Genomic DNA, 62589 nt, shown 5'->3' with positions numbered 1-62589 from the left:
TTTAAAATGCCACAGTTATGGAATTTGAAATAACCAAAATAGCTAGGAGCATTGTAGATCGATAATGAAACTTGTGTAATGCACGTGAAAAAATAAACTGATGAATTGTTTAAGAATGACAATGAAGATTTATGTTCAAATAAGAAATAACATTACTTTCATGTTTGAGCTCAACTTGTCATCAAATATGCTTTGCTCGAGCTCGAACTTACCAAACTCTTGGGAGAAAAAGGCTCAAAAACTTGAGTGCAAGATTGATCAAAGCTTGTTTTCAGATAACGCTCAATGAAAATGACTCTAAGATAAGCAATAACCGAATTCCAAATTTTAAATGCTTCTACCGTTAAAAAACTCTATGCACTAAAAAAATAAGTGAATAAGCCTACAACCAAATTCTTGCGTCGTACAGAGAAACAACCCAATACGTCCCATGTTGGGCCAATATGAACAACAAAGTTCAATCCCTAGATGATGCACAATTGATGCCTAATAATAAATTCATCGAAATTATGGCCTCTTTGTTAATTTTATCTCTTTCCAAAAATTTTCCCTGCATTGTTTTGCGATACTTGTGAATTATGAATTATGAATTAGGATTATCAACAAATCAAATCAGTTAAAGATTCATCTTGATCAAACATGAGTCTAGCTCAAGGGGTTTCTGAAATTCAAACCCCATGCTATTTCCTTTGAAAGGTAGTTCAGAATTTCGAATTTTGTTTATAATTTTACATTTTGAATACATATATATGTGTGTGTGTGTGTGTGATTTCATATATTTAATATTATTCATGAATTGTCTCATAAGTTGCTCAATAATCAATTAAAACTTACCATGACTAAGGCAAAATAATATTAAATCAGAGTTTCACTTATAGTAACCTACTTTTGTCTCCCTTATTTCTCTTTCACTTCTCTCCTTATCCAACCACCAACCCTCAGTCACTCACCCATGGCTACTCTATAACTTCGTTTCTGCCCCAGCCACCCATCTTCCTCCATCCCTCCCCATCTGCTCCTTCGAACCGAAAAAAGCTTTAAGCCAAAAAATAGATTTGCAAGCAACCGAAGCATAAAAAGCACAGCAATGGAAAACACAAAATGTTCTGAAATAAACATGTGCAATCATGTTTCTCGATAGTTCTTTATCAAATCTGTCATAAAATAGAGAATGACAGAATCAGGAGAGTAGCAGAACTATCATCATAAAATGCAGACACAACCTGAGCAAGTATATTGAATTGAACTGCCACTTCTATTTCCATTAACCTTATTTTGTTCACGCATTGCCAAGGTATGTTCATTCAATAGGAAGGCAAATTAGTTGCTTTTTTTTTCGCCGAAAGCAGGCTTAAAACCAAGAGAAAATCGTTGATGAACCATTATTGCCTTTGGGACTTATTGCAGCGCACAGATATCTTGAATTCTGCAGTCTATGGGAAAAAAGGGAATGCTTTAAAGAGACGCAAACTTCAACAATTTTGATCTTACATATTTTCCCGCAGTGATAAAAAAAAAAATTACAAATAACGAGTTGGCATGTGCTATTATAAACGAACCCATGAATCATCTAGTTGGTAAATTATCACCAAGTGTTCTATGATTTTTTTTTTTTTTAATGTAAGCAGGAGAACTCGAACCCGAGACCTCTTGCCTACACTCTCTCCCCCCACCATCCAACCCAACCCTCCCCCTAAGTGTCCTATGATTAAGTTGCTCAATGATCATAGTAAAATTTGTCGAGAAAATGAGATGTAATGCCCTCTTTGATAAATCAATTCATTACTTAAAGTTAATGGATTCAAAGTTTAATATGTTCAAACATGTTTAATAAACATAAAAAAAATGAACATCTTAATTAATTAAGTAGCTCTAAATTGTTTAAGTAAAACTTACTCAAAACTTTAAGTGAAAAATTGTTCACTTATCATTTAATATAAAATATATTCAAATGTTAAGATTTCAGTACTTAATAATTCACTAAAGTAATAGATTAAGATTTCATACTTCATATTTCATACTTCAATGTTATAAAATGCATGTATAATTTTGCAGCTTCACCTCAATGCTGTTGTCATGTAAGGCGTACTTCGGCAGACTCAGCACTTATAACTTACCCCAAAACCTAACTCCCAAGTAAAAAAAAAAAAAAAAAAAAAAAAAAAGGGGGTGCCCAAGTCATAGGTTATTATGTGAGCGAGATCTAGGACATAGTTTGAAACAGTTACTACAAAATCAAAGGTTAATCATGGTAAATTTTTCTTGTGGTTCTTTTTTGAATCTTGGCCTTTTTGTTATTCTTCCTACATTTTACTCCAAATTTTTCCTCAAGTAAACTAATTACATTCACTAGTACCCAATATATTAATATTTCCTCAACTATTAGTATATACACGTATGGGTCTAAATGCATGCCACGTCATTTCACTTTGAATTTTAAACATCAAAATTTGTAAATGTGTCATGCATCTAGACCTGCTACTATCAATACATAAAAGATTTACCCTTATATATATACCTATCTTAGCAGAGCAATAACAAAAGGGTAGTGCATTATTAAAATTTTGTGTTATTCCTTTTTTGGATTTGGAAAAACTTCAATAGGAAGATTCAAAATTAATGAGAAGGTGTAACACCAATACTTATTCTAATATATTCCATATATTATTAATATATGAAATTCGAAATTGCGCCAATAATAGTTTAATAATAGAATTTGAGAATCCAATTTCAATTATCATTCCAAAACTGTTCTACCAACCCCTAAAAATTGGATATCGTTGTACCATATTAGATGTCAGGTCTATACTGGTTTTGGCCCTTTTTTTTTTTTGTCCTAAGTTCCATTTCTCCCAATTTTTTTGCCCTTTGGTGTAATCAGGTTACAAAATAGTGTAATACAAGTTTAAATATGGTGTAATTGAGATGAAAAATAACATAATAAAATATGAAATTACTAATTCATCCCAAATATAGCAAAATAGAATTTGGGAGGCCCCGGATCCCAACCATGCCCTAGTCCTTAGGCATCCCTTAACCCTCAACTCCTCTATGAAATAACATACCTTATTTTACAAAAAAGCTCCTCTATGAAATACCTTATTTTCCAGCAACAAAGCTTGTTCATTTTCTGCAGAAAGAAAAGTTTAAAACTTGCAATGGATGTCCGCCGAAGGCTTCTTGGACGAAAACTGATCTCATCTTCCCACTGCCTCCTCCTTCCGGAACGCTTTCATCACCGTATCAGTACTGTTCCATGTTGCAAAACAATTCCATGAAGGTTTAGATTGTCCTCTTCTTATAATATGTACTCATCATCTTCTTCAAGCCGTGATTCTTATCCATCGAGTCCATATTTCCTGAAACCAACTGTGTTATGGTACAGAAACCAGAGGAACCAGAATTGGCATGAAGCAGAATAAATCAAGCTTAATGAGATGGAATCAGTCAACAATGAATCAATGAAATAGTGAGCGAATGAACTTCAGCTTTCATTAATTGAATTCTGGTAACGTATTACAAGAACAGAGATAATGGATTTAGCTAAGAAGGTGGAAGAATTTGAAGGAAGATTTGGGAGGGAAAATTGAGGATTGCTCCTCAAGCCAATTCTGATGAATCTGGACAAAATGAATTCAAATGCCGATTACAACGAAGCAGAGATGCCTGCTTATAAAGGTATCAATTTCTAACAAACTCCTAACTACACCAATAAGAATCAAACACGTGGCCTTCTTTTATTTAGCTCGCTCCATGACAAAGCCTCCCCCTTAAACAATCCTTGTCCTCAAGGATGTCAAACAAAGTTCCAGGCTTCCAAACAAAGTCTTCAGATTGATATTTGGCAGTTCGCAGCAAGCAAGTAGTATAAGAAAATGGCAAAGCTTGCTGATTCTTCTGAGATTGATCTTCCATAAGCACGCGCAAAAGCAGTTCAGCCGCCAATTTTTTGCATAGCAGGGCTTTGAGCATTTCGAACTTCTCCAGGTAGTCAGCTACTGAACCTGTCTGCATCAGTTTGTTGAATTCCTCTATAGCTTCTTCAGGGAAGCCATCTCCAAATCTCTCACAAAGTGCATTGCAGAGTTCTTCCCAATGAATAACCTTCCTGCCAGAAAACGTGCCGTGGAACCATATATCTGCTTTGTCTCTGAGATAAAGTTCTGCAACTTCAGCTCTCGTTTCTTCCTCTATTCCATTGATTTTGAAATACTTGTTGGCTTTGCTGATCCACTCCTTTGGGTTCTCTCCAGTGAAGGTTGGTAGATCCACCTTAGGAAGTCTGGTGAATATTTTGCTCTCCTTAGCCTCAGACTTATCCATAACTCCCTTCTGCGCCTCCCTTCTTCTGCCATCTTCCTTATATCCTGAATCAGACTCTGAGCTGCTGCTCTCTACCTCCCTTCCTTTGTCATTCAGCTTTGCTAACATTTGTGCCATCATGTTCATCATACCTTCGTATTTCTGATCCAGGTTTTTGAGAGCCTTTTCAGTGTTCTCCTGCCTGTGTTCCATGATCCTCACAGCTTGTTCCAGTCCATCACTTCTGTTAGCAAAAGTTCTAACTACACTTCCTAGTTCAGTTATCTCTTTCCTCATCTCATCTTGATTTTTAGTCATTTCTCCCAATGGCTCGTAGCTAGCTCTGATACCACTGTTATGGTACAGAAACCAGAGGAACCAGAATTGGCATGAAGCAGAATAAATCAAGCTTAATGAGATGGAATCAGTCAACAATGAATCAATGAAATAGTGAGCGAATGAACTTCAGCTTTCATTAATTGAATTCTGGTAACGTATTACAAGAACAGAGATAATGGATTTAGCTAAGAAGGTGGAAGAATTTGAAGGAAGATTTGGGAGGGAAAATTGAGGATTGCTCCTCAAGCCAATTCTGATGAATCTGGACAAAATGAATTCAAATGCCGATTACAACGAAGCAGAGATGCCTGCTTATAAAGGTATCAATTTCTAACAAACTCCTAACTACACCAATAAGAATCAAACACGTGGCCTTCTTTTATTTAGCTCGCTCCATGACACTGTAATGGTTTCTACGGTGTTGAATTCGTAGAATCCAGTTTTTTCTTTTCAACCCATATTCTCCGCAAGACATACTCCTTCCAACCGCGGGTGGTTTGGCCTTAGAAGCCCTCGTGATTGCTCCTTGTATCTTTACAGGCATGGAAGTCGAAGGACATTGAACTACCTTCGATAGAATCACCTCCTTGGCTTAGCCGCATGAACGAATGGACCCGTTTTCGGAATAATTAGACAGAAAGAGTGATAGCAACTGTTGTTCTGAATGGCCCCAATGATTCTTGGGAATACTGAAACTCCTGATGTTTTGAGTCAATAAATTGTCAAAAATTTGGTGTTGTCATCAGACCCTATGGAGGATATTGAAAACTGCATAGTAATGGCAGTTCAGGGTCCTCCTGAAGCCACCAAACTTGCCTTCTGAGACCTGCTCAAGACCACAAGTGGACAGTCTAGGAGGATTCCAACCCCTGTTTCTGATCCGCTGGTGTATTCTGATAAGCACAAGACATTTTATACATTTGGTCTTGAAGAGGGCATTATTGAAGCTTGGGACTTCCCTCATAATCACTCCAATCAACTCAAGAAACGGACTTTGGCATATAACTGGATTTGTCCCACATTCAGGCCACGAGAAAAGTACTCGAGGGATCAATGCAAGAATAGAAGAGACTTGGTAGTGGATGAGCCATCGGGGATCTTCTATTGGTTATCAAGCATTATGCTGAACATATCTGTCAGGATGGCACCATCATCGATGAAGATCCTGACGATATCTTCCCCTAAAAGACCCTAAGATTTGATGTTTGTTAGTTTGATTTTGCTAGTAAAAGTTTGAAATTCTTGGATCGGATGCTTTTTATCTACAGTTTAGAATGAAAGTTTTGTAATGCACTCTTTCATCTTCCCTTTTTATCTACAGTTTGGCATGAAAGTTTTGGTTTCCCCAAAAATTTAGAAAGTGATACTCAGAAAAGATGATTAATTGTTAAAGAACGAAAAATCCCTGCAAGCTTGTTGGCTTAGAGGTACAGTTCAAACTCGCCTGTTGACTGGATTAAATTGACTCCATTGCAGAAGACATGAAGTAACTTCCTTGTTTTATAAAGAAGGGTAGAATTACAAGTTACCTCTTGATTGGATGTGGCCACACTTGTAATTTGCGTTTGATAAAGTTATTACACTTTTGAATGATAGTCCTCTTGATTAATTAATGCAAAGATGCATTTAGGTTCGTTTACATAATCCTACATAAAATACCCCCATGCTTTAAACTGCCATTCAATCTACCAATCCTTCTCATCACATAATTTGCTCAGCATCTTTTATTGTATTCAACACCCCTTCATAGCAGCCCAACCGCAACAATACTCCAAACATGTGTCTGGCTATCCTCACAGCTAGCGCCGAGGCATAAATCCAATACCCATTATGTAATGCACCTCAAACTCACCAGCAACCAAGCAGGCAAGCACATTATGAGCCGCCAAAACTTTGTAGTCCATTCACCCAAAAACAAGGGAATAATTCCCAAACTATTAACAAGGATGTTCATTTCTTCTTGAATGGCTGATTTAGCTTTGACAATGTTATAAAGTACAAGAATCTTATCAAATGCCTTTCACCAACAGATGGGTCACTAATTAAGCCTCAGTAAAGGACTAACTCACACGTTCAACTGATTTGCTAGCTGTACACTGGAGGCAGAGTGAGGGAATATCCCTGAATCACTGGAAGCAATTCTCTTTCAGCTTGCTGAGTTTGAACTCCAAACCGGCTTGCTTGTTTTATAATGCTTGAGCTACCATTCTGTCCACGTTAAATCCCAAGCTCAACAGTCTGTTCCCCTGCCACTGGCCTAACAATTGTTAACACAAATTGCAGAGAATGTTAGACCAGTATGTATTCTTAATTGCAAAAGGATCACAATAATAAACCACCTTAGAAATTCAACGTGTTCTAGCATTTCTGGCCAGATACACTAGTATTACACATCTTGAAAATATCATTCACCAAAGTTATCTACCTTTTCAACAGAAAAAAAGCACTACAACTACAATCTACAAGTACCTCGCTGAAGCAAATTCAAGCATATAACCACTCAAAACAAAATGACACGAGTCAAAAGGAGAAAAAACTTTTTAGCATGCCAAAACTAACCATAAATGAATTTAGGACCCATAAGAGAAGTGGATAACCCTACTCATAAAAGGAGGTCTGAACTTCAAGTGCAATTTCACCTTCCCTAGCGCTCTTATACATCTTAAAGTCCTACTGAACTTAAATCATTTTTAACAGCAGAAGAAACAAAAACATGCATCAGATTTCCTGCTCCAATCCAACAGTCCGCTGCTAGTGGCTCGGAAGGAATTACTGTTGATTGACTTGTGCACCTTAACCATTCATGGGTAGAAAACCTTTAATATTAATTCAAGGTTCTGAAATACTTTAAAGATACTTCAAAAATCCAAACAAAAGACATCTGCAGAGTATGTAAAACAGAATACTAGAACAACCTCCTCCTGCCCTGACTCACTCATTCTATAATGATTAGGCATGATAATTAGAATGTACAAGTTAAAAAAGTTACTGATCTGAAACTCCTCAAGTCCATCAACTTGGATCAAAAATAAATCTGGATTTGTTTAAAAGGTGAAGGATGTTACCATGTAATACATAATTTAAAGAGGTCCAATGATGACAACCATTTGTAGCATCAGCAGTATGCTGAAGTTCTTCTTTCTCAAAGAAGAGAGAAGCTAAAATACAGAAAGAACTAAGATCTCAGAAGGATAATGGGCTACCAAGAAAAAGGCAGTAAAGTTCAGTTTATTGCTAACTGCTGGAAATAACACTAAAATCAAATGCTATTGGTTTCTCATGATACCCTTAACATAGCCCAAAGCAGTAAGCAAAAGGTAGCTGTAGACCTGGCAGACATGACACCGACCAAATTATCAAAACTCAAAAAGGCAACTCTGTTTTGGCTGGTCAATATTCAGTCAAAAGAAATAAATCTCAACCTTCTAATATGCCAAGCTAATTTTAGGAGGTATGCAACAACTGATCGTTGAGTCATTTTAAACAAAAAGTTTTGTCAGTCCAGTTTAAGGTCGCACACATTTCAGGAGTAGGAATGCAAGAGAAATTTGAATCAAATGATAAACAATTTAGATGAATCAATAAACCCGACTAAAGGCCCAGAGATAATCAAATAGCACAAATAATCAATTATTCCCCAAGTGCTATCATCAACTCTTATGCTCAGACTTTACCTTTCTATTTCAGGACCAAAAACTGTAGCATGTTCAGTTAAAAGGGACCATTTGAACAAAAGTGTTGAACAACAGAATGACAACAGGGACAACTAGCGATAAGGTAAAATCTACACAATTCCTACACACTCTAAAATGACTAGTCCAACAACAGCATTTCTTTCAAGTAGAACAGGTTAATTAGGGAAAGCAGCTTTTAAACACCAAACTGACGCATAATTTCAGAAAAATAACAGATTTTCAAGTTCTCTAGCTGCTTTCAATGATGTATTTCAATTTAGATGTGAAGTTTGATGTATAAGTCGAAGTAGGTTACATTCCAATTTTCATGAGTTTTTATACTTCAGCTCATGCTGAAATAAGCCATAGGGTGCATAGCAGAAGTCTTTTTCTTTTTTTTTTTTTTGACAAATATTCGAAATTCAGAAATTTGGTCTTTTTGCTAGAAGCTGTCCAAGTCCTTAGAAATGGAGGCCACCAGCAGTAGTAGTCAAGCCCAAATTGCCTTCCTTCAGTTTTGAGGGTGGTAGTCAAGTCCAAAATTGCTTCCTTTAGTTTTTAAGATTTTAGCTTTCTTAGTTGTTGAGTTCTGGTCCTTTCTAAGAACTCTTCCACCCATTTTGAGCTTTTAGCTTTCTTAGTTGTTGAGTTCTGGCCCTTTCTATGAACTCTTCCCCCTAAGTCAAGTTCTGTCCATGAACATAGGTTGTAATAGCTTTAGTAAAAGATCCAGTGTGCTAGCATATCGTCCACACCTAATTTCATTGCTGAAACCTAAAGATCCAGTGTCACGAATTCTGTTAATCCTCCCCTGACCCTAGCATTATAGTAAGGACTAACATAATGAACATTAAAAACTTGAAGCAGCTCATTAAGGATACTTTTGAGCCGTGCTGCTTTAGTTGCCGCACTGTATCTTTAAAACATTTGAAAGCTAAGATTACTATCTCCACTTGAATATTTTTGTCTCTTCGTCCAATACATATTTGTCACTAATCTCCATGCCCACACCCAAGTACCCGCCAACCACCCCCCTCTCATTTTGGGTTCAAATCAAAATTCCAGAAGCAATGAAAATTTGGAGTGCTAAAAAGCAACAAGAATTAGCACCAAGAAACTAGAATACTTACAAATCTCTATAAATTTTTCAGTCACATCGAACGACATGTCTGTTATACAATCAGTAAAAGGCAATAGTTATTAGAAAACTGCTATGCTAGCTTCAACTAGAAGAAGACAGCTGATTCATTATCATATCTTCCTAAATTTTAAGTTATTACCCAGCATATAAAGCACACTCAAGGATTACAAGCAAAAATTCAGATACAAACAGGGCAAGGATCTTGCTCTTCACAGACAAATTGATGGAAACATTTCCACATTACATAAGGTGGAAGAAACAATTTGCCTATGCTATAGATAACCATCATAATCTAGTTCACAAAAGTCAAACCAAATATGACAAGAATTACTGTCCTTTTCCCTTTAGCAAATCAATTGGCTTCAGATGTAGTATCACAACCAAAAAAAAAAAACATTACTAGCCTTACATAAAAATTCCTCCTTTGGCATCTTAACTTGTAATTACATTCACAACGAGCCTCATAAGAAAGTCTTGATCCCAAGAAATTTAGTAACCACCTTTTTGATGATTGTATAGAACCCCAACATTACCTAAATATGAACCGACAAGCAAGCATTTATTTCTTTAAAATGAAGTCACAAAGCATTATATCCATAGTACCATGCAGGTTACAGATCAGCGTAACTATTATTCCAAACTAAATTCATGGCCAAAGAAAAAGTCAAAAGCAAAAATGCAAAGTTCAAACAAAAATAAAAAAGGTAAACAACAGAATTTATACAGCAACAACTAAAAATCTTGCTTGTTGTTCTCATATGAATTCCACTAGCGAAAAAGCAGCCGTCCACAAAACATTAACTCAAAATTTAAGCTCAATAAGTAAATGGAAAGAACTCTCCCAACAATACCCTGCACCTTGCTGTTACCATCATTCAAATGCAAATTGATAAACCCCAACTGAGATCTAAAGCAGCACCAAAGAAGATTACTAGTTACGAATCGTAAATGATGAAATTAGCTAAGTAGAACTCCACATGGTGAAGCAAACAACTATATAGAACTGCTACACCTATCTAGAACTGCTACGACTGAGACACAGATTTCAGTTTCCAGACAAAAAAAACTGAGTCCCAAACCTTACTCAAAACATTTTTATGCAAATACAATTCTTAATCTTCACTTGGAATAAATATTTGAAGCTTGCAATCCTAAAAGAACACACTCTCTCTTAACCTGAATTAGTTTAAAATAATAAAGATCAGATTCGCATTAAAAATTACTCTAGTTGAAATTACATACAAATTCTCACTCACACTTAAAAACAAAGGAAACAGCAAAAGAATATTGGCAAAAAGTACCTTGAACTTTGAAACACAGTATCAATCGAGAAATGCTGCATCTCATTACTAGGAATCAACTAATAACCTATGTAGCTTGGATCCCCAATATACTCTGCAATTTGCTCAAGGCGAACATTATGCAATTCATGTGAATCAGCATCCCTAACCACACCTGTTTCCTTCTCTGTATCCCTTTCCACTAGACTTCCATAGACACCCTTATGTTTACCATACAAAACTAAAACCGGTCCTCCACGCCTTGGAAGTGCTGTCTCCAGTAGCTCCTGATCCACCTCTTGTATCAACTCCCTGTTCTCATCCATAGATATGTCACAAGTTGTTGGCCCAACCACATCCACAACCTCCCCTTTTTTCAGGTACAATCGTCCACCTTTTAAATTCTTGCTTACAATCCTCACTCTGATATGGTTAGTCAACCAGGATAACTTATCGCTACCCTTAATCTCCTCCCTTCCCCTTTTACTATCCTTCTTCCTATCTTTCATTTCTCTATCTCTACTATCCGTCCAACTGCTTACCAAATCTTTATCCCTACCTTTACCAATTTTCTTATCACTAACATCGCTTTTCTCTCTAATCCTCAACTCCTTCAGCTTCCTCAAACACCTCTCCTCCTCAACTGATCCCAAATCAGCTAAATCACTAACATAAACACTTACATCCTCCTCACTCTTTAAAAGCCTCAAAATTGCAACTTCCCCACTGTGTTTCATCTCAAGTATCCTACCTTTCATCCCAACTTCCCTTCCACCCACAATCCTCACTTCTTTCCCCACATAAAAGTCCTTTTTGTCCCTTCCCTTCTCCTTACCATCTCTGTCACTTCCTTTCCTCATACTATTATTAGTCCCACCACCATTTTCACGATTGGCTTCAGCTGGTAATTCCGGTAATCCACCAGTAAACCCTAACCCTTCCTTACCAGTTCGTTTCTTTAACACCACTATATCCACATCCTTTTTCGCATTCTTTCCGATACCCTTGCCTTCAACCCAACCATACCCACCTAACAACGCCCGACCAAATCCCTCAACGGGCATATCCTCAAACTCCTCAAACCCAGCATCCTCCGGTAACCTCTTCAAATCCTCCCTCAATTTATGCAACACAGGATCCTCCTTAGATGCCGAACCAGGAAATTCCTGTGGGTTCGCTCCGGCCCCATTACCCGAATTACGCAGATTAAGGCCATAGGACATACTCTCAGATGTAGGGTCAGACGGGCCAGATTCAACAACTTCAAATTGGAGCATCGGTTGCTCTTGAGCATCAGATTGGAGTGGGAGCTCGAGGTTCTTCATCTTCTTAGTCGGCCTCCATTCGTTGGGCTTAGGAGGAATTACCCGATTATCCCGGTTTTTGGCGGTTGGGGCCTTGGAGGAGTCGAATTCGGTAACGAATTCTTTTGACTCTTCGGCGTCGGTGGCGGCGGCAGAGAGCTTCTTGAGGGTTGAATTTTGGGGCTTTGAGGAGAGGGAGAAAGAGAGCTTCATCTTAGCAAAGAATGAAAGAAGATTCTAAATTAAAATCTCCGATCCCGCAAAAACCCCCAGGTCGAGGCTGCCAGAAAACCTGCAAATAAAGGCGAGGACTACCCACCGATGACTCTCCAATGCAATTGGAGCAGTAATTTTGCCTGCAATTATATAGGGTTTAAACAATTTCGGTATTTTCTTGGCTAATCAAGAGTGAGAGGAGGGAATAAAAGAGAGAATTGGAGCAGCAGCAGCAGCCGCTTGGCGGATGTGCTTTCTTCTTGGTATGCCCAATTACACCGACTATGATTGTATTATTTTCTAAAAAGAAAAATATATTACTATTATTAAGAGGCATGTGGAATTAGGGGTGAGCATTCGGTGCAAATGCGGTAAATCGGTGCGCTGAATTCGGTTTTTTCGGTTATTGCACCTATAGAAATCTAAACCGTTTTCATTTTTGAATTGGGCATTACCGAATTCATGCGGTACCCGATTTCAAATTCGAAAACGGTAATGAATTCGGTCTAACCGAATTCATCTGTTATGTAAAAAAAACCCTGAAGCAAATTAAGAGAATATATAAAACCAATCTTTATAGTTCAGCAACTACCAACCCCCGCAAGCCATGAGAAAGCTACAAATATTAGACTGAAAATATGTAAAGAAGCTAGACACATGTAGGCCTTCTACTGGTTTGTAGTTATAAAAGCTAAATTGCTCTCTTCGATATGTTCTAGACTTGCTCCAATGCTTTCCATTACTTATTCAGGAGCTGATTACTTTTATTGAGCTTATTAAGGTGACCTTTCTGCTTATTTATACATAGAAAGTTTCTTCTTTTACACATTGCAGAAAATTCATATCCAGAATCCTAGGTACAACTTCTGGAGCCGTATTTTCACTAGATGTGCACCAGAGATTGAGAATCTCCACGGACAAGGAGGTAAAATTTTCAGTTTAGCAAGTTTTTTCCTTTTTAATTTTTCTAACGGGTAAAAGGTGGAATTTTTCCCCAAGGCCGTGACTTTTAAACGCTGCACAACTGGAGAGAGCTTTCTTGTGTATAAAATACAAAGCTTATGTTATATCACACCTAATCTAAACTACAACAGTTAGAGTTTGCAAGTGGAAGCTCAGATTTCGTCCCCTTATCAATTCAGGATAACAAATTTCCTAGTCGATCTTGGCCCATTTTAATGCCAGAGACACAGAGCCAAAAACAGAGGAGCACTTACCTAAGCGAGCCAGAGATGAGCAGTGATGAACCAGCGATGAACCAGTGAGATCTTGGTGCTTCGTCTTCGACACTCGGCAGCGATGAACCAGCACGGCAGGACACAGCCGACAGGAGACGTAGAGTGCGGCGGACTGGCGGATGCCGGAGAGGTGGAGAGCAGCTTCGATTTGGGAATTGGGACTTGGGACTTGGGAGTGTTAGTGAGAGCCCTAGGCGACGGCAGTCACGGCACTATGCAATATTGCAAATTTGCAATGGTTGTTTTCTCACTTTTCATCAGCTGAAGATGAAATCCGAATTTTCCCAAATGAAGTGATTTTGTAATTTTTAATTTATAAATTGGGGCTCCTAAATTATAATACATTCATTATGCTCCTCAATGATTTAAACATTTATTACTGATTTGATCCCCAAATTTATTCATAATTAAACACATTACTTATGTTCAAATCATTTTGTGGTTTAATTCGCATTTATTTGATCACTTATACCTAAAATCCTTAGTCTATGATTTAAGAAACACATAAAAAGTGATTAATTTAAACTAATTTAGTTAGAAGTTATAATGAATTTATAATTTACACTGATTAATAATAAGTAATATTAGTTACAAACTTACAAATTACAATGAATCAATGATTAGTGATAAGTTACATTAGTTATAAACTTATAATTTATTTCAAATCAAAATAAAACTTATTTACTTGATTTGCAACTCACATGCATTCACTTACACTGTTTAGTTATTTTGTCTATACTTAAAACCTTAAGATTAGTAAATAGATAATATAAATTTTAACTTATTTGATCACTTATACCTACAATCATTAATCTATGATTTAAGGAACACATAAAAAGTGATTAATTTAAACTAGAATAAACCTTAGACTATACAATGATTAGTAATAATTTATGAATTTATAATTTACAATGATTAATACTAAGTAATATTAGTTACAAACTTACAAATTACAATTATTAGTGATAAGTTATGTTAGTTACAAATTTATAATTTATTTCAAATCAAAATTAAACTTATTTACTTACATATGTTATTGTGAAAGTCAATATACTAATACATTGATGTGCAATTCATATACATTCACTTACACTGCTTAGTTGTCTTATCTATACTTAAAGCCTTAAGATTAGTAATTATGTAATGTAAATTTAGAGTACAATAATACTTGCAAGTTATAGATTATGCATTCAAATATTCAATAATTCAAATATGAATGATGTATCAAATTACCAATATCTAAATTCTAATTACTAATTATGTTTATTGTTTAATATTTAGTATTATACATATATGTATTAATTATTATCTAATTCTAGTCATGTTAGTATGTTACTCATGTATAAAATAATTAGTTATCTTATATTGTAATGTATTACTATGCATTATTGTAGTCATATAACAATTAATAAATACTAAAATAATATAAATATATTGTACATTATTATATATTATAAGTATTATAAGTACATGATATGATGATAATATCATTTACTAATTATTATTAATCATTTACCTATATAATACAATAAAGTATTAGTAGTATATACTAATACTAAATAGCATTTATCTATATATTATATAATTTTATATATCAATTTGGTATTCGAATGCGCGGTAATGCGGTACCCGATTTCAATTACCGAATTTTGAATTCGAAATCGGTTATTACCAAATTCATAATCTCGTTACCTATTTTATATCATATTAGAATTCGGTGAATTCGGTATGTACCGAATTGATATCGAATTATCAAATACCCGATTTTAAATTACCGAATTAAATTTGAAATCAATTATGAATTCGGTACAAACTGAATCTGCTCACCCCTATGTGGAATAGAGGGCATTAACATATAAATACAATTCCGAGCAATAATATTGAATTAAAAATTAGTTTCTCGGGGCACTAATTGTTTAGTTTGCTATTAATTGTGTAGTTTGCTATTTTGAACACTGCAACTTCTCCTTTGTGCATGGAGCAGGTAATTTGTGTAGCTATACGCTAAGCTCAAAATGCACTCAAGTTAGTACATAAAATAGAATGGGACAATGAGTTTCTTGTATGGCCGATGGATATTACTAGAAAAGATATGAGAGCAGTTGGTCCTTTTTGTAACTAATTCTTATACTATCAAGTATTAATATATAAAAGTACTAATTTCGTTTATTGGAAAAAAATATATGACTTCTAATTGTATGATAGTGATTAGATTTAACGCGTGAGAGAACTGTATTTATTTTATGTATCATTGTCCATTATAATGAAAATTCATTATCTTGAGTTTATAACCTTATTTATACAGCAAGTTTTGATAAAGTATAGCAAATAATTATACAATGACAAAGGGCTCCGTTTGGATTAGCTGTTTTGAGGGATGTTTTTGAAAAATTTTACTGTAACGGAGTTTTTAAGAGTATATTTTGGGATATTTTTAGAAAATATTTTGGAATATTTAAGAATAGTAGAGTTTTTAAAATATATTTTGAAATATTTTTTAAATATTAAAAAAATTTAGACTACTTTTTAGAGCACCTTTTAGAGTTGCAAAAGAAGTAGATGGGTAATTTAAAGTCAAAAAGCAAAGAAAAGTAATTAACACCATTTCGAATGGCATTTCAAGACAAGCGCTCGTCACCAACCCAACAAATCTTGTCTAATTTCCTTTTCCAATCTATCTCCCTACAAATAACGAAATATCCAAATTAGTTAAAACTTATTCAAAATTGTTTTTTGGAAATTCACACGAAACAAATTGAATTTCTTTTGAATCCAAAACAACAAAAGAATATAGGTACTTTCATAATAAAAGGCATGCTATATTGGCTTTGTTTGGATAGAGTATTATTTCAAATAATTATTTGGAATAATTATTGTAACACTTTTTATGATATAATGCATGTGAGATAAAAAAGTGGTTGAAAATATAAGGCCCTGTTTGGATTGCCATTTTTGCCAGAAAATTACGTCGTTTTTCGTGATCACATTTCCCTATTAGCTTTTTTCCTCACATACATCAAATCGCTACAGTAATTTTTCCATGAAAAATGACAGAAAATGCAATCCAAACAGGGCCTAAATATGTGAATTGAAAAATATGTTTATGATACAAGTGAATAAGCAAGTATAAATACGCAACCTAAAGCAAAGATTAAAAAAAAAAAAATCTTCTTCTCCTTCCTTCATTTGTTATTAAAAAACATACTCCCCACTTATTTCCTTCACTAACTTGACTGTCGGTGGATATATATGAGAGAAAGGTCTCATACTTTTATGGGTTATTCAAGCAAATAAGGAGCAAGATTATCAAGTTAATCACAAGTAAGTGTAAGATTTTGCTTTTATACCTTGGCAACCAAAACTTTTGTTGAGTATTTAATACTGCAGCCGGTGACCGAGACCTTCTCCTCCTTACTTCGTGCAGAGATCGGTCCAATTCCCGAAATGGTGACTGTCACCACAAGACCCTCAACTTTTTACAAAGCATTTACGTGGGCCAAATACAAGAAAGCTACGTATCCTCGACGGCTAGGAAGTGGCCGTCTCAATCTGTCCAGGTTCCGACCACCTATCTGGAGCAATGTTTTGAAAATCGGACCGGACCGGCCGGTTCGACCGGTTGAAACGCGAACCAGCCATGGCACCGGTCCGATTCAATGACATTGTTGACTTTGCTAGAAACCTGGTCAAAGATCGGTTGAACCGTGAAAACTGCCGAACCGGTTTGAACCGGCGATTTTTCGGTTTTCAGCTTTCCCTTTTTTTTTTTTTTTTTTTTAGTTTTGCAAAATGCAACAATCAAGATTCGAACCCAAGACCTTTATAATAAAAGACCAATGTATTAACCGTTACACCATCACATCTTATTAGTTTTTTTTGATAACTTATTTATATAAAGTAAATACTCAGATTTCTTTTTTTCATTTTTCTTACAAAATCTCATCCCTTCATGGCTCTTTCTTTTTAATTTTCAACTCTCTCTCTCTCTCTCTCTCTCTCTCTTTCTATCATCTTTTCTTTTGTCACTCCCTTTTTAATCAAACCTCTTTATTTTTAATTTATTAATGTTTTCTTCCATCTTTTAATTTTGTTTTTGTCCATTAAATTGAAAAAAGTTAAAAAAGAATTTTTTTTAATCCAAATTATTTAATGCCACAACCACCCACTTTTATCTTATTTTTTGTTTCTTATCAAGTTTACATTTCTATTTTCGATTTTCTTGATTTCCTTCGAACTCCAAATTTTCTTTTTTAAATTGCAATATCTAAATCTCAAAACGTAAATTAAAATTTAAATTCATAATATCTAAATTCTCAGATACATGAATTTTGTATAATTTCAAAATATTGTGATATTTTGGGGTTGGATTTAGATATAATTGAAATTGAGATGAAATTTATTTGTTTTAACTTATAATTTAAAAAATTTATTTTTAAAAATCCAAGTTATTAAAAAATAGTAAACTTTTCATCATATAAAATATTAAATTAGTCCATTACATGTCTTATTTTGTACATATATATATTTATATAAATTATTTTTTAAAAAATTCATTGAACCGAGATTGAACCGGTCCGACCGATTGAACCTTGACCCTTTCACTTCACCGGTTCAATTAACGGTCCGATTTTTAAAACATTGATCTGGACCCTCATAAATTTGTATTTCGTGTAATTTCACATAAGTTGATTTTTTTTGTATAAATCAATAGAAATTCTGTACGAATTAGATTTGATTTGATGTAAATCAGGTACACCTTAGTGTATGCTGATTTATTATTATTTGAAATAAATTAGGTACATTTTGGTATAAGCTAATTATTATCATTTAGTATAAAGTCAAAGCAATTTGGTGTAGATTGAGAGTAAATTGTTAATTCACACCAGCTTTTAGGTGAAATAGAACTTGTGTGCAGGGATAGCAATGGGGCGGGGGTGGGACGGGGGATCCTTCCCCTGTTTTCCGCTCTGTTGTCAAATAACTCCCCTCGTCCTCCGTCCCTTGCCCCCCCACCCCAGTCCCGTTTCTCCTGCGGCCTCCACGGGAAAAAAATCGACTTACCAAAAGAAGAAGAAGAAGTGATTTACTTGAAAAGAAAAAAAAAGAAAAAAGGGAAAAAAAAACATAGTCCAAGGAGAAGAATATGCAGCCGCTAGTACAAGGAAATAGCCTGCTAGTGAATCCTAGAGAATATCATCGAACCACTGAAATGTGGTCTCAAATAGGTGCTACACAAGAGATGTCAAAATCCAGCCAGAAACAAAAGCTTGAGATGGTTTCAGAAAAATAGCACTAAAAACATAAGCACAACCATCCTACTGAAAACTAGTGAACAGAATCAGAAGTAGCACACTTTGATTGTCGTAGCTTAAAGATGCTCTATCGTTTGCAGTTGGCCATTCTTGAAAGGATGCTGATGCAAATGGATATGCTCGACAAAGTCAAACAATGGGTTCTCGGTTTTGCTTGTCAAACAGAACTCGGAAGATATGGAACGAGCTGCCTAATCTGTTCACTAATTGAAAGCATTATTATACTATTGGCATAAAATCAATGGCCACCGGCCTACTGCAATTTTCAGTTCCAATTCTTTCAGGGAACTGATTCAATTCTTTTAGTTGTCGGCTTGTTGCTTGCGGCGGTGCGGCTTAAAGACCAGCTTTGACCTTTGTAATTGAGGAGGTAAGACTGGAAATTTAGAATTGTGGATGTTGCTGCGGTATGTTTAGGAATTAGAGAAGAGGTGTAGAAAGTTGCTGCGGTATGATTGTGGCCACAAATGGTAGGGAAAGTGTATTGGATAGACAAGTGTAAAGGTCTTTTGTGACCTAGAACCTGAAGACTTGTTAGGCATTGAAGTTAAGTGGAAAAGGGATAGGAAAAGTTGAGGGGATTCCAAAGTGTAAAGGTGAAATGTGAAGTGCCTAAAATAATTTATGTTTTTTTTTTTAGGTGTGTCCCGCAGGGAGTGGACCCCGCAGACTATTCACCACCCTCAGCAACTTGCTGGCAGCAAGGTTCGAACCAGGGACCTGAGGCTCCATCTTCAGCAATCTCAACCACCAGACCAAGCCCCTGAGGGCTTTTATGTTAAATACAAAACATACTAGTTTTTCTTTGGGCGCTATTTAACCAATTTATTTTGAATTTTTTGCTCGTTAAACTTGGGGAAAAATGGGGAAGTCTTTTTCTTCTCTCTTTTTGTACAGATAAAGGTAGGCAAGTCAAACGTGATTGGGATGTGAATGATAAGAATTATAATCCCAATATTATACATATATTTTTAATGAAAAGGGTATTTTCGAAACTATATAATTAATCTTGATGACAGTTGGATACAATAAAAGCAATTTCATCATTCCAAGTTTTCTTTTTCCTGATGTCAAGTGGAATCACTAAATAGCACATGTTTTGTATTTAACATAAATTAAATATGTGAAAGTTTAAAAAAAAAATTGTTCATAACATACCAGCTCTTTATGGGAAACTGGCAGTTTTGTATTTAATGCACTATTTAACCAAATTTTATATTTAAACAAATTAACGAAAATTAAAATAACGTATTTGAAAGTTGCGCTTTTTAAAATAACATATTTGAAATTTACGAAAATTAAAATAACGTAGTTGAAATTTTGAGTCTTAAATATGAAAAATTGGTTAAATAGCGCATAACATACCAACTCTTTATGGAAAATTGGCAGGTTTTATAGTATATTTTGTACTAGTTCTTTATAGGAAAAATTGGTTAAATGGCGTCGAAAAAAAACTAGTATGTTTTGTATTTAACATAAATTAAATATGTGAAAGTTAAAAAAAAAAAAAAAGAAATTGCCCATAACATACCAGCTCTTTATGGAAACTGGCAGGTTTTGTATTTAATGCGCTATTTAACCAATTTTTCATATTTAAACAAATTTATGAAAATTAAAATAACGTATTTGTCCAAATCTCAGGGATCAATTCGTTATTTGGTCAAGTCTCAAGGGAGGTAAATGTAATTAACCCTTTTATTTTTCTTGATGTCAAGTAGAATCACTAACGTCTCTTAACAGCAGAGGGATAATTGTTAAATGTCTGGTTATTCAAAAGGGTGGACTGTTATTTGTCCAAATCTCATGGATCGATTCGTTATTTGGTCAAATTTCAAGGGAGGTAAATGTAATTAACCCATAAATTATGGATTCCAATCTCAGGTGTTAAATTTATAATGAATAAAATATTACCTTATTTTAAATAAGACTCGTAAATCTGGTTTGTTAAATTATACCCATAGTTATTTATTATACAGGTATATTATGAATACTTACTAACTAAGGTACTAAGTTTTAATCATTAATAAAACATCTTATCATTATTTCAAATAAACTTTCTAATACTACTTTGAGATAAGGTTTTAATGTAAAAATTGTACATGTATTCCAAAAAATGGTAAATTTTGATCCTTAATCATTTTTATTACCATGTTATTAGTAAGAATTACTATTTATGTATAAAAACTTACTATTATTTGAACTAAACTTACTCATTTAAAAGTAAGTTTGGGATATAAAATAGTAATCTATTTATTTAAAAATTAAGTTTAATATTTATTCCAATTTACCTTTTGAGGTATAAAAGTTACTAATTTATTAGGCTTAACTTACTATTTTAGATAGGAAACTTACTTCCATAATTTTAGGTGTTATTCAATTTAGGTGAATAGGTCCAACAATAAATCAAATGATCGCTAAAAGTGCAACAACATGTTATATTAGGTAAAAACTATTTCGCTACCATAACTATCGTTTAGTATATCTATATGTATTGCTGCGGGGATTTTGGATAAGGAGCTTCCAAAATTGTCAAAAGTTTGAATGCTATTTTAATAGAATTTTACATTTTTATAATTAAAAAATGTTTATCTCTTAACTAATCATGTAACCGCTCCTACAAATCCTATAATCATGCTCATATTTTTCCCACATTTCCCTCACATTTTTTCCACTACTCCATAAAATTCAAACTCCTAAAATTAACTAACAGATAATAACCACTCCTGAAAAATGATAGCTGCAAATTTCAATTCACATCTCACATTTATTACTGACACTTATTATATCACTGATAGTAATAACTAATCTTTAATTTAAGAAATTCGCAACTACAAAAGTCAAATATCCAAAATTTAGTAACCTGTTTAAATTACAATTTTCACAATTCAACGTATCTTATTGTCATAATATAATTTACTCTCACAATCATTCACAAATTATAAAGGGATTAAAAAATAAATAATTTTTAATAAAAAATTAATTCAAAGGTAGCTAATTCACACACACACGCATACATATATACATATATATATTCTCATAATATAAACTAAAATTATAAAAATATTATGAGGGCTAACTTTTTTTTACACAAATATTTACACAATATGAATTTAAATTTTTAAAACTTTGGGAAGAAGGGACCTATGGCCCCGATTAGCCCCTATTAGTTTGGGAGTGTTTGGATAGCAGATTTTTCCAAATAATATTTTACTTACATCATAAACACATTGTTCAACCCACCTAATCTCACATACATCATATCACAAAAAGTACTATTGTAATTATTTCAAATAATATTTTAAATAACACTCTATCCAAACAAATTTCAATAGCGTCTTAGTTCCAAACCTGCAAGATTACAAAAGAGAAAATAACTGATCACAAAATGAATTTTACACTATGGTGATCCCACCCAAATGTAATTATTTCACACACACGCGCACACATATATACTTATATATATTCTGATAATATAAACTAAAATTATAATAAATTTGGAGGACCTGTTTTATTTTACACAAATATTTATATAATATGAATTAAAATTTTTAAAACTTGGGGAGGAGGGCTATGACCTCCATTAGCCCCCATTGGTTCCATTATTGATTTCAATGGCATCTTAATTTCAAACCTACAAAATTACAAAGGAAAAAAAAAACTAATCACAAAGCGAATCTCACACCATAGTGATCCCAATGAAATATTTTAAAAAGATTCAGCAAGTTCACTTCAAAAAAAATACAAGTCTTGTTGAACTTTTTTTGTAGTACGAATTCTTCAAAATTCAATAGAATTGATTAAACCACCAATATTATTTTTCATACTAAAAGTTGATTGGTGTAAAAAATGTTCGCACCTTTGTACAAGATTATCAAATTGAATGCATAATGTTGGTAAGTATTCCATTTTAAAATCAAATAAAACATGCAATTACATTTATTTCTATCCATATATTATTCATTTTCTAATATAAATTATTATTATTATTTTAAGATCCATCTTCCGCAAAAACACAATTCTTGAATGATTTATAGTTTTTGTCATACTTTGAACTATTGTTAGACAAATCTTAAATTTTCATTATGTTGGTATAATTTTTTTAACTTTTTTCAAATTAAAATGGTATAATTTTTTAATTTATTTTAATAATGTAAGCACCGTGCGTAGTACGAATATTCACACTAGTTGTCCTTGTATGACCGAGCCTGAGAGTTTGAGCATGTTTTGGTTGAATGTTATAATTCAAAATTTGGGGTTTGGAGGGAATAGGTTATATCCATTATAATCAAAACTCAAACAAAAGTAGGGATAAGCCTGATTGTCACAATGAACTATATAAAGTGGATTTTTTTATTTATTTGCACAATGCTACCTTATTTTTACATGCATCAGAATGGATTGATTACAAGTTGCATTTGCTTGTCTTTTGCTAGAATTTTGGCTAATTAACAAATTATACTAATTGTAGAAAAGTAAGTTTGTAATCATTTTCAATTTTTGAAAAGTTTGAAAGTTTAGATAATAATAACAACAAATCTTCCTAGTTACATGTAGAATATCACTTGTTTCTATATCATAATTTTTATAACTTAACACCTATGAATATAATAAGATAAAATTATTATTTTATAATACGATAAAATTTTATTATTTTCTAAGGTTATGTGAAAGGTCAAAATATTTTTCACAAAATATTTTAAAATATATAAGTACAAAAGAATATTAAATTATACATATAATCATTCATTATACAAGTATGTTACGAGTACTTACTAACTAATGTACTAAATTTTAATCATTTATAAAATATTTTATTGTTATTTCAAATAAGCTTCCTAGTATTCATTTGGTATAAGCCATAAAGGATTGAGTGATTTGAGTTAGCTGCTTCTGTGTTAATTTTGATTGTGGTTAACAAACTCAATGATTTAGCCTGTTTAACTTAGGCTAGTGGGAAAATGGGTCACAGTTGGCTGGAATAAAATTGTAATAAACCTGTTTTTCAATAAAAAAAAAATGAACTCTTTATGACTTTTCTCCATTATAAGAACAGAGTACCCATTTTCCAAAAAAAAAAAAAATTTATTTATCAGATAAAATAAAAATAAACCCATTTTTCAATAAAATCCTAACTGTTTATGCCTTTCCTCTATTATAAGAACCGTGTACCCATTTTGCCATAAATAAATTTATTTATCGGATAAAAAAAATTTATTTATCGAAAAAATAAAAATGAACCCGTTTCTCAATAAAACATCAGCTCTTTATGGTTTTCCTCCCTTATAAGAAAAAAGTATCCATTTTGCCATAAATAAATTTGTTTTAAATAAAATAAAAATAAACTCTTTTTTCAATAAAAAACCAGTTCTTTATGACTTTCCTCCATTATAAGAATATAGTACCCATTTTTCTAAAAAAAATATTATTTATCGAATAAAATAAAAATGAACCTGTTTTTCAATAAAACACAAGCTCTTTATAGTTTTCCTCTATTATAAGAACAGAGTATCCATTTTTTCATAAATAAATTTATTTATCGAATGAAAAAATAAATATATTTTTCAATAAAATACCAGTTCTTTATGATTTTTCCTCCGTTCACAACAAAAAAAAGGGTATTAGCGGCAAGGACTTTTTCGCTTAAAATTCTCGCCAAAAGGAGCGCGGGAAAGCTTCCCTCCAAATACTGATTCTAGTGGGCCAAAGTTTCTATGTTATTGGTGAGAAATCATGGGTGTTTTTTTGTGAAAATTTCAAAATTTTGCTCCCTTCCAATTTTTAGCAGAGCCGCACAGTGAAAATTTTTTAACCATTCCCAACACAGCACTTGTCAAGCCTAGCACCACATGAATTCCAAGCCTTCCATACTTGCAAGGCTACTTTCCCAAATATTGTTCTCAGATCAGAGCACTTGAAAGTTCAATCGCAACCTTCCCTGCACCTTTCTCCTTCTATCCCTCTTTCCCTCTCTATCAATTTTCAGTTTCCCGTAGACATATGGTTCCTCTCTTCCTCTCTAGCATCTAGATCTGAATTTATACAATCATGGACACACTTTAAAGACCCTTCCGATGCAATGGCAGACTTCAAGGAAAAGCGATGGTGTAGGTTTTTTAATATGTTATTTTCATCTCTGTTTTGTCAATTGCCTTTTTCTTGCATTTTTGGTCAATTTAACAATCGCAAGATAAACTTTTTGAAATTGTAGACTTCTACTTCAGTGGATTAGAGTGAAATGCTTATCTCAGTTAGAGTAGAGAAATGGGTCTTACTGGAAGGCAAAATGAAAACGGCCCGTCAAAATTGGATCTTGAACATCTATCAGTTTTTAAGAGTTTGTGTGAATTTTGGATTTTTTTTTCCTGGTTTTATTCTATGTGGTCTTGTCTGTATGATTGGAAAGTTCAATTTCTGATGTACTTTCAGGGGGGTTTGGCTGTAGCAGCAGGGAAGTAGGGAAGTGGGTGGCTTTCCGGTGGCACCGCTGGCTCAGTATAACCCATTAGATGAGCCGAGTCCATTGGGATTGAGGCTGAGGAAAAGTCCTTCCCTTTTGGAATTGATCCAAATGAGGCTTTCTCAAGCTATCTCACCTAAGGGTGAAAGTTCCAGTAAAAAAGAGCTTAAAGGGGCCGCTGCTTCTGGTTCCTCTGAGAAGCTCAAGGCTTCAAATTTTCCAGCAACTATTCTGCGAATTGGGACCCGGGTGGTATATTTATACATTTGCATTGGATCATGGATTTTAGAAACTTGTTTTATTGGATTGCTTGTGATTTCGTTAATTTTGATTGCATGTCTTTGTTCTAATTTCTAGTATAAGTCAAGATATGGAGGGGATTTGGTAGCAAAGTGTTATTTTGCAAAGCATAAGCTTGTACGGGAGGTTCTTGATGGCGGGCTCAAGAATAAGATTGAAATTCAATGGTCTGATATAATGGCTTTGAAGGCGAATTATCCTGATGACGGACCGGGGACTTTGGATGTAGTGGTATTAGCAACACTTACTGTGTCTTTGTTAATTACTTTGTATGTTGTTATTATGAACTTTTTATAGTGAAAACATGTTTTTTCTTTTTAATGGTGTAGCTTGCAGGACAACCTCTTTTCTTTAGGCAGACAAATCCACAGCCCAGGAAGCATACCCTGTGGTAGGCAACATCTGATTTTACTGGGGGTCAAGCCAGCATACAAAGGTATGGTAATCTCTCATTCATTCACGAGTTTATTGTGTTGCCATTTTTAAATGGCACTTTTTAGGCAACAAGCTACTTGTTCCGTACTGTATGTGTCCTATTTGTTTATTTATGTAGCAAGGAGTTTTTGTTCTCCACCCCCACATTTTGATTTGTACCATTTGAGTTACTTCATTAATTTGTTATTTCTTAGGTGGTTCTTTGACTTTCTCAGTAACATCTCAGCATTATATAGATAGCGATTTGTTATCACCACATCTATACTGCCTTGACCGCAGATGTATCTGAACAATAGTCTGCATACACCTCTCTTCTCTGATGTTGACTTCCAAGTTCCTATCTTACGAGCTTTTAGAGAGAAATGCTGACTTTTATGAGTATCAGCGACTCACGACTGAATCAATTGTTGGACTTACTCTATTCTAGCCTTCTGTGCTTTTAGCATTTCTCCCTTTATCACCAAAGAGATGATTTTTTTTTTTAATTGGGTGGGGGAGAAGAAACAGGGGAGAAGGGTAATCCCGAATTGGACATTTGAAATATATTTGGTAGCTTTTTGATACTAAAGGTATTAAGAGATGAGAGATGCTCTAATTTTTTTTTTTTAAAGTGACAGTTTTTTCTTTTCGTTGTTTTGCTCAATCTCTGGAGTCTAAGTGCAATACAGCAATGGTCTAACTCACCGTTGATTGGCATTTTTTCTGGGATTTCTAGCAGGCGTCATTTTCTGCAGTGTCGACAAGACTTGTTGGGAAAGCATTTCGAAAAGCTTATTCAATGTGATCCTCATCTTAACTTCCTGAGTAAACAAGGAGAGATAACGTTGGATTCTCCATATTTTGAACCCAGAATCTCTGTGTTTGATGACCCAAGTGAAAACAAAGCTGCATTTGATTTGAACAATCATGAGAGTCCCACTTTCTTCAACCTGAGGGGATGCAGCATCACCATCAGGTGGTCAATCATCATCTTCGAGGAATGAACAAGACATTGTTAGTAGACCTCGAGAAGACATGAAACACCATCACCCAGCTCAGGTAACCGGTCCTTTTAATAGTCTTGAACCAAAATTTGATATTCACTAAAAGTTTCTGACCAATAGAAATGTAAAATGTCATTTTCATTTGATTTATAATCTGTACAGAGTATTTCTTTTCCTCCAAGGAGGTTTATATATGTAGTCGCGTCTCTCTAGTAGTATTTGACTCTGTGCTTTGGTTTATTCAGAAATGGATACGCATGTAATTGAAGAAATAAAAAATGGTGGAGGAGAGCAAACATGATATGGCTATGAAGCTCTTACAAGCTACTTCGATTATGGACTTCGCCAATTAATGCAAACATGATATTCATTGTATATTGGCACAGGGTCTATCTTAGCATTTGTTATCCTAAGCAATTTTGGTTGTACATATTAAAGCCCAATTAGAATTTGATTTGAGTATCTTTGTGCTTTGTACTGTTGATAGTATTGGTTGTAATATATTATTGCTCGTTTTGTATTTGTAATGACAAATTGGTTTGTTATTTCGTATACAAATTTTGCTATATCTCAATATTGACATTAATGATACCTCTTGCTAAAAAAATGGTTGAAAAAAAAAGTAGCAACTACAGTCACAAAGCTGCTTTCGGCAACTTTTTTGCAAGAAAATCATTTAGCTGCATTTGATCGTCTTTGGTAAGGGGTCGATGGTTTCCAATAAAACACCAGCTCTTTGTGACTTTCCTCCATGAATTTTCTATTTTTCCTTTTTTCACTGAAGTAATTTATTACTTGGATAAAATCAGAAACTCCATTATAAGAAAAGGTTTGGCGGGAATAAGTTGTAAGCAATCCATGACAATTACCGCCTCTACACACATGTGAAGGAACAGGGGCTATGACAATTTGCTATATGTACTGTGCAAATCTTATCCCATTGAAAATCACATTGAGAGGTGGGCTAGCATTTTGCTATATCTCAATATTGACATTAATGAGTTTATTTTTATTTTATCCGATAAACAAATTCCTTTTTGCCTTCAAAATGAGTACTCTATTCTTTTAATAGAGGAAAGTCATAAAGAGCTGATGTTTTATTGAAAAAATGGGTTTATTTTTATTTTATCTGATAAACAAATTTGTCTGAGAAAAAATGGGTACTCTGTTCTTAAAATGGAAGAAAGTCATAAAGAGCTGATCTTTTATTAAAAAACGGGTTTATTTTTATTTTATCCGATAAATAAATTTATTTATGAAAAAATGGGTACTCTATTCTTATAATGGAGAAAAGTTATAAAAAGTTGGTCTTTTATTGAAAAATAGATTTATTTTTATTTTATCTGATAAATAAATTTATTTATGAGAAAATGGGTACTCTGTTCTTATAATGGAGGAAAGCCATAAAGAGCTAGTCTTTTATTAGAAAATGGATTTATTTTTATTTTATTTGATAAATAAATTTAATTATGAAAAAATAAGTACTCTGTTCTTATAATGGAGAAAAGCCATAAAGAGCTAGTCTTTTATGGGAAAGTGATACTTTACGGAAAATGACCACGATTTGGTTTATGAAATAATCCCAAATAAAAATTTAGAATGAATTTATTTGTTTTGAAAGTTGTATAACGGTCGTTAAAACTCCAAAAATTGGCAAAAACATTTTGGAGTTGCAGAAAGCCAGAGGGAAGAAGGAGAAGAATTGACCTTTTTGTCCGTTGCAACTATTCCTTTAAAAATGGCTTCATTCGGTTTTGTCCATTTTTTGTTGGGTAAAATCGTTGGTTTTAACGATCAATTTTTCATTTCTCGTCAATTGTCCTTAATTGGCCAAAATTACGAAACTTTGAGGATGCAATATGTTTGGGGTGAAACTTTGAGGATGAAAAGTGCATTTTTTTTCTATAAGATATTTAATCAAATGTTATTTCTTATCTTAATTTTAGTTATGACTATACTACATATTTATTAAATAGACATACCTTTATAATTAAAGTTAATATTTGATATTTTAGGATGCCATATATTTAAATAGATGAAAATTATTTTGAACATAACATATTAAAATAATTTTATTTGTCAATCATTTTGGCCCTCCCTCCAAGGAAAAAATCTTGGTTTCGTCACTGCCTAGGAGGAAATTGGGGTCTATTGCTAACAAAAGATTGTGAAAATTTACCTTTATATCCTAATTATTTGGAAAAATCTAATGAACAAATTTTGCAAAAGAAGCTTTGTTTCTTACCAACAAATTAAGTAACTAATAAAATCACCTTTAATATTGCTTTAACATATTTAATTTATGTTAAATACAAATTTACCAATTTCTCTTTTGTAAAAATATAAGTGTATCACTTTTTCAATTTTAATTACAAACATTTATGTTTTTTACATAAATGTAGTGATTCAGAGTAAAATGCCCATAAATAGCTAGTATTTTGTTAATGTAATGCAAAAAATTCATAAAGAGCTGGTATGTTATGGGCGCAATCTTTTTTACTTTCACATATTTAAAAATTGTTAAATACAAAATTTACTAGTTTCCTTTTTGTAAAAATATTAGTGTAACACTTTTTCAATTTTAGTTACAAACATTTATGTATTTTACATAAATGTAATGATTCAGAGTTAAATGTCCATAAATAGCTAGTATTTTGTTGATATAATGCAAAAAAAATTATAAAGAGCAAGTATGTTATGGGCAATTTATTGTTTACTTTCAAAATCAGTTTATGCTAAATACAGGACAATCAGTTTACCTTTCACAAAAATATTAGTGTAACAGTTTTTCAATGTTAGTTATAAACATTTATTTATTTATTTTACATAATTGTAATTATTCAGAGTAAAATGCCCATAAATAGATAGTATTTTGTTGATGTAATACCCATAATCGGGAGAATCAATTGGAATCCATTATTCCTCAGTCTTGGACGCTTTATGTAAAGGAGAGATATTTGTATTCAATTAAATATGAAACATGCAACAATCTGTCTTCCCATGAACCCAGTTTCCACAAATGTTAATATTTTACTAATATAACAATTAAAATCAATTTCAATAATTCAAATTTAGTAGGTTAGATAAAAGTTGTTAGAAAAGTGAGAAACCAAAAGAAAAATAACTCAAATTTATTAAAAGTCCAAAAAGAATTTAGTACTTCAGCTCTAGAAATCCTCCAAATGACTATATATTAGAACAGCGATAATCAAAATAGATTACATAATTAAAAAACTTAATGTTTCAAACATTTATTTTCTTAAGTTTCACTTTTTAAAGGCTCTCAACTCGTTATTCAATAATGTCCATACGTTGTTTCAAAACTAAGCATGACTGTGTTTAGTACTGCTTACGCTTCCTCTTCGGTGTTTTATTTCTAGACCCATTATATATATGTTAATTCCGTGACACCCTAATACATTTTCAGCTTCTGCCATACACAATATTTCTAAACCGGCCCGTGCCTGTTATAGGTCACAATTTGCTTTTGTAAACATATTCCTTTCATCATCCGTACATGTCAGTTTCTTTGACATATTCTTTACCTTTCCACGTGCCTGCTTCTTTACCATATTTTTTACCTTTCCACACCTGTCTTTGGATTACATGAATACATTACAGAATTTACCTTAGAATTGTATTATATATATATATATATATATATATATATATATATATATATATATATATATATATATATATTTAAATGTATGTAGGGACGGGCAGGGGATGGGGCGGATGTGTGTTGCCCCACCCCCGTTTTAAGATGGGGGAAATATTTTGCCCTGTTCCCGCTCCCGCCCCATTTCTACCCTTTCGGGCACCTACTCCTTTGCCATCCCTACTTGTGAGCCCTATTTTCCTTCCGATCACATGATGAATTGGAAAGTGATTTCCACCAACCGGTCTAAATAGTTGTAGATCAGGTGTAAGATGTGTGCCTTTCTAATTGGACACATATATGACTTTTTATCTAGCGAGCAGTGGTTCTATTGCAGTCTAATTTCATTGTCAATTAACAAGACCATCAAGCTGCTGGCACCTTTGCACACTGCTGGGCCATTTCTGCTTTATTCCTCTCGATTCTTTTTACACTCATAGCCACTGCTGCATCAAGTAAATCACATCCCAGACGAGAAAACAAGAATTGGCTTGAGCCCACAAGTTGTACTCATTAGTAGTGTAGCGTTCCTAAAGGAGGTGGGGAAGAGAAGAGAAGGGGGAAGACGGTGGTGAAGGGGGATGACGGCGAGGAAAGAGGAGTGGGAAGGTGAGGATAATTTTTAAAAATTTTAAAATACTCTAAAAAATTTAAAATTTTTAGAAGTACCCAAGATGTTTAGGCAAAGTGAAATCAAAAGAAAACAAAAGAAAGAGAAAGCCATATGGAAATTTCAACACCAACAAGAAAAGGAAGATAAAATGAAAAAAGGACAAGAATATTAAAAAGAAAAAAAATTATACATAATTCGTAGGTAATGAGGTTGCAAGTCTAATTCCGCGTCACAAGGAACTTATGTGGACATTTCGAAATCATAAAATGGCCAATTGTCTTTCCGCGAAACCACACGAAATTTTTCTACATTTTATCCAAAATAATATTATAATTATGAGGCTAACTCGGGATGGAGTAAGAGACAAAAGTTGCTTGCAGCATTAGAGATAGGGAGAAAAGAGTGATGCTAGAGGTGACAATTGGTCTGAGTGAGTCCCAATATACATTTGCCGTTAGATTTAGTAAGTAGTTTTTACATTTCACTAAAAATAGCTGTGACATTAAAATTGTGATTATGGCATTATCAGCTCCCCACAGTTGTGGAAAGGAATCGATAAACAGTTTGATTGATCAAGAAGGAACAGGACCACTGGACACAGTACACGTTGTATTCATCACTACAACTGACATTCATTTATCAAATCTTTAGAATTTGACCTACAAAAACAAGATCCAAGTCCAAAGACGTAGCAAGAGGCTCACTTCAGTCCCTTAAAAATAAATCTTAACAGCTCCTCTTAATTCTTATGGAATTTTACCACTTTTGCATTGAAGTCCTTCTCTTGCTCCCTCTAAGTTCTTGATCTAATACTCCTATATATTACTTCACTTGCTTTACTTTTGCCTTATAGAAAAATTTAATGTCTGCTCTTCATAAGACTTGCACAATATTTACTTTCAATATTCGCGAGTTGCATTCCTTTCGTACATTCTGGCTCAGCCACTACTGAAATCAAAACCCAAGGACTACTAGAAGGCAAAAAAAGAAATCTTGCTGCCAGTAACTTGTGCAAGCAAAATTCAATCCATTCCTTTTCTTCAATCTCTAGCATATGTTTGCAATCGCTATATTTAGTTTGACCACAAATGCTGAAGTAGTATATACTTTTACTTCTTCCAGGCTAATATTACATCAAAGTAGAATTAGCTTTCTATTTCTCAAAGTACTTTTGTGTATCTAGTTTTGCATAATTGCCTAATTCCTGTTACTATTAATGTTCAGATGTGCTACATTAATTTTTCCGTGCAATGCATTATCTGAGAACTCCTGCGTAGCCAGCTAGTGCTTATGAGTTTAAGGGTGCGTTTGATAACACTGAAATTTGAAATCTGAAGTATGAATCCATTAAATTATTAAATTGTTAAGTATTAAATTAAATATATTTGAATGTATATCACATTCAATAATTAGTAAATAGTTTATGACTTATATTTGGAAGCAAGTTTTGCCTAAGAGATTCAGTGCCACTTAATTAATTCAGATGTTCAATTTTTTGTTATCAAACGCGTTTAAACATATTAAGATTTGAATCCATTAAGTTGAAGTGTTAAATTGGGTTATCAAACAGGACTTATGATATATGGGATTGGGCTTAAATGAAATTAAACTCAACAATTTTCAATAAAAAAAATGGGCATACTTGGTTATTACTTGGAGTCCCATGAGATCCAATCTATTGAATTTTTGTAACGAATAATTTTATTTCTAAACAATTTTTTTTCTAAATAAACACAATTTCAAATTATGTATTTAATGCAAGTAAACTTTCAGGGTACATCACATCAATTTCTTTACCTCATTGTTTTTTTCCCCTATTAATATCTTTAATCTAATTTTTTTTCCTTATGAGAAAATTCTCTCTCTTTTCTTTATCTGCCATCACCATCATCTTCGATTGTCTTATCCTTGGCTCTGTTTCCTCTTATTCTACGTAATAACAATAGGCTTTCCCGTTTCGGTTGCTTACAGATGCTAACCTATTATGTTCTCACCTGCTTTTCATCATATAAGTGAATATCATGTGTTGACTCTCTTTGACACTCAAGTTTTTTGTGTGATAATTTTTTTTTCCTTTTGATTGTTGCTAATGTGGGTAAATTATTTGAAGATATTAGTTTGTCCCTATTGTTTTCCCTTAATGCTATAAGTAGAATGCATTGAGACTCTTAAAAAAAGAAATAAGTCTAGCTAGTTGCTATAACACAAAAAAATATAATAACGGTAAAAAATTTTTTGAATTGGTGATTAGAAGCACCTTATTTAGTAACTTATATTGGCCTATCAAATTAATATATTTATTAATTTTTTGGGTCCAATAATTCAAGGTAAAGACTAAAACGAAATTCGACACAAAATATTTATTTTGAGAAACAGTTGCATGACGAATAAACAGAAGTATAGACTTTTTGTTCCTGTCCATCTACCCCATTTGCCATTTCTAATAATGCCCAATGCCATCTCTACTCTTACAACTTTGGACGTAAAGAGAAATTAATTGTGAAATGGTAACTATTGCAGGAAGAAGACTTTGCATTTTGCAACACATTCGGAGAATATTCTTTTCCGTCTTGCCACCTCTAATTATTTGTTCCGTACTCCAAAATGTGGGCAAAGAATAATAAACATCACGTCCATGAAACACCTTGGGTGGCTTGATATAAAAGGTCACAAATAAAATCCTACTCTTCCATCCCACTTTGATGGTCCTGTTTCTTTTTTCACACAGTTTAAAAAAAATAGTTAATTTTGTTGGAAAAGTAAATTTAGATTGCTATTTTTCTACAATACCCTCACATTAAATATGGCACAACTTTATGGGAACTTGAATTGATGGTAAAAAAAGAATCAATTCTCATTAAATGAGGTAGATTTATAGTAACAACTATTTACATTGAATAAGGGTATTTTAGAAAAATTAAAATACAACTACATTTTTCCATTGAAAAGTGGACTATAATTTGGGACAGATGAAAAAGGAATACAGAACTATCAAAGTGGGACGGAGGGAGTAGTAAATTTCTAGCTGCTTTTTGACAAAAAAAAGTAAGTGGCTTTTGAGGAGTGAGTTGGCAAGTGGGCTGTACCTGAACTTTCTGTTGCTATCCAATGTATTATTGAGTACTTTAACCAAATGTAAAAAGTAATTCTATCGAGGGCTATTAGGATTTGGGAATTGCAACACTAGATATTTCACTAAAATTTTAAGAATGGGGGCAAAAAATTTGTCCCTTGTATAGACTTTTGACCATCAAACAATTTTTCATCACAAATTAGTAACTAAATTAATTAACCAGTGCATCCATGGTTATTTTATCGATTATTGCATTTAATCTACAAAATTATCAGAACACATGTTAAAATGCAAGGGTATATTTGTCCATTACGAGTATTTTTTGTCAAAATTATGTTGTAGATTAAGAATAGTAATCGATGAAATGGCCATGAGTGTGGTCATTACTTAGTTTAGTAATTAATTTATGACGAAAAATTGTTTGATGGGCAAAAATCAATATGGATAATAGTTTAATAGTTATTGAGATTTTTTGTCCTAAGAATGGTGATGAATTTAGCAATAACACAATATAGAAGACAGTTCTATTTTGTGAACCCAATTTAATTTTGGCTCTACAAATTTGAGAACTGCACAGATTTGTGGTTTCACCAACCTTACAAATGCTGTCATACTCGTCCTGATTTGAAAGTTAGAATAATTGGTCAATTAACTTTTTTGAAGATTCAGCGCATAGTCTCCAACTCTCCATATATCTCACGTTGCCTGCGTAACATGGTCCTATCAAAACAGCAATTCCTCTGTTATTCAGTGAGATTAATTTTCTGTTTAGTCCATTAAACGGCCAACACTTGTTAATCTGCAAAACCATATGCAACCTGCCGGCATCTCTCTGAGTTTCTTGTTACTTGTAGTACTGGAGACTAGTAACTTCCAATCATGTGTAGCAAGAGACACCATCACTTCTAACAGTTTATTGCCAGGTGATGGCACAACTATAATATCCGCTGGGAAAGGATTTGAACTGGGCTTCTTCGATCCTGAAGATAACATTAATACTGGAAGATACGTAGGCATATGGTATTACAACTTGAGTCCAAGAACAGTTGTATGGATTGCCAACAGAGATGCACCGTTACCATATGTACCTGGAAACTTTTCCATAGGTGAAGATGGCAATCTCAAGTTGGTGGATAAGATGGGAACTTCATATTTCAATACTACGCTTGAAAGATCTAGCCCTGTTAACAGGACCCTGAAGCTGCTGGATTCAGGGAATTTGGTACTGATTGATGGGAGCTCAGGAAATATCCTATGGCAAAGCTTTGCTGAACCAACTGATAGTTTTCTTCCTGGCATGAAGATGGATGGAGGTTTGAAGTTGGTTTCCTGGATGGATATTGGCAATCCTGCAACTGGGAACTTCACATTTGAGCAAGATCAAGAAAATAGGCTGCACAAGATCATGAAGGGAAAAACAGAACTGCACTGGAAAAGTGATCAATCAGGTTCTGATGAACTGCCTTACTCTGTGGCCTTCTTCTTATCGAATTTTAGCCGTAGTGTTGATCAGGCTACTTATAAATCTTCCAGTGCATATTCTTCAAATAATCCTGGTTCAGCAAATTCTAGCTTAAACTATTCGCAAGCACTAGATTCTTATGCAAATACTAGGTTGTTGATGAATCCCTCTGGAGAGATACAGTTTTACGGTCGGGAACAGGATGGATGGTCATTGATGTGGAAGGAGCCCCATGATGCTTGTAGTGTCTATAACCCTTGTGGTGATTATGGGAGCTGTAATCTCAAAAGTGGGGGTTTGAATTGTGATTGTCTGCCAGGATTCAGGCCCGTCTTTCCTGCTGCTTGGAATACTGGAGATTTTAGTGGCGGTTGTGAAAGGAAGATGGCTATATGCAATAAGACCTCCAAACCAGACACATTCTTGAATTTGAAGTTGATGAAAGTGAGGGAACCGGACAGCCTATCTGATGCGGACAGCGAGGATACGTGCAGACAGGAGAACTGTCTCAGCGATTGTGCATGCCAGGCATACTGTTATGCTGGATTTAACATTCGAAGTGGAACTAGTTGCTTGATTTGGACTTCTGTGCTTACTTATTTACAGGAATATGTTGATGGTGGCCACAATCTCTCAATTCGTATACCAGTTTCATCAATAGGTAACCCTTTCCTTGACATAATTCTTTAAAATATTTCATCAACATACGATCCATACAATGCCAGTTGTTTATACGCAATTTCTCATTCACAATCAGATTGAATTATGGTAACTTATACTATGTGCATGATATTTTCTACTAAAACTGACAGATATCCAATTCATGAGAATGTGTAATAACAAGTAGCTGTTAGGTCTGCATGAGAAGCTTTTTGATTATTGTTAAGATATGCTTTGCAGAAACAACAAGCAGTGATTGTCAGACTTGTGGTAAAAATATAGTACCGTATCCATTAGCCACCGGGCCTAACTGTGGCGATCCTTCATACAGAAGCTTCACCTGTGATGAATCCACAGGTCAACTTTTCTTCTTTACATCGGACAATAGATATGAAGTAATTAACATAAATAAGGATGACAGGAGATTTGTTATCCAAGTTAATAGCCTAAGGGCTGAGAATTGTGCTGCCAGGACTTCAGTAGGCAGAGTTTTGCAGCTTAATCAGTCGTTGCCATTTAGCGTTACTAACTGGTGTTACAACGAATCACTCACCTTCAGTGATCATCCCTCTGTTCAACATGAACAAGGAATACAGATAAGTTGGAACCCGCCATTCGAGCCAATCTGCAGTTCACCAAATGGGTGTCAGGATTGGCCAGATTCAAGCTGTGCTGCAACTGCAATGCATGATCAGAAAAGGTGTCTTTGCAATTCCAACTACAAATGGGATAACCAAGCCTTAAAGTGCATTTCAGGTGTGTAGCTATTGTTCTGCAGTTGATATCATGTTTCTGATGAAAAAGGAAAGGATGTATTTCATCATATCTATTGGAGGTAAAGTTTTTTGCATCACTTTGTTCTGTTTAACAGTTAATTTCGCTTTTGCAGAAATTCTGGCTAATACAAACCAGTCAGAAGGGACAAGCTCAAAACGTGAAAATCCATCAATATCGGTGAATCGTGTCACTGTGATTATTGTTACCACAGTGATTGCTGTAGTTTTACTTGCTGGCACCTTAACCTGTTCCTTTTACAGGAGGATCATGGCAAAAAGAAAAGGTATCAATGTGGCAAACGACCCTAATTACGCAACCATTTTTTGCACTCTGGTTCAAACATTTTCCAAGGTAGATATAAATCTAACTTTTGCTAACTTTTGTCCCCTGTCAGAGACTGAAAAAAGCATTCCAGGGAATCCCATGCCTTACTTGGACGACAGTGAAAGACAAGCTGCAGAATTGGTTGATGAGGATGATAAAATTGTTGATGTACCCTATTTCAGTCTGGAAAGCATACTAGCTGCTACAAATAACTTCTCAGACACAAATAAACTTGGCAGAGGAGGATTTGGCCCAGTTTACAAGGTAACTATACATGTTGTACGTGTTATCACTCCAATCTCTACTAGTCTGTTCTCCATCAAACACTAGCTTCAATTGGTAACTCTTGCAGGGAATCTTCCCTGGAGAAAAAGAAATTGCAGTAAAGAGGTTGTCAAGCCACTCTGGTCAAGGCATGGAGGAATTTCGAAATGAAGTTGTGTTGATTGCTAAACTACAACATCGGAACTTAGTTAGACTCTTGGGCTACTGCATCCAGGGACCTGAAAAAATTCTTCTGTATGAATACATGCCAAATAAAAGCTTAGACACCTTTATATTTGGTTAGTCTTCGAAGCTTTTGTTTGACTTTGTTTCCATTTTGTTTAAGTCGACTAGGTAACCCCCTTCCTTTTGGAGTCATCAAGTCCAACCAAATGTAATTTTAGATACCGCCCTTTTATTGCTAGACCATCCACTAAATTGTTTACCACTTTGTAAAGATGAAGGGCGCTGCATCATATTGGACTGGAACATGAGATTCAACATCATTCTGGGAATAGCACGGGGACTTCTTTATCTTCACCAGGATTCAAGGTTGAGGATAATTCACAGAGATTTGAAAACAAGCAACATTCTATTAGATGAAGAGATGAATCCCAAAATTTCAGATTTTGGCTTGGCAAGAATAGTTCAAGGCAAAGCAACAGAAGCAAATACAATAAAAGTAGTTGGAACCTAGTAAGTTCATTGCGTTTCTCAGCCTGTCTCATGAAATTTATTGTTAGGTTATTGCTGTTCTCATGATTGCTCGTGATGCAGTGGCTATATGTCTCCAGAGTATGCAATCGAAGGTTTATTCTCAGTGAAGTCAGATGTATTTAGTTTTGGAGTAATTATACTTGAGATTGTTAGTGGTAAGAGAAACACTGCTGGATTTTATCAGTCTGAAGAAGCCTTGAGTCTTTTAGGCTATGTGAGTGTATGCATTTCTCAAATCTTGTATCTCTACTGAGATTTTGAAAGTTTTGGTTTGACATGAGGTGTTTATTTTAAAACTCTTTCAGGCTTGGAGATTGTGGCAAGAAAGGAAAGCATTGGATTTAGTTGACAAGAGGTTGCTGGAATCATGCAATGGAACAGAAGTCCTGAAGAGCATTAACATTGGTCTCTTATGTGTACAAGATGATCCCAGTGATCGTCCCACCATGTCTAATGTTCTTATTATGCTCAGTAGCGAAACAACTACTCTTCCAAGTCCGAATCAACCAGCTTTTGTAGGAAGAAGACGCATTTCTAGTACATCTGCATCTTTGTCTAGTAAGGCAGAAACAATCTCCATCAACGAGATGACCATCTCTGCAGAAGACGGCCGATGAAGGCATTGATTGTTTCATTGTATAGTCCAGCAAATGAAGTTGTACTATCTCAAAGGCATTCGCTGGCTTGGCTATCTTGAGTCCGATAGAGGAACTCCAAGCTCATTTGTATAGATCACTACGTTATGAAAAAAGAATGTAAGGAATAGATTACTACGTATATAGTGTTTTCAATGTCATATATAGGATCCACAATAATTTGTTATAGATCACTATGTTATGAAAAAAGAATGTAAGGGATAGATTACTACGTATATAGTGTTTTCAATGCCATGTATAGGATCCACGATAATTTGTTCTATAGTTATTTTTCGTAAAAAGTAAGTTACATTATGAAAAAGACATCTTGTGAAATTGGACAAAAATTGACATATTTTTGTTAAAAGTTAGTTATGTCACGAAGAAAATGAGTTACATCTTGTGAAATTGGATAAAAATCGGTACAAATGGTTGACATGACAACCATTGTGCCCCAAGTCCTATTACATTACATCTATTTTATGCAACATTTTAATTACCTCCATCATTGGCACATCTAACTTCTACATATTCCACCATTGAGTGAAGTCAGTGAAGTGGGATGTAGAGAAGTGGTGGATAAGACTAGCAGAAACGTCCCAGTCTCTACGCAATTGATTTGACAAATGTGGGCCTTTTGGACAATGCAAATTTACAAAGCTGCTCATTGGTCCCAATTGTAAAGTTAAGTTTACAAATCTTTACTATACTAAAAGCGGGAGTTCGGATTGCTACAGTAAAATTGGGCTGATTATAGTGCGATTTGTGTGAACTTGAGGGGTGGTTTGGTCTTTTGCGATTCAGTGGTGGTGCGTGGTGGTGGCTTTGCTGGAAATTCACTTCTGTCCGCGTGGCTCTCTTGGATGGAAACATTTCCTCTTCATGTGATTAGCATTAGCCTTAGTGGTGCTTCATTTTTCGATAATGCCATTTGCTGTTTCTTTCTTACTCAAGACACCGGAAGATGCATGCTATAGTATTGTGATTCCTTTGTAATTTATTTGTCGTTGTACCTCTTTTGTTTGAGTCATTGTTGCCCCTTGTGATCCGGAGAGATGGGCCACCTTAGCTATTTACGAGTATTCGTTTAGCCTTAGGTGTTTGCCATATTTTCCAATCATGCCATTTATTTTCCTTTCATTCAACATGTGTGTTATATTTGCTTGGTTGTTTTGTAATTTTGTTATTTTTTGACTCTAATTTTTGTTGACTTATTGTTCTCTTTTGTGGACAACACAGATAGTTTTTGAACTTTTACAATAGTCCTAATTTTTTCTTTCAAGTATGAAAAAATGATTCTATAAATACATATTTTCTAATTTTAAACACGAGTTTGTCACCCCATTTGTAAAATAGATCCATCCTTTATTTCTTAGCATTTTATTTCAATCTATCCGTAAACACAAGTCGATTTGGAATTCACCATTTCAAGATTCCAACTATCTCTTGATTTTGAATACCACTTTTATAAAAAAAAGAAAAAGAAACAGAGAAACTCACCTATTTTAGCACATGATTTAAGAATACAAAATAACCTATAATTTTCCAGCTTATGATATAGATTACAACAAAAAAAAATATCAACCAAATTACCGAAAGAATCATCAAATGAGTAAGAATTATAGAGCCAAAGAAACTAGAAAATAGAAAGGAAAAATTTTTAACTCAAGAAATCGTTGGATATTGTATATATCTAAGCCATTATCTTAGTGAAAATTCAAAGAACTTTTTCCATGCTTCTCGTACTCACCACATAAAGTGCTGCCTCCTTTACAAATTATCAAAACCAAAATCATTAAAATCTCCAAAAATAAACAAAGAATGGACAACCAAAAAAAGGGAAGAAAAAAGAAAAATAAGAAAATATGTATATTTACCCCTGCAAGTTGAAGTCGTTCAATATTGAGAATCCGAGACTCATTTTCAATAGATGATGTCTTGTCCAAAGAAACCATTGTTGCTTCCTTCATTCTTGAACACTTTTAATCTATCAATCAAACAATCATCTGAATTGCAACAAAAAAAAAAAAAGGATCCAATATGAAATCTTGATTAGGAGAAATGATAGTATATATAAACCGAGCTCACGGTGGGATATAGTTGAATAAAAATTATATGTCATGCATCCAAACCTATTAATGTAAAAGAAAAAAGCCATTGAATATACAAAAAAAAATTAATTTAATTTTACATTGGTCTAAAATATTTTTAAATATGTTTGAAAGCTCATTCAAACAATAGAAAATGATAAACCCATTTTATAATTTTAGGCATTATTTAGTGATTAATGCTACATTAAAAAAGTTAGATAACCATGCCTTATAATTCTACAGAATTTTAGTCATTACTTACTGATTAATGCTACATTAAGAATGTTAGATAACCTAATTTCAAGGTCTTATTTATCAGTGCAATTAGGAAAAAATACACACTCACACACATGACGACTGTTAGATCGTTGATAATTTATTGCAGATATGAAATACTAATATATCAATACTAATATATCGTATCGATATCTCACATTAAGTCAATTAGTAGTCCAAGTCCAGTAGGTACAAAAATCTCTTCAACTTCATAAATAAATTGAGTAAACGAATAACGACAGTAACCAATTTACCTAAAGTTAAATTCCCCATAGTTACTAGCACCCATCATGTATTTAATATATAACTATTTTATATTAATTCACTTGTCTTCATTTGAACGTGTTTAACATAGACCCAGGGCATCCTCACGCATTGCGTGAGGCTGAAAAAACTAGTGAATGGAATAAAGGAAAGTTGAAAGATGATGGTGTTTGAAGGGCAAAACTTTAGTTGGATAAAAGTACAAGTTCTGCAAAATGTGAAGGAGAAAGGTTTTAACAAGTCCTTTCTATAGTTTCCGCTGCCTTTGCTCTAACAACTTACATTTGCAAATAAAAAGCAACTTATTGCTCCTTCTGGCTGTATCCTCAACCTCCCCTGGCAAATACGTCAAGATGTAATGTTCTATATGCAATTTTCGTCTTAACAGCTAAATTTGCATGCTAAGATGTTAACCAAATAGAAGGAAGGATTTTTCTATTCTTTACCTTTAGGACATAGGATAAGCATACATAACATAGGGACGGGCTAACTATAAATTCCAAACAATATTATTCACCCCTTGAATTTAGCAAATTTTAGAAAAGAAAATTTAAAATTTGACACGCAATTAACTATTGGACCCACCTCTTATCACATGCCTTTAGAATACAGACTAAAAGAACTGTATAAGCAATTATAAGGGGGAAATTTTTAAACGGAAAAGAGTAGCACTAATAAGCCAAACTAACAGAATTGGGAAAAATATTATGTTTTATGGTAGATTTTGAAGAGAGAGAGAGAGAGAGAGAGAGAGAGAGAGAGAGAGAGAGAGAAGGGTTAGGAAGGAAAACTGTTAATCTCAATCCATGGGGTTGACTAATTTTAGATTGATGTATTTGTAAATGATATTAGGTTTTTGTGTAGATCATTCTGGCATTGTACATTCTTCTTTATTAATAGAGAAGTCAACTTGTGCGATCAAAATTTGCCATCAACCTTATTAACTAAACTAAGTGGAAGGATAGTTTTTTTACGTGCAAAACTAGATGTCAGGATAGTTTCCTTGTGTGGCTTCTCGAAGCTGCACATGGTGATTCCTCGCAGTTGCCAGTTAGTTTGTGTATGATTCTGTATTTATCAAAGTTATGGTATATATAAAAGGATGACTTTTGACCCCAAAAGCCAAAAAAAAAAAGTGAGATTTCTACATCTATCACTTTAAGCTTGTAAAACACCTAACAGGACTTTTTACTCCGCAGAGAACCTTAAATTAAAATTAGTTAGTTTAAACCCTAGATCTTAAAATTTAATTCTCTTTATTAGGACTTCCATCTTCGGAAGTCCAGACAGAAACTTCCTTAGCGATTCTGGTTGACCAATAAAAGCTACAAATCTTAGTCTTTTGTTCATAGTTGGGAAGAAAGTGCAATTAAGATGCTGTGTTGTTTCTACAATCATCAACTCAGCGACACATTGCAATTAAGCTTCCGTATTTCATTCATAGTTTGCATGACCAAATCAGAGAGTAATTTACCGCCAAGTTTGTCAATAGCATCAAGAATGGAAAAGCCATCAGCAGGACTGAAACATGCAGTTTCGAGGAACCACTTATTTTCAATTACAACCTCCGTAATACCCTATAATTTTCAATGACCGTTGGGTTATGTAGGAAAACCACTAATGTCAAGCAAAATTTCATCAATGACCTAAATCATCAATCAACTGTGTTTTCTCTGAAGTTATTAGACTCGTATCTAAATTTTGTGAGACAGGATCCTGAAATTATGATATGGCAGTTGTGTACTTGACCACGACCATTCTGATACCTACACGTGGTCAGGTCATGGTTCAAAGTCGCGGTCGCGGCCCGAGCCATTCCACATCGGTCTTGGCATATCGGTCGCCGTCTCGGCGAGACACAAATTTTTAAAATATTTAATATTCTAAAAACTGATAAAAATATGATAAACAAAAATAATTTAAAAAATTAGTAAAAATAATAAAAATTCAAGTTGAATTGAGATGACTCAGAGTGATGCAGTGTGATTCGGCCGTTTCAACTCTTTACAATGACATTTCGACGAGTCAAGTATCTTAGAATCGTATCATCTCGATATCGTATTGAAAGTCCGAAACGATGACGACTCAGCCGAGTCTTTGAACCATGGGTCAAGTGGAATCGGCAAAGACGGGGAGCTTCTATTCAGGTAACCTTCACGTTGGACCAAGGTAAGCTCTTCTAGAACAGGGAAGATGGACAAACTGAAGGCATCTAGATTACTCTCATTAACAAATTTGGCTGATTCGATGAATAAAATTTTCCAGTTCTTGAATGGAGTAACCTGAGAAGCTTTCGGAGTGCAAGCCATCATAATCGTTACTTCCTGTATGATCTGCACTCCAAAAAATAACTCGGGAGCTCAAAGCTTTCTTTTCGATCATAATGTAGATAAAGGCTCTTGACATCATGATCCAGTGCAGTGGAAATCCATGCAACTATATGATTTGGATCATACTTTTGAGACAATATGAGCCTAAAATTCTGAAATATTGTATTTCGACAGTGATTAAGTACTTTCGTAACGAAACTGCTAAATCTCTCCTTGTCTATCACCTGGTTCAAGTAAAGCAATTTATCGTAGAAATCAAGACTCCATATACAATTCCACTTCATCTCCCACGTCTTGGATAAAACACAGGTGCGCACAGCATCCTTTGTTGGAAGGCCAGACAAGATGTGAGAAAGAAGCCCTTCTTGAAGATCGCTAATCCTATCTTTCTGAGTGTCACAATCCATGTTAGTGAAAGCTTGAAAACGTGCATTCAATTCTTAAGCGGGACCTAAAAAAAAATCAAAATATTGTTAGCTTCATTCAACGTACGTAAGATCACTAGTATGTGGTAATCAAAATAAAATCTAGTTCATTAGTAAACATTTAACTAAAATGAACTCGTCTGAACGACTAAATGATATATGCCAAGACATGTTTTCTTGTTATATTCATGATAAGATTCTATTAACATTTTTTTTCCAAAAAAAAAAAAATTATATGAATGTTTGAAAAAGAAAATGTAGAAGATCTTAATTTCAGGCAAAGGTGATGAGTGACAAAACTAGGATTTTAGTTTAAGAAAAGCAAACAATCAAATACATAGTGATACAAAACACCATAATAGGTTGAAAACTTATGCTCGATGGGAAATTGAATGTGAATAGAGTCTTGGGGCATGGAGGCAAGAGGGCGGCTGCCCCTCCCCGCCCCCTGATTCTGTCCATGCAGGTGATCATTGTTGAAGAGAATTGATTAATTTTGCTTCCTAGCATCATTAATAGTCCTACAAATATGCTAAAAAACTCCTGAATCATTCAACCAACTAGACATTAATAGAAGAACCAAATAAACTGGTGAAAAATTAACAAAAAATTGACTGCAAGATCGATCAGGGAGAATCAGTACCTTGTATGGTAGATGATTCGGACACGGAAGTTATAGCAAGAACACAGTTGCACTCAGAAGAAGTGCAAAGGAAATATTGCTTCTGATGTATTATTCATTTTCTTCACTTTTATACAAGGCTCTGCGTGGTCAAACATTTTGTCAGACTTTTGACATCATTAGATTATAGGATCATTCGTGACCAATGTTTTCAAACCCGGACCGTCAATCGAATCGGTGAGGTGAAAGGGTCGAGGTTCAATCGGTCGGACCGGTTCAATATAGACACACACCTATGCATAGAATAAGATATAAATGCTGAACCACAATAAATATAAGAGCAATATCCAACAATTAACACACACAATTAACATAGTTATGAAACTTACATGTCCAATTGTCTAAATATTAAAATTAACAAAAAACAATACAAGTCTAGAAAACAATCAAAAGGTCCAAACGAGTCCAATTTCTGAAGCTTCTATAATCTTCTTCATAATTCTGGGACAACAAAGCTTCAAAAAAAGCCATCTTGACAAGTCATCATCATCATCCAAGACCATTATATGAATCACTGACAAGTGATAAAAGTATAAAATCATATTAGTTTCATCACACCAACTGATACAAATCTTAAAAATAAAAATAAAAGAGTACAAATAATTCTATACCAATTACCATTTGAACATTTAATGCCAATCATCATCTTCATCATTAAAAAAGTTTCGACGCTGAAATGTTTCTAAATCAACATCTTCTGCTTCATCTTCATTATCTAAAAAATCAACATATTTAATTATATACATATTCAACAATTGAATATCATATCATACTAGCTTTATTTTTGCATCAAACTAATGATTTATGTCAAACTAACCTTCAAGTTGTTCAGAATTTGAACATTGACCATGAATTGGAAGTTCTTCAAGCTCATCCTCTAACTCCTCATAATCAAGCTCCCCTTCTTGTTCTTCTTCAACCACCCAAAATTCTGTTTTATCAATTGACTCATAATCAATGGGATCATACGATCTCTTTTGCTGATTATGCCTACAACATATATATATATACACACAACATATACACTTAGTTAGTACTAAAATATTTTCTTAAAAAGAATGAAATGTCATTTATAAAAATAAACCATTTACATATACCTATACTGCAAACGCAAATTGTAATGCACATATACAAGATCATTGAGCCTTTGATGCTCCAACCTATTCCTTTTCTTAGTATGAATACGTTCAAAAACACTCCAATTACGCTCACATCCTGAAGAAGAAACTGTTTGACTCAAAACCCGAATTGCAAGTTGGGAGCATCACAACCAAAGAGCTTCCACCAATTCTCTGTCATATTCAAAATTTAAATATAAACAAAATATTTATAAATTAGATATATATATATATATATTAGAGAGATTCAAATGCTAGAAAAATATAAATTACCTGGTCTATCTTTCTTGCTAGTAAGAATAGCAAGTTTTCTGCCAAAACTTCCCTCCCGCTCTCGATACATTCCAATTTCTCTTGTTAAATTTTCCACACTACAGCAATCCACCTTTGATTCTATGTAATCCAACAAACCATTTGTAATTTCTGGATGTGTAGAGAATGTGGCAGTGTCATATTGAAAAGCGGGATTTAAAAAATATGCCGTAGCATGAAAATTTTTCCTCAACATCCTATCCCATCGGTCATTGATGATATCAATGTAAGGCTTATATAGTCTTTCACTACTCCTGAACAACTTCTTGATTCCAGTAATTGCTCTAAACATACCTTCATACACATACCCCAAAGAAGGCCTTTCATCAGTGTCACAAACTCTCAACAACCGAATAATAGGACCCATTATTCTCACCGTAATCAAACAATTATTCCAAAATCTATCATCCAAAACAATTTGTTTGACCTCTTTTCCTTTGTTCATTTTCAAGAACTTTTTGTAATCTCCGCTAGTGACTAAAGCTTGTAAGCTGTCTTTGTGATCATGTAAGCTCTTTAGTGCAATAAAAGTGGTGGCAAATCGAGTCTCCCCCGGACGAATAATCTCCCTCCACTCATTAGTTTTTCTCAACCAATTTAGAACATACTTATGATTATACACAAAAACAGTTACTGTAGCAGCAAGAGCCACTAGAGATTTAACAGTACCCATTTCACCAATATCCTTCAAAATCAAATTGATACAATGGGCAGCACATGGAGACCAGCAAATAGTTGGATATCTTTCATTTAATAAAGTTCCAGCAGCCTTATAATTGCTAGCATTATCAGTGACTAAATGCACCACATTTTTTGAACCAACCATTTCAACAATTTCAACAAACAGATTGCACAAATTTTCTGCATTTGTCACAATGTCCGATGCATCTATAGACTTGATAAAAGATATACCCTTAGGACAATAAACCAGAAAATTAATCAATGGTCTTTGTCTACTATCTTTCCATCCATCACCCATTATAGTGCATCCAGTTTCAGCCCAAGTATTTCGAAATGAATCAACAACTAACTGCACATCTTTCTTAGCATCTCGCAACAAAGTGACTCGCAAAGAATGATAAGATGGAGCTTTATAACCATGACCCATCGATGCAATTTGATCGATAGCTTTTTGAAAAAATGGAGAATTAACAGCATTAATGGGAATACATGCATCATAGAACCAAAGAGCAATGACCATATCAGTATTTTGCCATTTATCCTTACTTTGCAAACAAGCTTTGATAGTAGGTTGAGCACTATCACGTCCACCCTTAAAGAAAGCACGAATACCTGTAGGGGCAGTGGTTTTTCTCTTTCCTTTACCTAATGATGTACCAGCCTCATTCATTGAAATTTCCCTTATTCGAGGAGGTGGAACCTCTTGCACTTCATCACCGACAAATTCGTGCACTGGTTGACCAAAAGGACTTTCGACCCCAAAATCTCCTCTTTTTTCTTTAGATTTTTTATCATTCTCTTGCAAACATGTTAATATTGCAAGCCTCACTGCTGGATCAACATTTGGACATGAAGTAACACTGCCCGTTACTCCTGCCAAGTGTTGCTTCATTCGGTGGATGCCACCCCCATGAAACACTTTAAAACAATAAGTGCATGTCATGGTTTTTCTTCCTTGTGCATTTCTGCCCTCAGAAACATATCCCCATGCTATATCTGTCTTTTGCCTATGACCTTGGGGCTGACTTGCAGATCCCTCACTATTGAATGGCCCCCCCGGTGAACATTGTGAGTTACTACCGCTACCAGCTTCCATCCTAAAATGAGATATTTAAAAATAAATAGTCTTAACAAATAATTAATATACACAAACTGAAACAAATTATTAAGGCTATTCGTATCTTTAGACAGAGATTTAAAGACACGATAACTGGGTTTTGCACAGAGATTTAAAGACATCAAATATACTTTTAAATAATAGCACAGAGATTTAAAGACATCAAATATACTTTTAAATAATAGCACAGAAATTTAAAGACATCAAATATACTTTTAAATAATAGCACAGAGATTTAAAGATTGGGGGCAATAGCGATAGAGAATGAAAATAAAATTTGGATCAATGAACAGGATGCTCTGTCTAGTTTTAATTTTCTTTAGACAAAAATTTTCCTACTTTTTACTAGTTAATTAGTTAGCATGTGATGTGAGTTGCTATTCCTTGTTACTTAAAGTTAATTACTGTTTTGCCTCTTTATTTCGAAATTTAATTTAACTAAACTATTATTAGACGTGACTAAATTGTCTCAGTAATAGAGAAAAAATTTTCAAATGTCCTAAATCTGCTTCAAATTGGATACATTGACAACTAGATTTACTCTTGCAAAAACTTTAGGGACTAAACTGCACATATGCTAAGTAATATTGAGAGCTAAATTTATTTTTACTAAAATTTTAAGCACTAAAATCGCACAATAATTGAATATTTTGGAATTGAACTGCATATTTTTTTCTATTAAATTATCACTCAGTTAGTATTTCTTGTAAGTGGATCGGCAGCTCGCCATTTGATCAAGTCTTGAAAAGTCATTGAATATGAAATCACCAGCCCGTGCCGCAATAGGGCCTATTACCAGGATTGTCTACATTCTTTGCGGCAAACTTGTTTCAAGGAATTACAGACTAATTGCTGCTGCCTTCTCTTTCTTTTCTTTATACTTTCCCCTGTGAAATGGACAACTTTTTTGTTTGAAGAAAGATGCAGGGTGACAGCAACATATTATTATATGCCCGTGTGAGCAGTAGTACTTTTACGCAGTTCTCCATCTACCAATTCGTATTGAAAAAAGAAGATAGAAGCGCAGCAGGTGTATGAAGTAAAATACCTGAGACAGGGTTGCGAGAAAAGCTGATGAAGATGGTGTGAAGTGTGAACGAGTTTGGAATTCCACAATTTTTTTTTGGCTTAGAATCGCAACAGCAGGCAGAAAAACTTCAGCCTGCACCACCTCAATTCACTTCCACAATTTTTTTTGGCTTAGAATCGCACCAGTTGCACCGCAGCTGCACCACCTCAATCACCCTACTCAGCCGCACCAGCGCACCTTCAGCCCACAGTCGACAACGAGCACCGCCAACCAGTGGTCATCTACGCCGTTTCCCCAAAAGTGATCCACACCACACTTTGGAGAAGGGATTAGAGTTAAGCCATTAAGGGGAGAAGGAATTAGAGATGGCAGGCAAGACCAGGAAGACCGAAGCGGCGAAGTGAGAGAGGAATCAGGAGGAACCAGGAACGGCAGGAAGACCGCAGCGGCGAAGTGAAGTGCGAAGAGGAAGACTGGACTCTGGAGCGAAGTTCAGCGAACTAGCGAAGTGCCGAAGTGAAGAAATGAAGAATGAAGATTAGGGTTCGGTCAAAATTGAAGTTTTTGTCAATTTTGACTCAAAAATTAGAAAACCGCGGTTCACGGTCTGACTCGGTTTTGAAGATTTGACCGGTTTTTTATGGTTTTGACCGGTTTTTTATAAAAGTCAACATAAGCAATAGACCGGACCGGACACATGGCCAGGTCGCGGTCGAACCGGTCGACCCGGCCGGTCCGGTCCGGGTTTGAAAACATTGTTCGTGACAGTACAATCCAGTTTGAGTAACGTCCATGAGATGCTAGGTTCTCTCAATCTGATAATTGCATTGAGTTTTTTTTTTCTTTCAACAAAAAAAAGAAAGAAAAAAGCAATTACAAGGAGTTAACTTGCGTTTCATCCTTGAATAGTTTCGAGCTCAGGGGCTAGTGAGAAAATTTGTGTTAATGTCGCCTAGAATTAAGTTCAACTTGAATATGCAACTTGTTCCTGTATTATTCAGCAGATTTAGTGGAAACCTTACTTTTTAATAGTTAGGTGAATAATGTATGTGGTTTGTGTTGGATCCTTAATCCAACATTGGACTTATATGAGAATAATTATGTATTGCAAACTGTCAATTAAGGTTAAACCCAATTAAAGTGATCAAATATAGTTTGGGTTTAATGTATCTAATAGGATGTGGGCCCTTTTATGTGTAGAAACTTATGGGCTCCTATTTCAATGATGGGCTGAAATAGGGCTCCAAAAGGTAACAGGAATGTTACCTATAAATAGGGTTATGGTCCCCAAGTCACAGGTATCGTTTTAGTTGTCGTATTTCCTAATACCACAAAATACCCCTTCCCTGATATCCCATCGTCAGGAAAGATACCAGAGAGAAACTAAAGGCTTTTCTCAAAGGATCGGTGAATACCTGTTGACCTGGAAGACCGCCCCAAATCTCTAGGGATTCAAGTATCAAGTTTATCAATATGGATTCAGGTACGCTTCCGCAATATGTGTTAATTATTTCTCAATAATCGCCATAAAGATCTTGAGGTTTCATAGGTGATAGTTTTCACCAAAGGTTAAATACAAATAACCGCCCTAACAAGTGGTATCAGAGCCTATATGGTTGATTATTAGGAAATAATTTTATTTTAGTAATTTACAGTTTTGTTATTATTTGTTCTGTTTTCATGGCTACTAGCTGCGGACTCTGATGCTGTTAAATATATGGTTATTATGTGTTCAAGTATTGTAGATTCACTGCTTGTATCATATATGTGTATGATTTTGGTTGCTTCTGCCGCACTACATGAATTCAGAATTACGGTAAATTATGTTTTCCTTTGCACGGCGCCCCTCTGACTCATATGCAAACGAAGAAGAAAAAAAAAAGAAAAAAAAAGGGATTCATGGTGCTTTTGGTCTTCGGCCAATTGATTTCGTGTGACTGTACATGCTTATGTTTGGTGGGTCAATTGGTCTTCGATCAGAACTATGAATCATGGTTTCGTGTGACTATACATGCTATTAGTTCATTGTTTTGGTTTCATGAAATTCAAGTGGGATCCGCATGCTTTGATGATGTAAGCTAACTTGTCTTCCGGCTTCGGGATGTCATTCGTCTTTTCCTCACTTTGAAGATTAAATTTTGACTTGTTTCTTCGTTTGAGAGCCAATATGTATATTTATTTATGTTAAAGAAATTAGGATTTATTTAATTTAAGTAAACCCTAATAAAGTTAAATAAAATATTTAAACCCTATAAAATCCATATATGTGGCCCATTAAATATGTAGTTTTTATAAAGTAATTATGGATTTCAAGAAAATTTTTGGGCTTAAATGTTAATTTTGAGTCAAATTATGGATATGGATCTTTGGTCCAATAAGTCATGATTCAATTTAATTGATTTCACCATGTTTGACCACGTTTTGACCAAAGTTGACCAAAGTTGACTTTGATTAAAATTTTTATTTATTTTGGATAATTTTTTAAATTTGAATATTGGTAGGATTATATATATTTTGGAATAAATTAGTGGAAATAATATGCCACCAAAGTGACCTCTATTATGGAAATTAATTTATTTTAAAATATAATTAGTTGGGTACTAGTAATTTTATGAATATTGATCGGCCCAAAGGAATGTCAATATTTAATGAAATTACATGTGCACTTGTGGTAATAAACATGTGATAATTATTTGGCTTTTACATGTGAATTATAAATTGGCCTAAAGGAAAATTTATTTTTTGACATGTTATTATTTTCAGTATTTATTACTGTGCCAAGATATCACTTAGAAGTTAATATTTTGTCCAAAGACGAAATATTAATGGAATATCGGTATCTTGAGATGGGACTACCATTATTTGAATTCATTATTGTTTTGATTTATGTGAGCTTATTTTAATTATGTTATATTTTCTGTTCAGTTGCAAATGATCTTACAAATATTACTTCCAACATCAATAATATTCCTATGTTGAATGGCACAAATTTCAAGTCTTGGAAAGAAAATCTCTTGATAGTACTTGGAGTAATGGATCTCGACCTTGCGTTAAGGGATGATTCTCCCCCACCTCTTACAGATCAGAGTACCTCTGATGAAAAGAGAAATAATGAGAGGTGGGAGAGATCAAATCGCTTGTGTCTGATGATCATTAAAAAGGCCGTTCCTGAAGCATTCAGGGGAACAATGTCAGAAACAACTGTAACCGCTAAAGAGTTCCTTCAAGACATTGAAAAAAGGTTTGTCAAGAACGAAAAGGCTGAAGTTAGTACGCTCTTAACACGCCTAGTTTCAATGAAATATAGTGGTAAAGGCAATATCAGAGAGTACATCATGGAGATGTCTCATCTTGCTTCGAAATTAAATGCACTTAAATTGAAACTCTCTGAAGAGTTACTAGTGCATTTGATTTTAATATCTCTTCCTACACAATTTAGCCAGTTTAAGGTGAGTTACAATTGTCAAAAGGAGACTTGGTTTCTAAATGAACTCATCTCACACTGTGTAGAGGAAGAGGAAAGGATGAAACAAGAGCAGACAGAAAGTGCCCATCTGGTGTCAACCACTAATAATAAAAGTAAGGGACTTAAAAGAAAGAAGGAAAAAGGAGCTGCAGGTACAGCGCCACAAAAGAAACAACAAAAGAAATCAAATGACCAGGGAAAGAATAGTTGTTTCTTCTGTGGGGCTGAAGGGCATCAAAAGAAGCATTGCACCATCTATCACGCTTGGCGTACTAAGAAAGGTATGCTTCTTAATTTGGTTTGTTCTGAGATTAATTTAACTTCGGTACCTAGACACACATGGTAATTAGATTCTGGTGCAACAACTCACATCAGTGTGTCTATGCAGGGTTACCTGAATTGCCGAAAGCCTAATGATAATGAAAGATATATCTACGTGGGCGATGGCAAAACAGTTCAAGTTGAGGTAATTGGAGTTTTTAGATTATTATTAAAGACCGGATTTTATTTGGATCTCAATGAGACATTTGTTGTACCGTCTTTTAGACGGTATTTAATTTCTATTTCTGCTTTGGACAAATTTGGTTATTTTTGTTCATTTGGAAATGAAAAATTTGAATTGTTTCATGATTCAAAATTGGTTGGTTATGGTTCTTTAATGCATTACGATAATCTATATTTAATTGATACGATTGCCTCATTTAATGAATCTCTGCATTTGAGTACTAGAGGAGTTTAAAGAAAATTAGCCAATGAGAATTCAGCTGCATTATGGCACAAGAGATTGGGACATATCTCCAAACGGAGAATGGAAAGGCTTGTGTCAAATGAAATTCTCGACCCCCTTGAATTTTATAGATTTTGATGATTGTATTAACTGTATAAAGGGAAAACAAACCAATCAAAGGAGATTTGAAGCCAATAGGTCCTCAAACGTCTTAGAACTTATACATACTGATATTTGTGGACCATTTCCTACATCTGCTTGGAATGGTCAATAATATTTTATAACGTTCATAGACGATTTTTCAAGATATGGCTACATATATCTCATTTCTGAAAAATCACAGTCACTGGACGTGTTCAAAAGTTTTAAGGCTGAAGTTGAGAATCAACTCAACAAAAGAATTAAAAGCGTCAGATCTGACCGTGGTGGTGAGTACTATGGCAGATATGACGGTTCAGGTGAACAACGTCCAGGACCATTTACTAAATACCTAGAGGAATGCGGTATCGTCCCACAGTACACTATGCCGGGTTCACCCACTATGAATGGTGTAGCTGAAAGACGAAATAGAACGCTTAAAAACATGGTAAGGAGTATGATATGTCATTCTACTTTACCAGAGTCACTCTGGGGTGAAGCACTTAAGACTGCAGCATATATCCTTAATAGAGTTCCAACTAAAGCAACTATCAAAACCCCTTATGAGCTTTGGATAGGGAAAAAGCCCAATTTAAAGCATCTGCATGTTTGGGGGTGTCCAGCTGAGACAAGGCCTTACAGGCCAAATGAAAAGAAACTGGATTCAAGAATGATTAGTTGTTATTTTATTGGATACTCTGAAAGATCCAGAGGTTACAAGTTTTATGATCCCACAACTAAATTAATTTTTGAGACAGGAAATGCTCGGTTCTTTGAGGATGTCGAGTTTGGGGGAGAAAATACAGTAAGGGACATTGTCTTTAAAGAGAAATATATTAATATTCCCACAGGTGTCATTACTCTTGCTCAGGACCCTATTCCTGAACTTGGTCATGACATGACAAATCAAGACAATGCCGAAGAACAAACTGTTATAGAAGAACAAACTCTTCCTCTTCAAGAACCAGTGTCATTAAGAAGATCCACTAGAGAAAGGAGAAGTGCAGTGCCGAATGATTACATTATTTTTCTTCAAGAACATGAGGATGACTCTGGATTGATGGAAGATGATCCAATCAACTTCCATCAAGCCATGGAAAGTTCAAATTCTCAAAAGTGGGTCGATGCCATGAATGAGGAGATTAAATCCATGAAGGACAATGACGTTTGGGATCTTGTCCTTTTGCCAGAAGGAGCGAAACCCATTGGTTGTAAATGGATATTTAAAATCAAGAGGGATTCGAAAGGCAATGTGGAAAGATACAAAGCTCGTCTTGTCGCTAAGGGATTTACACAAAAGGAAGGTATCGATTATAAAGAAACCTTCTCTCCAGTCTCTTCAAAGGATTCTTTTAGAATTATCATGGCATTAGTGGCACATTTTGATCTTGAGTTACATCAGATGGATGTAAAGACAGCGTTTCTCAATGGTAACATTGATGAGACGATTTATATGGTGCAACCAGAAAACTTTGTATCAGGAGATCCAAAGAATATGGTTTGCAAACTTAAGAAATCCATCTATGGACTCAAACAAGCGTCTCGACAATGGTATTTCAAATTTCATCAAGTGATCATCTCATTTGATTTTGAGATGAATTTAATAGATGATTGCATATACCATAAGTTCTGTGGGAGAAAATATATTTTTCTGGTATTGTATGTTGATGATATTTTGCTTGCCAGCAACGATATTGGTCTATTGCATGAAACCGAGAAATTTCTAACTAAGAATTTTGAAATGAAAGATTTTGGTGATGCATCTTTTGTGTTAGGCATACAGATACACCGTGATCGCTCTCAGGGTATTTTAGAACTATCACAAAAGGGCTATATCGAAAAGGTTCTCAAAAGGTATGGCATGCAAAATTATAAATCAGGTGACACTCCTGTGGCCAAAGGAGACAAATTTAGTCTTGAACAGTGTTCCAAGAATGCTTTTGAGGAAAAAGAGATGCAAAAGATTCCTTATGCATCAGTAGTAGGGAATCTAATGTATGCTCAAGTATGTACGCGTCCGGATATTACGTACATTACTGAGATGTTGGGTAGATATTTGAGTAATCCTGGATTAGATCATTGGAAAGCAACCAAACGGGTCTTACGATATCTACAGAAAACAAAGGATTACATGCTCACGTATCGGAAGTCAGATGAATTAGAAATCATTGGGTATACTGATTCCGATTATGCTGGATGCAAAGATACTATGAAGTCAACGTCAGGCTATGTCCACTTGTTGGCTGGAGGTGCCATATCCTGGAAGAGTGCTAAACAGTCTCTCATAGCATCTTCGACTATGGCTGCAGAGTTTATAGCTTGTTATGAGGCATCCAACCAGGAAATTTGGCTGCGAAATTTCGTCACAGGATTACGTGTAGTGGATGGCATTGAAAGACCACTCAAATTATTCTGTGACAATAAGTCAGCAGTCTTATATTCCAATAACAATAGGAGATCGACCAAATCTAAACATATAGAAATCAAGTTCCTGACTGTTAAAGAAAGAGTGCAGAATGAACAGTTATCAATAGAGCACATCGAAACAAACTCCATGGTTGCGGATCCGCTTACTAAGGGATTGCCACCCAAAATGTTTCATGAGCATACTGCTCATATGGGTGTCGTATTAAATGATGTATAGTTTTAGTGGGAGTTTGTTATTTTAAATGCTCTTATGATATTTTTCAGTTATTAAGGATTTAAGGATATTTTATGCATAAATATAGTTTGGATTTATTTGCACTCTAATTTTGGTATGGTTTGATCTCATAAAATTTAAGGTGGACCAGTTGGAAATAGGCATGTTTTGATCACATTACATGAAATTTTCATGCTACACATCCACATCATAATTCATGTCATTCAATTGCATTGATATATGTGACTATTGATGGGTCGAGTTACGAAATTGTAACAAAGGCCGTTTTGATCCTATATTGATGTATTTGATGGACCGAATTGGTTACAGATACATTGTGATAATGACAGTAAAGTTGAGCTCATACGGTTAGTTGCAAAACATAATTATAAAGGTTACACATATAGTCCAAGTGGGAGATTGTTGGATCCTTAATCCAACATTGGACTTATATGTGAATAATTATGTATTGCAAACTGTCAATTAAGGTTAAACCCAATTAAAGTGATCAAATATAGTTTGGGTTTAATGTATCTAATAGGATGTGGGCCCTTTTATGTGTAGAAACTTATGGGCTCCTATTTCAATGATGGGCTGAAATAGGGCTCCAAAAGGTAACAGGAATGTTACCTATAAATAGGGTTATGGTCCTCAGGTCACAGGTATCGTTTTAGTTGTCGTATTTCCTAATACCACAAAATACCCCTTCCCTGATATCCCATCGGCAGGAAAGATACCAGAGAGAAACTAAAGGCTTCTCTCAAAGGATCGGTGAATACCTGTTGACCTGGAAGACCACCCCAAATCTCTAGGGATTCAAGTATCAAGTTTATCAATATGGATTCAGGTACGCTTCCGCAATATGTGTTAATTATTTCTCAATAATCGCCATAAAGATCTTGGGGTTTCATAGGTGATAGTTTTCACCAAAGGTTAAATACAAATAACCGCCCTAACAGTTTGATCCACAACATACACTAAGTCACTATCTCTTTTTGTTTACATAGAAATGCAGTCGTAAACTAGATTTTCTAATTTCGAATGTACAGCCAAAATATTCTAAGGTTTCGAGCACATCTCTTTCTTTGAACACTAACAAAACATGTTGAGGACTTTCTATCATATGGCTTTTGCAGACACAAGTCCAGTAATTAGTTGGTACTTCTTTGACAGGATCGTTCTTTTTCTTTCGTTTTTTTCATCCATTTTATCACTCAATAACACCTAAACAACATCGTGCAATTCCGCTTTTACTTCGCAATTGCTTAGTTTTCTTTTAAAAGATTCAAGCGAAGGAAAGTTTTCAAGAATTCCCCGTATAAGTAGCCATGATGGTGCAACCGAGATGAGAGGGAATCTTCTTTTCATTATGCTTTGATTAGTTAGCACAAACCTCACTAAAAGGTCTCAACACCATTAGGTTGTAGGAATATGAAACTTTTGTTCTGACACAATACAACATTATCAAGAAATTTCATGGCTGATGCGAAGTAATTATAATCTGAAAGCAAAAATGTTCTCTCGGACAAATTGTGCTATATCCGCTTCTACGATGAATAGGATTCAGTTATGCCATTCTTTTCATAAGGAACCAAAAAAGGACCCACATGCAGGCATGAAAAGAAAATCTGAGAATCCTAATTGATTTTGGCACAATCGGTCAGACATTGAAGTAAACTGACTAATTAAAGCTGATTTCTAACACCATGAATATGGCTAGAGACATGCTATCTATGGTTTGTGCAATTAGCTGATTGATCAAAAAGTCAAGAAAACTAGTCGAAAATTTGCTAAATTTGATCTTGGAGCATCATACTTTGACCTTCATGGGCCATATACAGATTATTAGATAGTGACGAAACTAGGGTCTATGACTAGTGGAGGCAGTATCCTTAGATTGATACCACTGTTATGTAAAGAGAAGTTTCGTTAGGATTGTGTATTTATTTTGAGTTTTTTTATTTTAGACTTTCTAAAGTTAAATCTTGTTCAAATCCCATTCAATGTTGTATGTGAATAGCTTCAAAACAATTGCAATGGATAATAATCTAAAAGAATATTGGTATATTAGGGGGCCAAATCTGTGGGAAGAATATATATATATATATATTGATATACATATGCGTGTTCAAAGATTCAGCCCTTAATACATATAGGGTTATTATTACTTTACCCCCTTAAAGTTTGATATAACTATCAATTTCTCCCTTAACGTTATCTTTTAGTCATTTTACCCCCAAAACTAACGGTCAAATTTAACGGAGTTTGTTAATTAAAATAAAAAGACAAGTTTAGCCCTTAAAGTTATTATCACTTTACCCCCATAAATTATAGTTTCATTTTCAATTTACCCCATAGAGTTAGTTTTTAGACAATTTATCTCACCATTAAACCAACTTACCAAGTTAAAAAACTTTAGAAGAAAGTACCTTCTTCTTTATATAATAAAAATAATAAAAAATTTAAAATGGCTCTTCTCCTTTTTAGTATAAGCAAAAAAGTCATAGAAAGTTTCGAAAGGGGAGGGAGAGAGGGGGGAGGATGGAGAGATAGAGAGAGAGAGAGAGAGTTCAATTCTTTTTTTTTTAAATACAAATAAGAAAGAATTAAATACTTTTATTATTTTAAATTTACTTAACTTTAGCACCAGGTTTCAATCCTAATTATAACAATCTTAAATTAATACGACAATGTTAGACTTTTCATTATTATTATTATTATTATTATTTGCAAAATCTAATTTTCTATTTCCTTCTTCCCTATCTCTTTTTCTTTTCCTAGTATTAATAAGTGTGAAAAAAGAAATTTGAGAAAACCCTTTTATTTTTATATTTTTAGATCTCTTAAAGTGAAAAAAAGAAAAATAATCATTTCAAATTTTTTATTTTTAATTATATATATAAGGGTAAATATATTTAAAAATTTTTGACCATACTAATTAGATTAGCGATGAAATAAATGTTTAGAGAATAATGTTAGAAATTAAAGCGATTATATCACTAAAATTTAAAGAAATAAAGTAATAATAACAATATAGTAATGTTATAAAATAAAAGGGTATTTTTGTCCAAAACTTTTTAACATATTGAGTTGAATTACTTATGAGGTGAAGTGACTAAAAGATAACGTTAGGGCATAAACTGATAATAGTGATATAGTTGAAAAGGGTAAAGTGATAATAACCCATACATATATATATATATATATATATATACATATCTCCTGGTTCAACTGTTTCAATCCATCATTGATTCCTTTACTTTCACGCAAATAGCCTGCAAGCAATCAATGGAGAGACAGAATCATTGTGTTTGAGGATGCAGCTGACACAGTACTGGATCTTCTTGGCGTACCAAAACTAAACCTAGGCAGGTCCGACAGAAAGGAGCAGAGCACATCGGAGGCAGAGCAACATAGTGACGAAAACCCACTTGAAATAGTGTCGATTCATGGAATGCTTGGACTCGGTAAGACGCCGTTTGCAAGAAAGCACCTGAATGACCCTCAAGTTGAATATCATTTTTTCGTTCGCATATTTGTCAGTGTTTCGAAGAATTACAACAAGAAAGAAGTCTTTCTTAGTGTACTAAGTGCCTTCATCAAGGACATTAGGGATCATAACATGCCTGTGAAAAAATTTAGTTGCCAAGGTCCGAGAGACACTAAAGTACAAGTATTTGATTGTCATGGACGATGTTTGGGACACAAAAGCATGGGAAGATCTCAAGGATGCTTTTCCAGATTATAGAAAGGGCAGTAGGGTGTTGATAATTACTCCACAAGAGTCTGTGGCCCAGCGTGCTGCAGCAAAGACTGATCCCTATCCATTGCGATTTATGAAGCAAGAAGAAGCTGAAGAATTACTGAGGACGAAGATTTTCAATGAAAATGAATGTCCACAGAAGTTGTGCTGAATCAAGAATTCTGAAAAAAATGTGGCCGGCTACCATTAGCAATGGTTGTAACAATAGGTATGCTGAGGAATGAACCAGAAAACGAGAAGTGGTGGGAGACTGTGGCTCAAACATCACTTAGCATGGATGAGTTAGATAGTGACACCCAAAGACAATTAGTGGATGATTTAATAAGATGGAGTTATGATAACTGGCGTCACGTGTACAAGTTATGTTTGTTGAATTCAAAACCTTGAATTCAAAGGCTAAATTGTAGACTTTTTCACTTCACAATTGTTGAATTTGTGGTATCAATTTCTATCCCACATCGGTGGAGTTGAGAGCTTGGGTCAAGCAAATCAATTCAATTGTACCAAAAGAAAAAGAAAACAAAAGAATTACACCAAAAAGGATTTTGTAATTCTTTTGTAATTCTTTCTTCTCCCAAAATTTATAAAAGCGGGTCGCTTGAGCAATGCTCAGAGATTAGGCAAAATTGGCCAAACTCCGTTGTCAATTTTTTCGGGTGTGTTCGTTCCTTATCTTTTTTATTTGTTCCGCATTTATTTATTAGTTTCTTTTCTATTGTAGTATAGTATTCAATATATATTTATCGGGTATATTTGTAGTGTTTTATACGGTTCATTTGGGTGTATTTTTCTTATTCGTGTGTACATATTATTTATGTATACACGAGTCTAGTTGTGATAATACACCGTGCACGTAAATTCTGTCTAGAAGACTGGGTTTTAAGTGGGACCGCTTGTGACCCCTCCAGCCTTTCATGAAAATTTACTTGGAATGGTAATTCTGTCTAAAGAGATTGTTTTGATGATTTTTCTTGAGAATTACTGAATCGGTTTAATCACTAGTTGTATTTTTTAAGTGGAAAATTATCCGATTTCCCTAACAAGTGGTATCAAATCCGAAGGTTCGTCCTTTGGTTTATTTGTAATTTGTTATATTGAATACTATCATTTGAGTTTGTAATGGCATCTGACAATTCCACGTCAAGAATTACATCTGGGGCATTGGCTTCCTCCTCTACATGGTCGAGGATTCCAATGTCAAGTTTAAAGCTGACGGTGGAGACATTTGACGGTACTGATCATTTCGGCATGTGACAAGGCGAAGTCATGGACTCCCTTTTCCAACAGGGTTTTGACATTGTCATTGAAGAAAACAAACCAGATGGCATAGAAGAGAAGGAGTGGAGTACCATAAATCGGTTGGCATGCGGAACTATTCGATCGTATTTGTCCAGAGAGCAAAAGTATGTTTTCAAGAACGAGACATCTGCATGAAAATTGTGGAGGGCATTGGAGGAAAAATTTTTGAAAAAAGTGGTCAGAATAAACTTGTAATGAAGAAAAGATTGTTCCGATTCGATTACCAACTAGGTACTACTATGAATGAACACATTACTATATTTAATCAATTAGTAGCAGACCTATTAAATTTAGATGTAAATTTTGAAGATGAAGATTTGGCTTTGATGTTGTTCTCATCCCTTCTTGATGAATTTGAACATTTGGAGACTACGTTACTTCATGGGAAGAAAAATGTGTCTTTAGATGCTGTATGTTCTGCTTTGTATAGTCATGAATTGAGAAAACAGGATAAAATGAAGAATAAAGTAACCACAGTAGATGAAGCGTTAATGACAAGAGGTCGTCAACAAAGCCAATCAAAGGGGAGAAGAGGAAGGTCCAAATCGAAAAATAGAGTTGCCAAAGATGAGTGTGCTTTCTGTCGTGAGAAAGGGCACTGGAAGAAAAACTGTCCAAAGTTGAAGAAGAAAGGAAAAACTCCGCAAGACGTAAATGTTGCAAAATGCAAAAGTGATGCGGAATCAGATTTTTTTTTAGCTGTATCACCTTTAACATTCCATCCAGATGAATGGATTTTGGATTCAACTTGTACCTACCATATGTCTCCCATGCAGGAGTAGTTCTTTGAATTTGAAGAATTTGATGGTGGAGTTGTGTACATCAGAAATGACAATCCATGTAAAACAGGTGGGATAGATTCAATCAAGCTGATTAATTATAATGGATCCACTAGAATCTTGAAGGATGTTCGGTACGTGCCAAATTTGAAGAGGAATTTCATCTTTTTGGGACTCTTGGAGTCAAAAGGCCTAGAAGTGAAGATGCGAGATGGAATTCTTAAAATAACTTTGGGAGCACTTGTGATGTTGAAAAGTGTGTGGAAGAATAATCTGTATTACTA

The 62589-nt window shown here is 34.4% G+C and overlaps 4 protein-coding genes and 1 long non-coding RNA gene across 11 annotated transcripts; 2 read left to right on the top strand and 3 right to left on the bottom strand.

The window, feature by feature from the left end:
- Positions 1–6564: 6564 nt before the first annotated feature.
- On the bottom strand, positions 6565–13734 carry LOC113739963 (protein MOS2). 3 transcript variants are annotated; one of them, XM_027267408.2, is made up of 3 exons: positions 13474–13734; positions 10758–12396; positions 6565–6898 (listed from the first exon to the last, which is right to left on the bottom strand). In XM_027267408.2, the coding sequence occupies exon 2, from the start codon at positions 12251–12253 to the stop codon at positions 10817–10819; it is 1437 nt and encodes a 478-aa protein (XP_027123209.1). In that variant the 5' UTR covers positions 12254–12396; positions 13474–13734; the 3' UTR covers positions 6565–6898; positions 10758–10816. The 3 variants fall into 3 exon arrangements, with proteins under 3 accessions (XP_027123209.1, XP_071902251.1, XP_071902250.1); XM_072046150.1 differs by lacking the exon at positions 13474–13734 and adding an exon at positions 9866–10632 and having other exon boundaries at positions 10758–12506; XM_072046149.1 differs by lacking the exon at positions 13474–13734 and having other exon boundaries at positions 10758–12505.
- A 10908-nt stretch (positions 13735–24642) lies between these two features.
- On the top strand, positions 24643–27567 carry LOC113738773 (uncharacterized). 5 transcript variants are annotated; one of them, XM_072046148.1, is made up of 7 exons: positions 24651–24910; positions 25015–25140; positions 25233–25515; positions 25621–25794; positions 25893–25999; positions 26717–27036; positions 27227–27567. In XM_072046148.1, the coding sequence occupies exons 3-5, from the start codon at positions 25375–25377 to the stop codon at positions 25956–25958; spliced, it is 381 nt and encodes a 126-aa protein (XP_071902249.1). In that variant the 5' UTR covers positions 24651–24910; positions 25015–25140; positions 25233–25374; the 3' UTR covers positions 25959–25999; positions 26717–27036; positions 27227–27567. The 5 variants fall into 5 exon arrangements, with proteins under 5 accessions (XP_071902246.1, XP_071902245.1, XP_071902249.1 ...); XM_072046145.1 differs by lacking the exon at positions 25015–25140 and having other exon boundaries at positions 24643–24910; positions 25252–25515; positions 26714–27036; XM_072046144.1 differs by lacking the exon at positions 25015–25140 and having other exon boundaries at positions 24645–24910; positions 25252–25515.
- Positions 27568–34956: 7389 nt separating this feature from the next.
- LOC113738781 (G-type lectin S-receptor-like serine/threonine-protein kinase At4g03230) lies at positions 34957–39489 on the top strand. Its single transcript, XM_027266049.2, has 8 exons — positions 34957–36451; positions 36691–37206; positions 37340–37510; positions 37622–37815; positions 37904–38114; positions 38274–38511; positions 38593–38746; positions 38838–39489. Exons 1-8 carry the CDS (start codon positions 35140–35142, stop codon positions 39147–39149), a joined length of 3108 nt encoding a protein of 1035 aa, XP_027121850.1. The 5' UTR covers positions 34957–35139; the 3' UTR covers positions 39150–39489.
- A 5990-nt stretch (positions 39490–45479) lies between these two features.
- Positions 45480–46162, bottom strand: LOC113738782 (uncharacterized). Its single transcript, XR_003460215.2, has 3 exons — positions 46052–46162; positions 45853–45949; positions 45480–45748 (listed from the first exon to the last, which is right to left on the bottom strand). It is a non-coding gene; the product is annotated as an uncharacterized lncRNA (long non-coding RNA).
- A 308-nt stretch (positions 46163–46470) lies between these two features.
- On the bottom strand, positions 46471–48441 carry LOC113739065 (uncharacterized). The gene is made up of 2 exons (XM_027266311.1): positions 46626–48441; positions 46471–46526 (listed from the first exon to the last, which is right to left on the bottom strand). The coding sequence occupies exons 1-2, from the start codon at positions 48439–48441 to the stop codon at positions 46471–46473; spliced, it is 1872 nt and encodes a 623-aa protein (XP_027122112.1).
- Between the last annotated feature and the right edge of the window lie 14148 nt (positions 48442–62589).

This window comes from Coffea arabica, chromosome 4c, assembly GCF_036785885.1.
Source record: "Coffea arabica cultivar ET-39 chromosome 4c, Coffea Arabica ET-39 HiFi, whole genome shotgun sequence".
Taxonomy (NCBI): domain Eukaryota; kingdom Viridiplantae; phylum Streptophyta; class Magnoliopsida; order Gentianales; family Rubiaceae; genus Coffea; species Coffea arabica.
This window is presented reverse-complemented; position numbering and strand designations above follow the sequence as displayed.

Excerpts from the sequence above, each read along its gene's own strand:
- LOC113739963 (XM_027267408.2), bottom strand. The coding sequence starts at position 12,253 with ATGAAGCTCTCTTTCTCCCTCTCCTCAAAGCCCCAAAATTCAACCCTC.
- LOC113738773 (XM_072046145.1), top strand. The coding sequence starts at position 24,878 with ATGCAATGGCAGACTTCAAGGAAAAGCGATGGT. Across the intron at positions 24,911-25,251 it reads CTTCAAGGAAAAGCGATGGT|CAGGGAAGTAGGGAAGTGGG; the intron begins GTAGGTTTTTTA and ends TGGCTGTAGCAG. Across the intron at positions 25,795-25,892 it reads CGGGGACTTTGGATGTAGTG|CTTGCAGGACAACCTCTTTT; the intron begins GTATTAGCAACA and ends TTAATGGTGTAG.
- LOC113738781 (XM_027266049.2), top strand. The coding sequence starts at position 35,140 with ATGCAACCTGCCGGCATCTCTCTGAGTTTCTTGTTACTTGTAGTACTG. Across the intron at positions 38,115-38,273 it reads CTTAGACACCTTTATATTTG|ATGAAGGGCGCTGCATCATA; the intron begins GTTAGTCTTCGA and ends CACTTTGTAAAG. Across the intron at positions 38,512-38,592 it reads ATAAAAGTAGTTGGAACCTA|TGGCTATATGTCTCCAGAGT; the intron begins GTAAGTTCATTG and ends CTCGTGATGCAG.
- LOC113739065 (XM_027266311.1), bottom strand. The coding sequence starts at position 48,441 with ATGGAAGCTGGTAGCGGTAGTAACTCACAATGTTCACCGGGGGGGCCA. Across the intron at positions 46,527-46,625 it reads TAGCAAGAAAGATAGACCAG|AGAATTGGTGGAAGCTCTTT; the intron begins GTAATTTATATT and ends TGAATATGACAG.